This window comes from Ranitomeya variabilis, chromosome 2 (assembly GCF_051348905.1).
Source record: "Ranitomeya variabilis isolate aRanVar5 chromosome 2, aRanVar5.hap1, whole genome shotgun sequence".
In the NCBI taxonomy this organism is placed as follows: domain Eukaryota; kingdom Metazoa; phylum Chordata; class Amphibia; order Anura; family Dendrobatidae; genus Ranitomeya; species Ranitomeya variabilis.
Window position 1 is genome coordinate 616,285,970 of NC_135233.1, and position 72,089 is coordinate 616,358,058.

A 72,089-nucleotide genomic window follows, 5' to 3' on the forward strand; every position below is an offset into this window, starting at 1 on the left:
GCCTTCCGTTGAGCCTCCTGCTCCGGTGTTGGTTGAGGGTGAGTTGGAGTACGTTGTGGAGAAAATCTTAGACTCTCGTGTTTCCAGACAGAGACTCCAGTATTTGGTCAAGTGGAAGGGATACGGCCAGGAGGATAATTCTTGGGTGAATGCATCTGATGTTCATGCCTCTGATCTGGTTCGTGCCTTTCATAGGGCCCATCCTGATCGCCCTGGTGGTTCTGGTGAGGGTTCGGTGCCCCCTCCTTGAGGGGGGGGTACTGTTGTGAATTTGGATTCTGGGCTCCCCCGGTGGCTACTGGTGGAATTGAACTGGTGTTTTCATCTTCTCTGTTCACCTGTTCCCATCAAGATGTGGGAGTCGCTATATAACCTTGCTGCTCTGTTAGTTGCTTGCCGGTCAACAATGTTATCAGAAGCCTCTCTGTGCTTGTTCCTGCTCCTAGACAACTACTAGATAAGTTGGACTCTTGTCCATGTTTGTTTTTGCATTTTTGTTCCAGTTCACAGCTGTAGTTTCGTTACTGTGTCTGGAAAGCTCTTGTGAACAGTAATTGCCACTCTGGTGTTATGAGTTAATGCCAGAGTTTTAAAGTAATTTCTGGATGGTGTTTTGATAGGGTTTTCAGCTGACCATGAAAGTGTCCTTTCTGTCTTCTGCTATGTAGTAAGTGGACCTCAAATTTGCTAAACCTATTTTCATACTACGTTTGTTATTTCATCTTATTCACCGCCAATACATGTGGGGGGCCTCTGTCTCCTTTCGGGGTATTTCTCTAGAGGTGAGCTAGGACTTATATTTTCCTCTGCTAGCATTATTTAGTCCTCCGGCTGGTGCTGGGCATCTAGAATCAACGTAGGCATGCTACCCGGCCACTGCTAGTTGTGCGTTAGGTTTAGTTCATGGTCAGCTCAGTTCCCATCTTCCAAGAGCTAGTTCCTATATATGCTTATGCTATGATCTCTTGCCATTGAGATCATGACACAAGAGGCAGGAGGCCAAAGCCAAGCCAAGAGGCCAAAGCCGAGCCAAGAGGCCAAAGCCGAGCCAAGAGGCTGGAGGCCAAAGCCGATCCAAAAGGCAGGAGGCCAAAGCCAAGTTAAAAGGCAGGAGTACAAAGCCAATTCAAGATACAGGAGACCGCCGCCAAGCCGAGAGGCTTAGACGTGAGGCAGGAATCTGAGCCATGAGGCTGAACCATTAGGCAGCTGGAGGGATAGTGAGATTTGTGGACTGCTGATCTGTGGACTCAGACAATTAAAATCTAGAGGACAGAGTCTAAGGGTATGTGCACACGTCGCGGATTAGCCTGTGGATTTTTTTACATAGAATCCGCATCTCTTGGCAGAAAACAAAGGGGAAAACACTTGCGGTTTTCCAGTGGAATTTATGCGGATTTCTTGAGTTTTTTCCTGCGGAATAGATGCGGATTCTAGCGTGGAGAGAGGGAGAGGGAGAGAGATATTTTTTCATATGCCAGAATGGAAACCGCTGCGGAAACGCATCAAAATCCACAAAGTGTGCACATACCCTTAATGTGCAAAAAATAAGTAGTGTACATAAAAAGATTTAAAGTTTTGATAAAAGTAAAATTTATGAAAAAGTGGAGAAAACAACTGCTTGGTTTTGATTCTGGGTACACCGGGCCTCGGCTTCCTCACGTTGTGCGTTTTCTTCTCTCATGCGTGCATACTTCTTTGTAAGATTCTATAGCTCGGCGCGAGCGCTGCCATCTAAGGCCTTGGAGTGGATTTTCCTTGGAAGGATCTCGGTCCAGAACTTGAATTTTTCCTCTTTCAGCTTCGAAGACGATTTCTGCTTCAAATTAATCTCCAGGTAGCGCTCGTCTGCACTGTACTCCGGCCACGTTGTCAGACCGGGAATATTGGGGTTCCTGCAGTAAACAACGTGGCATTATTATTATTGGGCAGGATAATTAGGTGAATTAGGTGACACCAGCGCAGCGAATGTGCGGACATTCTTGTATAGGGCATGGTCTTACCCAGTGCGAGCGAAGTTTGCCCAGTATTTCATTATGGTTCTGGCCAGGCGTTTTTCTTCCTGGGTTGCAGGACCTGAGAAAGAAAACAGCAGCAGTGAATGGTCCATGAGTGGATAAAGACTTCACCCACAAACTGGCCCCCAAAATCTAATATCAGTCCAGCAGGGATACATCTCATAGTGGACCTGACTTGGTGGATGCTGTGGCATTGGACCACCATAAAGCCATGATGGAAAAAAAAAAATATATGAGCACTAGATCATTTCTTCACGGGTCCTCTGTCTAGGAAAGCTGCTGCGATTCCTTAACTTGCGGAAAAAAACTTATACAGACACCCGTCTGGTTATTGGGGGCTTATAGAAGCAGTCATGTGTACTTCAGGGGCTTTTCCCAGAGTATACATTGTATCTAGGGCAAAAATGCAATGTACTTATTTTCACTGACTCACCAGAGTATAAGACGCCATCTCTTAGGAAAGCTCCTCCGGACACAAAGAATAGCTCGTCACCGTGATCAGCCTTCACAAAACGTGGTCTTATGTGTTCTAGTAAGCTTGGCGGGTGCTGGTACTCATACAGATACACAGGGAGCCCCATATCTATCGATAAATAAGACCAAGAGTCGTGTGTCCGCACCATGATGTTGTACAGTCTGAGATGTTACTAAGGATAATGCTCATCCACGAGCTGCTGCAGTGCCTGTATGAGACTGGGACAGTCATCTACTGGGCATCTTGTAGGTGTCGAGGCAGTGAGCAACATGGGAGGTATCTGTGGGCATCCTCAGCCGCCGGTACGGCTTGTTTACTACACCCCTATCTGTTATTAAATTATATGGACACCTTTGGGGTCATTTTATTATGTATTTATTTACTTACATGCGTGTATTTGATGGCTGCAAAATGAGTTAACTGAGTTCATTCTGGGAGCAGCTCATAAAAATTATAAATGCTCTCTGCAGAAGGAGCTTTATGGATTAAGGGGAAAAAATCCGTTAAAGTGCCCTTAGCTTTTAAAAAGTGACAAATAGTAAGTAATTAATTTTGCTGCTTGACTGACTACTCCTTTGTCAGAAGTCACATAGCCAAGGAAAAAGCTTCGCTGGGTGGGGAATAGAGCTGGAGTGACAGAGGCTTCAGATCTACAAATAGTTCTTTTACTCTATTCAGTGTCGCCACCTCTATGCTGTGTGAGATCAAGCAAACAAGCTTTCAATCAAATAGGAGGAAGCGGCGTGGGGTGGGGAATAGAGCTTGAGTGACAGAGGCTTCAGATCTACAAATAGCTGTTGATTCTCATTTGCATATCAATTAAAACCCTGATTTCTCAGTAACGGAAGAACAACGTGTATTGCTGGACTTGTCTTAGAGAACATGAGCATATAAATAGTCTGGCGGAAGGAATATTGCTGACAGATTTCTTTTAACAACATTACCAATATATTAAGACTACAAGTCCCAGCGTGTCTTAACAGAAAACAAGCTACAATATGAGCGGCTGTACCTCGATGGTATTTTGCAATTTTTAGGGTCGGTATAACGAAAATAATATCGCCGCACAAATCCTGGAAGCGGTCGCGAATCTCCACTGGATCAGTGGTGTCACCAAGATACTCGTCCATGACGTGAGGAATGGCTTCTGGCCTCAGAGACTAAAATGACAATGTATATACAAAAAAAATTATAATTTTTCATAGAAAACTAATTGGATAATAAAAACATAAATGCGCCATGTTCATCTTATCTCACCAGTAAGGGAAGATTTTGGAGCTTCGTCATCGCAGTTGCTCGCGTCATTCCGGCTGTTACGTCCGATAAGTTTAATAGCTAAATACAAATATATATCGTGCATCATAACATGGAAATCACTTTCTAGACGCCACCAAAAACATTCATAAATGAGCTGCCACCTACCGATAGAAATATCCAGCCGAACTCCTGATTGTTCATTCCCAGGAGGAACGGGACCTTGTTACTTTCCTTGTTAGCAAACATCGTCACTGCTGGTTTGGGTAGAAAAACGCCGTCCACACAAGCAGGAAGAAACAGCATGCCCTGCAGAGACAGAATGTTGTGATGGATCAGTGAGTATGTGCACCCCGATATACAACAGATAAATACTGGTTATATGAAGCAGAACAGAATATTAGACACTGGATCGCTGATACTCTCATACACTGCATGACACTGAGGTCCGACTCTCATCAAAGTAAGAATTTAGGAATAACCTCCTTTACGTTTCACGATTTTGTACTTTTGAATTTTCCTCGTTGACTTCCTGGAGCCTTATTTTTTTATTTTTCCATCCCCATAGCCGTATGAGGGCTTGTTTTTTTGCGGGACAAGTTTTAGCTTTGAATGGCACCATTAATTTTATCATATAAAGAACAATGAGAAAAAAAGCTTAAAAAATGGTGAAAAAAAACAAAATTCCTGTGGTTGTTTTAATGGTGTTCACAGTTCGGTACAAATGATCTGATAACGTTATTCTCCAGTTCAGTAAGATTACAGCGATACCAACTTGTAGTGTTTTTTTCTATTAAGTAGTGAAAAAATATGAACTTTGTAAAGAATAAAAAAAATGGTTTGTGCTGCCATTTCAGAGAACAATAATTTTTTAATTAATGGAGCCGTGTAAGAACTTGTTGTTTTTGTGCATAGTGAGCTGTACTTTTATTGGTACATACAATCTTTTAATCACTTTTTTATTGTATTTTTTTTTTAAAAGAGAAACAGCAATAAAAATCTGCAATTGATGGTTTTTTTTTACACTGGTAAAATACTTTAATATTTTGATAAAATCAGACATTTGCAGATGTAATGATGACAATGTTTATTATATTTGTTTGATTTCTTTAATCTTTAACTAGGAAAAGGGTTAAGTGGGCGATTTGAATTTTCAGGTTTTATTATTTTTAAACTTTATATTTGTACTTTACACTATCTTTTTTGATTCCCCCGAGGGTCTTGAACTTGTAAATGCCTGATCACTTGAACTATATACTGCAATGATTCAGTATAGCAGTATTTAGTGAAAAGCTTAGTCTCCTATGAAGCCTGGCTTGTAGCTTAGATTCACAGGAGCATAAACATGGAGGCGACGTGGCCGCTAGAAGACCCCAAGGCTGTTATGGCAATCCACCCAAATTATTTAGTAAGAATGGAGTCAATAGGCCCCAAGACAGGTGCATCACTAGGATTACAACACGTAAATGCCACTGTCCGAAATTAGCCGTTGCATTTAAGTGGTTAAACAGCAGTGATTGGAGCGAGCTCTAATCTGTGCTGTTAGATGAAGATGCTGACTGTACAACACAACCGGCATCTGTCTGCTCTATGCACTTGGATGACCGCCAGGACTTAAACTATGCATTATACCGAATCTACATGGCCCAGATTCTCTCCATAATGATCCTGCCAGAAACATAGCTGAGGCTTTGAACGCCTCTGACCCTAGTGTTCACCCCTAGCAAGGCTTCCTATGCCTCCTCACCGTAACCCCTGCCAGTCTTACAGCTGCAGTCGCAGTATTCTACCCATCAATTCCCTGCCCATTGCAGTATTGCTGTTCTGCAGAGCTTCCTCACATAGCGGGCTTTCCTGCTGTGCTGCAAGATGCTCTTCTGCTCTGCGAGAGGTCTTGCTGTGGCCCTCTTCTCCTCCATTAGGGTCTGTTATCCTCCAGCACGCCTTGCGCTGTAACCCTCATGGGCATCCATACAAGCCAAAACTGGTTGTACTTTGCTTCCATCTTGTGGAGTCTCTCATAGCTCATTTTTCTGTCTGTCTGTCTGTCTGTCTTTCTGTCTGTCCTTGAAATCCCGCGTCTCTGATTGGTCGAGGCCGCCAGGCCTCGACCAATCAGCGACGGGCACAGCATGGCGACGATGATGTCATAATGGAAATCCCGCGTCTCTGATTGGTCGAGGCCGCCAGGCCTCGACCAATCAGCGACGGGCACAGTATCGATGTAGATGTCATAATGGTTGCCATGGCGACGATGATGTCATAAAGGTTGCCTCGACCAATCAGCGACGGGCACAGTCTGCCGCGAATTTTGGAATCATCATTGTCTATATACTACGGGGACATGCATATTCTAGAATACCCGATGCGTTAGAATCGGGCCACAATCTAGTATATATATATGTACAAACACATATACATACACATATTGTGGTGAAAGCGGGATTGGTGCAGTGTGACAGCCTGGCAGAGACCCAGGAAAGTTCAAAACAAAGTCTCAACCTCAGACCCACGTTTCCTGGCCTCCTCTTACCCAATCTTCTATACAGCTAATGCCTCTATCACAATAAAGGTGTGGGCATTTGTTTGAGACAATCACAATCATATTATACTATGCCCCAAATGCACATCAATCACCCTTACCCACTAACCTTATAACAGAACATGCCCAAGGGACCACGATACTTTGTGGCGACTCCAGTTGTACACTCAACCTAAAACTAGACATGTCCTCTAACCCCCAATTAGACACCTCCTTCGCACCTTTTCGTTTTGACTCTTTTGACTCTACCTCGTTCTCTAATGCTCTTCTCCTTCTCTAATGCTTGGAGAGAAGTAAACCCAACAGTTAGAGATTATACTTATTTCTCTCCGCAGCACTCTTTATTTATGAGGATTGATCATATATTTGTCCACACAACATCTCTTTCATTTCCATTCTAACCACTCCCTAGTCGGACCATTCTCCTATTCAACTAACCGGTGTAACAGGCCAGATTAACCTCCCGCCCAGAATATACCCGGGGTTAAAGTGGCCTAGGCCAGATTATACCCCGGGTATATTCTGGCCTAGCCCAAACTACACCCCGGGGTACAAATTGGACTAGTCCAGTTTATACCCCTCCAGGTCAGAATATACCCCAGCTACTGTAGATCAGATTTTTCAGGCTTTTGAGAACCATTGAGTGACATTCTTAATAACGGGGCCCCAGGTAGCACAAAGGGGCCCCAGGAAGCTCACGGGGCCCCAGGCAGCGCACAGGGGCCACAGGCTGCGCATGGGGCCCCAGGCTGCGCATGGGGCCCCGGGCAAAGCACATGGGCCACAGGCAGTGCACGAGGCCCCAAGCAGCGCCCAGGGGCCCCAGGCAGCACACAGGACCCCAGACAGCCCACAGGGGCCTCAGGCAGCCCACAGGGCCCCATGCAGCCCACAAGGCTCCAGGCAGCGCACAGGGTGCCAGGCAGTGCAAAGGGGCCCAAGACAGCGCACAAGGGCCCCAGGCAATGTACAGGGCCCCAGGCAGTGCACAGGGCCCCAGACAGAACACAGGGCCCCATGCAGCACACAGGGCCCCAGGCAGCACACAGGGGCCCCAGGCAGCGCACTGGGACCTATGCAGCACACGAGGCCTCAGGCAGCCCACAGGGGCCTCAGGCAGCCCACAGGGCCCCATGCAGCCCACAGGGCTCCAGGCAACGCACGGGGCCCCAGGCAGCAAACAGGGGCCCCAGGCAGCGCACAAAGCTCCAGTCAGTGAAAAGGGGCCCAAAGCAGCGCACAAGGGCCCCAGGCAACATACAGGGCCCCAGGCAACATACAGGGCCCCAGGCAGCGCACAGGGCCCCAGACAGCACACGGGGCCCCAGGCAACACACAAGGTCCCAGGCAGCACACAGGGGCCCCAGGCAGCACATGGGGCCCCAGGCAGAGCATGGGGGCCCAAACAGCACACAGGGGCCCCAGGCAGCGCACAGGGCCCCAGGCAGCACACGGGGCCCCAGGCAACACACAAGGTACCAGGCAGCACACAGGGGCCCCAGGCAGCACACAGGGCCCCAGGCAGCACACGGAATGGCAGAGACAGTGCACAAGGGAGGGGAAAGAGACAGCGTGCAAGGGGGAAGTGACAGTGAACTGGGACCCAGGCAGCACACAGGGCCCCAAGCAGCGCACAGGGGGGCAGAGTCAGTGCACAAGGGAGGGGGAAGTGACAGTGTGCAAGGGGGGAAGAGACAGCGTGCAGGGCCCCTGTGTGCTGTCTCTGCCCCCTGTGCGCTGTCTGGGATCCCATGTGCGCTGTTTGGGACCCCCTGTGTGATGTCTGTGGCCCCGTTCTTGAGTATATTAAAGATTAAGCATATTAAAGATCAGATTTTTCACGCTTATGAGAACCATTGAGTGATGTACTCAAGAACGGGGCCCCAGACATCGCACATCGCACAGGGGCCCTAGGCTAGTTTCACATTTGCGCATGGCTGTGTACGTTCTTAGTGAAGCCCCTCCCACTGCCGCGCCTGCCAGTTAAGCTCCGCCCAGGTTCGCATGCGGCTGCATGCGGCCTGCGTATCCCTATCTTTATCATTGGGTACGCAGGCCCTAAGGATGTTTGTGCTTGCGTATGCATGCGTTGTTTTGAGGATTCGGTGAACGCAAGAAAATCCAATTTGTTGCCTTCGCCGCAGGTTGCAGCACCGTCAAAAGAACGTGGGCGGAGCTTAACCGGCGGGGCGCAGCAGTGATCAAGGCTTTACTCAGAGCGTACGCATGTGCACGGCTGTACGCAAATGTGAAACTAGCCTTACAGGATTGAGTGATATACTCAAGAGCAGGGCCCCAGACATCGCAAAGGGGGTCCCAGACAGCGTACAGTGGGTCCCAGATAGCGCACAGGGGGTCCCAGACAGCGCACAGGGGATATGCGCTCTGTCTATTTCCCCCCTTGCGTGCTATCTCTTACCCCCTTGCTCACTGACTCTGCCCCCCTGTGCGCTATCTGGGACCCCCTGTGGGCTGCCTGGGGTCCTGTGGGCTGCCTGGAGCCCTGTGTGCTGCCTGGGGCCCCATGGGCTACAATGGGGTCCCTGTGGGCTGTCTGGGGCTCCGTGCACTTCCTGTGGCCCCTGTGCTCTTCCTGGGGCCCCTCTGTGCTGCCTGGGGCCCCTCTGTGCTGCCTGTTGCCCTGTGCGCTGCCTGGGGCCCCTGTGCTCTTCCTGGGGCCCCTCTGTTCTGCCTGGGGCCCTGTGTGCTGCCTTGGGCCCCTGTGCGCTGCCTGGGGCCCTGCGTTCTGCCAGGGGCCCCATGTGCTGCTTGAGGCCCCTGTGCGCTGCCTGGAGCCCTGTGGGCTGCCTGGGGCCCCGTGGGCTGCCTGGGGTCCTGTGCACTGCCTGGGAAACTGTACGCTGTTTGGGGCTCCGTGCGCTGTCTGGGGGCCCTGTGCGCTGCCTGGGGCTCCTGTGCTCTTCCTGGGGCCCCTCTGTGCTGACTGGGGCCCTGTGGGCTGCCTTGGGCCCCTGTGCACTGCCTGGGGCCCCGTGCACTTCCTGTGGCCCCTGTGCTCTTCCTGGGGCCCCTCTGTGCTGCCTGGGGCCCCTCTGTGCTGCCTGGGGCCCTGTGCGCTGTCTGGGGTCCTGTGTTCTGCCAGGGGCCCCGTTTGCTGCCTGAGGCCTTTGTGTGCTGCCTGGGGCCCTGTGCGCTGCCTGGGGCCCCGTGCAGTGCACTTCCTGTGGCCCCTGTGCTCTTCCTGGGGCTCCTCTGTGCTGCCTGGGGCCCCTCTGTGCTGCCTGGGGCCCCTCTGTGCTGCCTGTTGCCCTGTGCGCTGCCTGGGGCCCCTGTGCTCTTCCTGGGGGGCCTCTGTGCTACCTGGAGCCCTGTGTGCTGCCTTGGTTCCTTGTGCGCTGCCTGAGGCCCCAGTGCACTTCCTGGGGCCCCTGTGCTCTTCCTGGGGCCCCTCTGTGCTGCCTGGGGCCCCTCTGTGCTGCCTGAGGCCCCTGTGCTCTTCCTTGGGCCCCTCTTTGCTGCCTTGGGCCCTGTGCGCTGCCTGGGGCCCTGTGTTCTGACAGGGACCCCGTGTGCTGCCTGAGGCCCCTGTGTGCTGCCTGGGGCCCTGTGCGCTGCCTGGGGCTTTGTGCGCTGCCTTGGGCCCTGTGCGCTGCCTGGGGCCCCGTTTGCTGCCTGGAGCTCTGTTATTTATTATATGACCCGGGGTATAGTTTGGGCTAGGCCAGAATATACCCGGGTATAATCTGGCCCAGAGGGGTATAAACTGGACTAGTCCAATTTATACCCCGGGGTATAATTTGGGCTAGGCCAGAATATACCCGGGGTATAATCTAGCCTAGGCCACTTTAACCCCGGGTATATTCTGGGCGGGGGTTAATCTGGCCTGTTACACCGGCACCTCGTTGCACGCACGCCATAGTCTTGCTACTGGACTCTTGACGATTCTTTAGTCTCCTGCCCAGAAATCTTTCAGAGATTGGGCAATCAGTTAACTGAATACTTTTCCCTGAAACAACAATCTGACACTTCACCAATCTACGTTTTAGAGGCACATAAAGTCATGAGAAGAAAATTGCCCATAAGTAAAAACCCCGGAACTTTCTCCGTTACCATTATATTGCACAATGTGGGAGGTCTTATCTCCCCGCATAAATGTACAAAAGCGGTTTGCTATTATAGAAGTCGACAGGCTGATGTAGTTTGCCTCCAAGAGACGCATTTTTCTAAAACCTCATACCCACGTTTCCTGGCCTCCTCTTACCCACTCTTCTATACGGCGAAAGCCTCTAACAAAATAAAGGTGTGGGCATTTGTTTTAAAAAGTCATTCCCTTTCACCATCAAAGATGGCCGTGATATGTTAGTCATAGGCTCAATCTTAAACAAGACAATCACAATTGTATGATACTATGCCCAAAATGCATATCAATCACCCTTATTCACTAACCTTATTGCAGAACAAGCACAAGGGATCACAATACTTTGTGGACACTCCAGTTGTACACGCAATCTAAAACTATGCATGTCCTCTAACCTCCCTCAGACCTCTTCGTTTTGACTCAACCTCCTTCTCTAATGCTTGGAGAGAAGTAAACCCAACAGCTAGAGATTATACTTATTTCTCTCCACGCAACTCTGTATTTATGAGGATTGATCAAATATTTGTCCACACAACATCTCTTCCATTTCCATTCTAACCACTCCCAGGTCGGACCATTTTCCTATCCAACTAACCGGCACCTCGTTGCACGCACATCAAAGTCTTGCAACTGGACTCTTGACGACTCATTAGTCTCCTACCCAGAAATCTTTCAGAGATTGGGCAATCAGTTAACTGAATACTTTCCCCTGAAACAACAATCTGACACTTCACAAATCTACCTTTTAGAGGCACATACAGTCCTGAGAAGAAAGTTGCCCATAAGAAAAAACATCGATTGGCCAGGACTGCAGATCTGGAAAGTAAGGTGACATCTCTCGAGTCTCAGTTGGCAAACTCCCTATTCTCATTAATTTACCGAGACCTGGACCACGCTTGATCTGACCTAGATCTGCTTCTCCCATTAAATGTCCCACTCAACTAAAATATGGGATGACCTAAAATATAATTCTATTCTTATTTCTTCTTCTCTCCCATTGGCACTCTTGTGAGGTAGTACTCAATTTACCCTAGGATTCAATTTCTCCCGGGCGTTCTGTAAGTGAATCGCATCCGATGTCAACAGGTTCCACCACTAATTTAAAGAGAACCTGTCATCAGGGTTATACATATTAAACTAAAGGCATGGGCATTATGGCGCTGGTATAACAAATACATACTTTCAGTGAAGAAATCCATAGATTGGATTTCATAAAATAATCACTAGAAGTTTTGTTCTCTGTGTATCGGGGCGGGACTTGGGTATGGTCTTCAGCTCCGCCATGACCCTTCCTCTGACAGTCTTCTTCCTTATTTAAATTCCGGTTCACACAGTCGGCGTTTGCGCACATGGATCTCTCGATGGGCTTTAATAAAATGGCACCCTAAAGGCTCATGTGCAGATTGATCATCTGGCAGTTTTAGGGAAGATGGCACGGGTGATGGTGCATGCACAGATTGATGTTTTTTAAAAACCAGGCTACGGATTTCTTCACAGAAAGTATCAATTAAATCAGTATACCAGTCCTATTATGGCCATGCCTTTAGTTTAATATGTATAACCCTGATGACAGGTTCTATTTAAATTAGTGGTTGAGCCTTTTGACACTGTATCACTTTTCCGATCCTACAGGAAAAATTCCACCTTCCACCCAAAGAAGTGTTCCGATATCCGCAGTTTTCTCACCTCTCTGTTGAAGAATGTCCCGCACAATACTCCTTTTGAATAAAGATGTCACTTACTTGCCCATGCGCCAGGTACCATCTGTCTGCTCTATATCCATCTAAACCACACTACCCATAGATGCCACCTTACCTACAACTCCCACTGGGAATCTCATATTGGCACCACTTCATCTGATGCAGATTGGACTCATATCTGGTCTTCAACCACACGTGGCCTACTTAATATTCTGATGCTGGAAACCATATATAAAGCAATGATGAGATGGTATTTGACGCCAGCCAGAGTGGCTCAGAGTGGTCCCTAACTATTCCCCTCGGTGCTTCTGAGGACACCAGTTCGAGAGCGACATTTATCACATATGGTGGTTTTGCCCTATAGTGCGCAGACTCTGGATCAGAGTATACTTCCTTATCCCCTCAGTCACAGGCCACAATCTTAAGCAAACTCCCTGGGATGCCTTAATAAAATTGGGCTCCTTGGGCAGATGACAGTTATCGTACTCCCTTTCCTCTACCACTGCTATGCACACGGGTTTCCAAAGCCTCGGTGTCACGGAGTTACCGCGACAGAGCAGTACCAGAAGACCGCAGCGTCTGATGGCTCCTGCTCCACCGCTGTGAAGAAGCACTTCTCCAGTACACTAAATGTGTTTGTTTCCTTTCAACAGGACAGGGGTTAATCGACCATGTGGTAATTCCTGCATTCAGCTGTGCTCGGTTAGCCACTCCTCTCTCCTATAAAAGCTAGGCCTTCTGGCCAGATCCTTGTCTGAGCTAGCATTTGCTAGATAGACCTGGAGTAGTGAGGAGCTGGTGTCTGGAGATCTGGAGGAGTTTATTGTGCGATGCTTGTTTGGTTTGTATGCTTGGAAACTCCTCATCCTTACCTGCTTTTTTTCTTCCCCCATCCTTCACATCCTGGTGTATACCTTTGTTATTTGTGAGAGTATATTTGTGTGAGTGGAATTTTCTTTTACCCTTGTCTTTGTTTCCCTGTCTGTCGGGTTGGTGTACTGCGGTACACGGTAGCGCCTCTCTTCCCCGGGTGGGGGAAGGGGACAGACGCAGGGCTGCTGTTATGAGTCAGGGCAAGGGCGTAGGCCCCGGCATCCTCACCATCTGAGGTATCCCAGGGAACAGGGCGAGTTAGGGTGCCCCCTAGAGCTAGGGACAAGAAAGGCACCCCTGGTCCCAGTTTACTTGCCAGTCCAATGGTGACACTTGGATTCTCCTTTTCTGCTATATAAGATTCCTTGACATTTTTTGGTAATTCTTCCCCCTCACCCCTATTTCCCAACTCCTTCCCCTTCTTTCTTTAACTATCCCCCCTACACCTTTCTCTTGTACAGTTATTTTTTTCCTATAATCAAAAAATTGTACTTTTGTTGTTTTGTAATGTTATTTTTTGTGTGTTCCAAAACTTAAAAAAAAATGACAGATTAAAAAAAAAGAAAAAACATTAATAAGCAGGAAAAAATGGAAAACTTAAAGAAATGGGTCATTTCACGGAATTTTGATCTTAAACATTGTCCAAATAGTTCCCCGAGCGGCAGTACTGCTGTAGTGTGACACGGAACCTACCATTTTTTTGATAATCGTGTACATTTCTTCCTCTGATTTCTTCATCAGACAGTCAGCTATGGAGGCGAGATCACAGCCCGATGACTCCGATACTTTCTGCAATGAAAATTGGACTTATATTCAGATGTCGCATACATTTTAGGACTGTTTTTTTTTCTCATTTTAGTTTTTTCTTGTTTTTTCGGAGTGGTGAAAACACCAGCAAAATGAGTTGCAGAGGCCAGATTTGCAAAGAGTGTAAAGTTTATTCAGTCGCACTTCCCTCGCCAACCTCTATTAATATGTAACTGCTCAGACACCGGTGTAATTTCTATTGGGGTAAATAGTGGGGGGACAATAATTACATTTTTGAAGTAGATGAGCTCTTCAGACGTGCTGACCACCATGGCTGATATAGCTACAGTTCCGCTCTCGGAGATGGCGCGGTGGAACAGACCTTTTGCTAAAGGAGACGCCACCTAGAAGAAGAGACAATCCAGATTACCGTGGTCTTTATCCCATGGAGTAATCGCATTTGTTATTTTTTCAGATTTTTTTTTTGGTACAGTTTTTGAACATTGACCTGCATTTGTTTAACTACTATCATGGAAAAAAAAATTGCGAACTGAATGTGAATGGCTCTATAAGCATTTTCTCATTCATTTGTAAGAATAAAGTTCATGAAGTCAATGAGCAAAAATAGAAGTTATTTTCCAGGGATGATAAGTTACTGGACAGAACTTACAAGTGCAGAAACGCTGACTCCTCCAGCAGATTCACCGAATATAGTGACAGATGAGGGATCACCTCCAAAATCTGCAATATTTTCCTGTATCCATTGGAGGGAGGCAACTTGGTCCAGAAACCCATAATTGCCACGTAATCGGTTGTCTCCAGTACTGAAAAAAAACAAAACATAAATTGATAGGAAAATAAAGTCCGAAAGCAATATCTGTCCCTTACAGAATACATCAAATTAATCTACCTAAAAATCACCTATACTGGGGTACATCCTGTATTATACTCCAGAGCTGCACTCACTATTCTGCTGGTGCAGTCACTGTGTACATACAGTACATTACTGATCCTGAGTTACATCCTGTATTATACTCCAGAGCTGCACTCACTATTCTGCTGGTGCAGTCACTGTGTACATACATTACTGATCCTGAGTTACACCCTGTATTATATTCTAGAGCTGCACTCACTATTCTGCTGGTGTAATCACTTTGTACATACAGTACATTGCTGATCCTGAGTTACATCCTGTATTATATTCCAGAGCTGCACTCACTAGGGTTGAGCGAAACGGATCGGTCATTTTCATAAATTGGCGACTTTTAGGCAAAGTCGGGTTTCATGAAACCCGAACCGATCCTAGTGTGGGATCGGCCATGCGGTACACGTTCAGAGCGCCAAAGTCGCGTTTCATATGACGCTGTCACCGCCGTTTTTCATCCAATGAAGGAGGACGCAGAGTGTGGGCAGCGTGATGACATAGGTCTCGGTCCCCACCATCTTAGAGAAGGGCATGGCAGTGATTGTATAGCTGTGTGCACAGTGCTGTGCAAACCAACTGCTTTTTTAAAAGCAAAATTCCTGTTGCTCCTTTCTGCACAGTTACCTATCTTGTTTATTTGTCCACATTTTTGTGTTCAGCAGTCCTTTTTATTGCTGCCATACTTGTCCTGAGCTCATTGTAGGGAGCTTGTTATTTTTATTTATTTATTTTTTTTTTAAATAATTCCAGCCACTTTCTGGCACGTTCATAGTGTTGTGTTATACCACTGGGCCAGAATTGTGGTTCTGTGTCTCCCCCCCAAAAAAAGGGAGATTAAAATTCGCACACAGTGTATATTCTGCTGTACTGCTAGTGTGTCGTATATATCAGGCAGCCACTTTCTGCCACATTCATCGTTTACTGTTATACCACTGGGCCAGAGTTGTGGTTCTGTGTCTCCCCCCCCAAAAAAGGGAGATTAAAATTCGCACACAGTGTATATTCTGCTGTACTGCTAGTGTGTCGTATATATCAGGCAGCCACTTTCTGCCACATTCATAGTTTACTGTTATACCACTGGGCCAGAGTTGTGGTTCTGTGTCTCCCCCCCAAAAAAAGGGAGATTAAAATTCGCACACAGTGTATATTCTGCTGTACTGCTAGTGTGTCGTATATATCAGGCAGCCACTTTCTGCCACGTTCATAGTTTACTGTTATACCACAGGGCCAGAGTTGTGGTTCTGTGTCTCCCCCCAAAAAATGAGGAAGTCTGGTGGAAGAGGCCGTGGGCGGGGGTTGTCACCTGGTACTGATGGTGGTGCTGCATCTGGTGGTAGTGGCAAAAGCACAGTAGCACCTAAAGCTGGAGGTGTTGAGCCTGCGTCATCGTCTGGCTACACAAGGCCTCGAAGGCTCCCTTACCTGGGAGTAGGAAAACAGCTTTTAAAGCCGGAGCAGCAGGAAAAAGTTTTGGCTTTCCTTGCTGACTCAGCATCTAGCTCTTTGGCCTCCTCTTCCCAAAGTTCAAAATGTCACAGCAGCCAGTCGTCAGTGGATGCTCCCGGTCAGGAACAAGACGTTTCCTTGTGTCCTTCTCCCAAACCAGAAGTGAAGGATGCGTCAGGCGACACAACAGGTTCCTCCATGGAGCTCTTTACACATACCGTGCCTGGGTTAGAAAGGGAAATTGTACCCTGCCCATTACTAGAAGAATCGGACATGGAGTGCACTGATGCACAGCCACAGCTAGATTATGATGCTGTTCCATTGAGTCAGATCACTACATTGCCCTCGCAGTTTGCTGAGCCAGAATCTGACCCTGATAGACTATGGTGCCCTGTCCCGAACGCTATAGCACCTTACACGGTGACACTGAGGAAGGTGCACATGACATTGAGGAGGAGGAGGTGATAGATGACCCAGTTGTTGACCCAGATTGGCAGCCATTGGGGGAAGAGGGTGGCGCTGCCAGTAGCTCAGAAGCGGAGGAGGGTTATCCACAGCAGCACCAATCTACATCGCAACAGCTGTCATCTGGCAGGCCCGTATCAGGCAAAAAACGTTTGACAAAACCAGTTTTAGGACAGCGTGGCCATCCTGTGAAAGTTGCACAGCGTGCAATGCCTGAAAAGGAATTCCATAGTAGGAAGAGTGCAGTGTGGCATTTTTTTGACCAAGATCCCAATGATCAGTCAAAAGTGATCTGTAAAAAATGCTCAAAGACCTTTAGCAGAGGGAAGATTCTTAACAATTTAAATACAACGTGCATGCGTAGACATTTAAACAGCATGCACTTGCAAGCCTGGACTAACTACCTAACGTCCCGTACCGTTGGTGCACCAGGTCTGAATGAAGGTAGTCAGCACCGCAACATTGCTTCCCTCACTGTAAGCCCACCGGTTAGGACACCAGCAGCAAATGTGGAGGGATCGTCGCTAGGCCAAAGCAGTCAGGGAGTCAGGAAGCACTGTATGTAGGCCAACATCACCAACTCACTCTCAATCTGCCATGTCCACAACCACCACCACCGCTAGTTCCACCATAGGCAGCTCTCCAGTCCAGCTCACCCTAGAAGAGACTCTTGTTAGGAAACGAAAGTACTCATCCTGTCATCCGCGTACACAGGGTTTGAACGCCCACATTTCCAGACTTATCTCGTTAGAGATGATGCCCTACCGGTTGGTTGAAAGCGAAGCTTTCAAAGCCCTGATGGCCTACGCAGCACCACGCTATAACCTACCCAGTCGCCACTTCTTTGCGAGAAAAGCCATCCCAGCCCTCCACCAGCATGTCAAAGACCGCATTGTCCATGCACTGAGGCAGTCTGTCAGTGGGAAGGTGCACCTCACAACAGATGCATGGACCAGTAGGCATGGCCAGGGACGTTACGTGTCCATCACCGCGCACTGGGTTAATGTCGTGGATGCAGGGTCCACAGGGGACAGCAATAGTGGGACAGTTCTGCCTAGCCCACGATCTAGGAAACAGTTGGCTGTAGACGTTCGCCACCCCACCTCCTCCTCCTGCTCCAGAAGCGAAAGCTCATCCACAGAGCGCTGTCGCACGACCACTCCATCCGCAGCTGCCAGTGTTGCACACGAGGTGTCCCATTACGGAACAGCTAGTGGGAAGCGTCAGCAGGCCGTGTTTGAAATGAAGTGTCTGGGCGACAACAGACACACCGCGGAAGTTCTGGCTGAGTTCTTGCAGCAAGAAACTCAGTCATGGCTGGGCAGTGTACATCTTGAGGCAGGCAAGGTAGTCAGTGATAATGGAAGGAATTTTATGGCTGCCATAGCCCTTTCACATCTCAAACACATACCTTGCCTGGCTCACACTTTGAACCTGGTGGTGCAGTGCTTTGTTAAAAATTATCCGGAGTTACCAGCCCTGCTCCTGAAGGTGCGAAGACTTTGCTCGCACATCCGCCAGTCGCCCGTACACTCCAGCCGTATGCTGAACCATCAGCGATCGCTCAATCTTCCACAGCACCGCCTAATTATCGACGTTGCAACAAGGTGGAACTCCACACTGCACTTGGTTCAGAGGCTGTGTGAACAGAGGCGTGCTGTCATGTATTTGTAGGAGGATACGCATACACGGGCAGGCAGTTGGATGGCAGACATGGAGTTGTCTGGTGTGCAGTGGTCCAAGCTACAAGACCTCTGTCAAGTCCCTCAGTGTTTCGAGGAATGCACACGGCTGGCAAGTGCAGATGATGCCATCATAAGCATGAGCATCCCACTTATGCGTCTGCTGATGCAAAGTTTGACGCACATCAAGGAGCTGGCGTCTGCAGCCGAGGAGGAGGGAATCCTTGATGACAGTCAGCCATTGTCTGGTCAGGGAACTGTCCAGGATGAAGTGGCGGTCGAAGAGGATGAGGAGGAGGATGATGGGGATGACTATGTATGGGAGGAGGATGCTTCTCAGGGGCCACTTGAAACTGGTGGCGTTGCAAGGTCAGGTGCAGGTTTCTTGCGGGACACTTGTGATGTGGATTTCCAAGAAAGTGCTCCTCAACCCAGCAGGACCAGTGAATTGACACCAGGAACATTGGCCCACATGGCTGAGTATGCCTTGCGTATTCTAAAAAGGGACCCCCGCATTGTCAAAATGATGACCGATGACGATTACTGGTTGGCCTGCCTCCTGGATCCACGCTATAAAGGGATAATGCAAAACATCATGCCACATGAGAACCTTGAGCAAATATTGGCTACCAAACAAGCAACTCTTGTAGACCGTTTGGTTCAGGCATTCCCAGCACACAGAGGCGGTGATGGTTCTCACACTTGCCGTAGGGGGCAACATGACAGAGGTGCTAGAGGTGCCGAAATCCGAAGTGGCGTTGGACAGAGGGGTTTTCTGACAAGGTTGTGGAGTGATTTTTCAGTGACCGCTAACACAACAGGGACTGCTGCATCTATTCAAAGTGACAGGAGACAGCATTTGTCCAGTATGGTTACAAACTATTTTTCATCCCTTATCGATGTTCTCCCTCACAGGTCATTCCCCTTTGATTACTGGGCATCTAAACTAGACACCTGGTCCGAATTGGCAGAATATGCATTACAGGAGCTCGCTTGCCCTGCTGCCAGTGTGCTTTCAGAAAGAGTCTTCAGTGCTGCTGGTTCAATACTGACTGAAAAAAGGACACGTCTGGCTACCCAAAATGTAGATGATCTAACCTTCATTAAAATGAACCAATCATGGATTGCCAATTCTTTTGCCCCACCTTCCCCTGCTGACACGTAGCTTGGGTGATAAATGACTCGCTTTTGCCCTCCTCTTACTGACTTTGCCAATTCCTCCATTTGCAGCTGCTGAATGTCCACCATAGGCCATTTTTATACCTCCCTAAATGGGCTGACTCCCCCCACAGGACCGTGGTCACCACTTGGCGCAAGCACCCGTGCAAGTGCCGTTTGCCTGGACAGTTGGGTGCGCCCACTCTACCTCTACTAAACAAAGCTGAGTTTGAATATACAGGCTTTCGGCCTCTATCAACAATATGAAACTGCATTTGGCCTGGTTCTTGGTTTGGGCCTAGTGATGTCTGCTGCTGCCTCTTGGTTTCCTCAAAGAAACAAAGCTGAGTTTCAATCTACAGGCTTTCAGCCTGTATTTAGAATTTGAAACTGTATTTGCCCTACTAGTTTGGTTGGGCCCTACTAACAGTGTCTGCTGCTGCTTGTTGTTGTCCTCCACTGAACAAAGCAATGCTGCCTGTTTACTCCTGTTACCAATTTTTTTCTGCTTTTAGCCTCCTTTTTTATTTTGGGCCTATATCTGTGTTTCCTCCTCATCCTGCCTATTACCCAGCCACTGCTTGATGGGTCTGCTGGTACATTGACCCAGACCACTACATTCCCCTTGCACTCTACACAGCCAGAATCTGACCCTGCTGAAAGTCAGGTCCCCCTTCCCGCATACTATACCACCTTACACGGGGACAAAGAGGAAGGTGCATATGAAAGTGCAGGTTCCTTCATCAGGTGGGGGGGGCATACTCGTTGGCGACGTCACTGTCACAGGGCCCGTCATAGTACGCAAAAGTGTCACTGCCGGTGGGAGGCGCCCCCGCTGTCAAACACAACGCCGTACTTTGAGGGGCCCTGTGCCAGTGCCAATGCGAACGAGTGGGCCCCCCTGCTTGCTCTGGATCACAGCACTTGCAAAGTTGAAATACTTACCTCTCCCTGCTCCACCGCCGTGACGTATTCCACATTTCCTGGGCCCAAGAAAAAATTGAGCCAGCCCCCCCCCCCCCCACAACTTTAACCAAATGACCCCCAATTTTCAAAACCTAACTATTATTATAAGGTTAATTAAGATTGACAAGCTTAAGTAACAATAATTGATGTTTTTGACATTAAAATGGGCTCTGTAGGTGTTTTCCTGTCCTCCACTCACTGCCGACTTTTATTCCCCATTGACTTGCATTGGGTTTCGTGTTTCAGTCGGCCCCCGACTTTTCGCAATGATCGGCCGATTTCACCCGACCCGACTTTTGACAAAGTCGGGTTTCGCGAAACCCGACTCGATCCTGAAAAAGTAAAAGTCGCTCAACCCTAGCACTCACTATTCTGCTGGTGTAGTCACTGTGTACATACATTACATTACTGATCCTGAGTCACATCCTGTATTATACTCCAGAGCTGCACTCACTATTCTGCTGGTGTAGTCACTGTGTACATATATTACACTAGATGGTGGCCCAATTCTAACGCATCGGGTATTCTAGAATATGCATGGCCATGTAGTATATAGCACAGCCCACGTAGTATATTGGTCAGCCACGTAGTATATTGCCCAGTGACGTAGTATATTGCCCAGTGACGTAGTATATTGCCCAGTGACGTAGTATATTGCCGAGTGACATAGTATACTGCCCAGCCACGTAGTATATTGCCCAGCGATGTAGTATACTGCCCAGCCACGTAGTACAGTAATATGAAAAAGTTTGGGCACCCCTATTAATCTTAACCTTAATGTTTTATAAAAATTGTTTTTTTTGCAACAGCTATTTCAGTTTCATATGTCTAATAACTGTTGGACACAGTAATGTTTCGGCCTTGAAATTAGGTTTATTGTACTAATAGAAAAAGAAAATGTGCAATCTGCATTCAAACAAAATCGATGCACAGTGACACCATCTGCAGCAAGTTGATGCTGCAGATCTCTGGAGGTGGTCTGAGGATTGTCCTTGACTGATCTCACCATTCTTCTTCTCTGCCTTTCTGATGTTTTTCTTGGCCTGCCACTTCTGGCCTTAACAAGAACTGTACCTGTGTTCTTCCATTTCCTTACTATGTTCCTCACAGTGGAAATTGACAGGTTAAATCTCTGAGACAGCTTTTTGTATCCTTCCCCTGAACAACTATGTTGAATAATCTTTGTTTTCAGATCATTTGACAGTTGTTTTGAGGAGTCCATGATGCCACTCTTCAGAGGAGATTCAAACAGGAGAACAACTTGCAAGTGGCCACTTTAAGTAGCTTTTCTCATGATTGCATACACCTGGCAAATGAAGTTCAAAGCTCAATGAGGTTACAAAACCATAAAAAGTGCTTTAGTAAGTCAGTAAAAAGTAGGTAGGAGTATTTTAAACAAGAAAATGATAAGGGTGCCCATACTTATGCACCTGTCAAATTTTGTTTAAATGCAGATTGCACTTTTTCTGTTAGTACAATAAACCTCATTTCAAGGCAGAAACATTATTGTGTCCAACAGTTATTAGCTATATGAAACTGAAATAGCTGTTGCAAAAAAAACAATTTTTATAAAACATTAAGCTTAAGATTAATAGGGGTGCCCAAACTTTTTCATATAACTGTATATTGCCCAGTGACGTAGTATACAGCACAGAGCCACGTAGTATATTGCTAGTATATTGCCCAGTGACGTAGTATATTGCCTAGTGACGTAGTATTCAGCACAGAGCCACGTAGTATATTGCCCAGTGATGTAGTATATTGCCCAGTGACGTAGTATATTGCACAGAGCCGCGTAGTATATTGCCCAGCCACGTATGTCACAGGTTAAAAAATAAAAAATAAACATACTCACCTTCCAATCCGAGGGCCCCTTGTAGTTCTAACATACTCACCATACTTGTAGTTCTGTCGCCTGTCGTCTTCCGGTCCCAGCCTGCTCGCGCAGGGCCTGTGATTACGTCGCGGTCACATGAACGTGACGTCACGGCGAGTCCTTTCCGCGCAGGCGCATAGGACTTGCGATGACGTCGCGGTCTGTTGTGAAATTGGATTCTGGGCTCCCCCGGTGGCCACTTGTGGAATTGAACTTGTGTGCATCATCCCCTCTGTTCACCTGCTCCTATCAGGATGTGGGAGTCGCTATATAACCTTGCTCCTCTGTCAGTTTCTTGCCGGTCAACAATGTAATCAGAAGCCTTCTGTGCTTGTTCCTGCTACTAGACAACTCCCAGCTAAGTTGGACTTTTATCCTTGTGTGTTTTTGCATTTTGTTCCTGTTCACAGCTGCTGTTTCGTTACTGTGTCTGGAAAGCTCTTGTGATCGGAAATTGCCACTCTGGTGTTATGAGTTAATGCTAGAGTCTTAAAGGAATTTCTGGATGGTGTTTTGATAGGGTTTTCTGCTGACCATGAAAGTGTCCTTTCTGTCTTCCTGCTATCTAGAAAGCGGACCTCGATTTTGCTAAACCTATTTTCATACTACGTTTGTCATTTCATCTAAAATCACCGCCAATATATGTGGGGGCCTCTGTCTGCCTTTTGGGAAAATTTCTCTAGAGGTGAGCCAGGACTGTCTTTTCCTCTGCTAGGATTAGGTAGTTCTCCGGCTGGCGCTGGGCATCTAGGGTTAAAAAACGTAGGCATGCTACCCGGCCACTTCTAGTTGTGCGGCAGGTTTAGTTCATGGTCAGTATAGTTTCCATCTTCCAAGAGCTAGTTCTCATATATGCTGGGCTATGTTCTCTCGCCATTGAGAATCATGACAGTTTGACCGGCCAAAAAAAGGGTTAAATTACTGGCTGAGAAAGGAGAGAAAAAAGAAGTCTGCTACAATTTTTTTTTTTTTTTTTTCCTCTAGTTCTGAGTGTGCTCTTAATTGAATCACTTGCTAGTCTGCCTATACTGCAGCCTTCCTCTCTTTCTCTCCTTCTAATCCTTGAATGGCTCTGTGTTCACCTGTTTCAAATGGATCTTCAGAGTGTAGCTACAGGTTTGAATAATCTCGCCACAAAGGTACAAAATTTGCAAGATTTTGTTGTTCATGCACCTATGTCTGAGCCTAGAATTCCTTTGCCTGAATTCTTCTCGGGGAATAGATCTCACTTTCAAAATTTTAAAAATAATTGCAAATTGTTTTTGTCCCTGAAGTCTCGCTCTGCCGGAGACCCTGCACAGCAGGTCAGGATTGTAATTTCCTTGCTCCGGGGCGACCCTCAAGACTGGGCTTTTGCATTGGCACCAGGGGATCCTGCGTTGCTCAATGTGGATGCGTTTTTTCTGGCCTTGGGGTTGCTTTATGAGGAACCTCATTTAGAGCTTCAGGCGGAAAAGGCCTTGATGTCCTTGTCTCAGGGGCAAGATGAAGCTGAAATATACTGCCAAAAATTCCGCAAATGGTCTGTGCTTACTCAGTGGAATGAGTGCGCCCTGGCGGCGATTTTCAGAGAAGGTCTCTCTGATGCCATTAAGGATGTTATGGTGGGGTTCCCTGTGCCTGCGAGTCTGAATGAGTCCATGACGATGGCTATTCAGATCGATAGGCGTCTGCGGGAGCGCAAACCTGTGCACCATTTGGCGGTGTCTACTGAGAAAACGCCAGAAAATATGCAATGTGATAGAATTCTGTCCAGAAGCGAGCGGCAGAATTTTAGACGAAAAAATGGGTTGTGCTTCTATTGTGGTGATTCAACTCATGTTATATCAGCATGCTTTAAGCGTACTAAGAAGCCTGACAAGTCTGTTTCAATTAGCACTTTACAGTCTAAGTTTATTATATCTGTGACCCTGATTTGTTCTTTGTCATCTATTACCGCGGACGCCTATGTCGACTCTGGCGCTGCTTTGAGTCTTATGGATTGGTCCTTTGCCAAACGCTGTGGGTATGATTTGGAGCCACTGGAGGCTCCGATACCTCTGAAAGGGATTGACTCCACCCCATTGGCTAGTAATAAACCACAATACTGGACACAAGTGACTATGCGTGTTAATCCGGATCACCAGGAGGTTATTCGCTTTCTGGTGCTGTATAATCTACATGATGTTTTGGTGCTGGGATTGCCATGGCTGCAATCTCATAACCCAGTCCTCGACTGGAGAGCTATGTCTGTGTTAAGCTGGGGATGTAAAGGTACTCATGGGGACGTACCTTTGGTTTCCATTTCATCATCTATTCCCTCTGAGATTCCTGAATTCTTGTCTGACTTTCGTGACGTTTTTGAAGAACCCAAGGTTGGTTCACTACCTCCGCACCGGGAGTGCGATTGTGCCATAGACTTGATTCCGGGTAGTAAATACCCTAAGGGTCGTTTATTTAATCTGTCTGTGCCTGAACACGCTGCTATGCGAGAATATATAAAGGAGTCCTTGGAAAAGGGACATATTCGTCCTTCGTCATCTCCCTTAGGAGCCGGTTTTTTCTTTGTGTCTAAGAAAGACGGCTCTTTGAGGCCGTGTATTGATTATCGACTTTTGAATAAAATCACGGTTAAATATCAATATCCGTTACCACTGCTTACTGATTTGTTTGCTCGTATAAAGGGGGCCAAGTGGTTCTCTAAGATTGATCTCCGTGGGGCGTATAATTTGGTGCGAATCAAGCAGGGGGATGAGTGGAAAACCGCATTTAATACGCCCGAGGGCCATTTTGAGTATTTGGTGATGCCTTTTGGTCTTTCAAATGCCCCTTCAGTCTTCCAGTCCTTTATGCATGACATTTTCCGCGATTATTTGGATAAATTTATGATTGTGTATCTGGATGATATTCTGATTTTTTCGGATGACTGGGACTCTCATGTCCAGCAGGTCAGGAGGGTTTTTCAGGTTTTGCGGTCTAATTCCTTGTGTGTGAAGGGTTCTAAGTGTGTTTTTGGGGTTCAAAAGATTTCTTTCTTGGGATACATTTTTTCCCCCTCTTCCATCGAGATGGATCCTGTCAAGGTTCAGGCTATTGGTGATTGGACGCAACCCTCTTCTCTTAAGAGTCTTCAGAAATTTTTGGGCTTTGCTAACTTTTATCGTCGATTTATTGCTGGTTTTTCTGATGTTGTAAAACCATTGACTGATTTGACTAAGAAGGGTGCTGATGTTGCTGATTGGTCCCCTGATGCTGTGGAGGCCTTTCGGGAGCTCAAGCGCCGCTTTTCTTCCGCCCCAGTGTTGCGTCAGCCTGATGTTGCTCTTCCTTTTCAGGTTGAGGTCGACGCTTCTGAAATCGGAGCTGGGGCGGTGTTGTCGCAGAGAAGTTCCGACTGCTCCGTGATGAGACCTTGTGCTTTTTTTTCCCGTAAATTTTCGCCCGCCGAGCGGAATTATGATATTGGGAATCGGGAGCTTTTGGCCATGAAGTGGGCTTTTGAGGAGTGGCGTCACTGGCTTGAGGGGGCCAGACATCAGGTGGTGGTATTGACTGACCACAAAAATTTAATTTACCTTGAGTCTGCCAGGCGCCTGAATCCTAGACAGGCGCGCTGGTCGTTGTTTTTCTCTCGGTTTAATTTTGTGGTGTCGTACCTACCGGGTTCTAAGAATGTTAAGGCGGATGCCCTTTCTAGGAGTTTTGAGCCTGACTCCCCTGGTAATTCTGAGCCCACAGGTATCCTTAAAGATGGAGTGATATTGTCTGCCGTTTCTCCAGACCTGCGGCGGGCCTTGCAGGAGTTTCAGGCGGATAGACCTGATCGTTGCCCACCTGGTAGACTGTTTGTTCCTGATGATTGGACCAGTAGAGTCATCTCTGAGGTTCATTCTTCTGCGTTGGCAGGTCATCCTGGAATCTTTGGTACCATGGATTTGGTGGCAAGGTCCTTCTGGTGGCCTTCCCTGTCACGAGATGTGCGAGGCTTTGTGCAGTCTTGTGACGTTTGTGCTCGGGCCAAGCCTTGTTGTTCTCGGGCTAGTGGATTGTTGTTGCCCTTGCCTATCCCGAAGAGGCCTTGGACGCACATCTCGATGGATTTTATTTCGGATCTGCCTGTTTCTCAGAAGATGTCTGTCATCTGGGTGGTGTGTGACCGTTTCTCTAAGATGGTCCATCTGGTTCCCTTGCCTAAGTTGCCTTCTTCTTCCGAGTTGGTTCCTCTGTTTTTTCAAAATGTTGTTCGTTTGCATGGTATTCCTGAGAATATCGTTTCTGACAGAGGGACCCAATTCGTGTCTAGATTTTGGCGGGCATTCTGTGCTAGGATGGGCATAGATTTGTCTTTTTCGTCTGCTTTCCATCCTCAGACTAATGGCCAGACCGAGCGGACTAATCAGACCTTGGAGACATATTTGAGGTGTTTTGTGTCTGCGGATCAGGATGATTGGGTTGCTTTTTTGCCTTTGGCGGAGTTCGCCCTCAATAATCGGGCCAGCTCTGCCACCTTGGTGTCCCCGTTTTTCTGTAATTTGGGGTTTCATCCTCGATTTTCCTCCGGTCAAGTGGAATCTTCGGATTGTCCTGGAGTGGATGCTGTGGTGGAGAGGTTGCATCAGATTTGGGGGCAGGTGGTGGACAATTTGAAGTTGTCCCAGGAGAAGACTCAGCTTTTTGCCAACCACCGTCGTCGTGTTGGTCCTCGGCTTTGTGTTGGGGACTTGGTGTGGTTGTCTTCTCGTTTTGTCCCTATGAGGGTTTCTTCTCCTAAGTTTAAGCCTCGGTTCATCGGCCCGTACAAGATATTGGAGATTCTTAACCCTGTGTCCTTCCGTTTGGACCTCCCTGCATCCTTTTCGATTCATAATGTTTTTCATCGGTCATTGTTGCGCAGGTATGAGGTACCGGTTGTGCCTTCCGTTGAGCCTCCTGCTCCGGTGTTGGTTGAGGGTGAGTTGGAGTACATTGTGGAAAAGATCTTAGACTCTCGTGTTTCCAGACGGAGACTCCAGTATCTGGTCAAATGGAAGGGATACGGTCAGGAGGATAATTCTTGGGTCACTGCCTCTGATGTTCATGCCTCCGATCTTGTCCGTGCCTTTCATAGGGCTCATCCTGATCGCCCTGGTGGTTCTGGTGAGGGTTCGGTGCCCCCTCCTTGAGGGGGGGGTACTGTTGTGAAATTGGATTCTGGGCTCCCCCGGTGGCCACTTGTGGAATTGAACTTGTGTGCATCATCCCCTCTGTTCACCTGCTCCTATCAGGATGTGGGAGTCGCTATATAACCTTGCTCCTCTGTCAGTTTCTTGCCGGTCAACAATGTAATCAGAAGCCTTCTGTGCTTGTTCCTGCTACTAGACAACTCCCAGCTAAGTTGGACTTTTGTCCTTGTGTGTTTTTGCATTTTGTTCCTGTTCACAGCTGCTGTTTCGTTACTGTGTCTGGAAAGCTCTTGTGATCGGAAATTGCCACTCTGGTGTTATGAGTTAATGCTAGAGTCTTAAAGGAATTTCTGGATGGTGTTTTGATAGGGTTTTCTGCTGACCATGAAAGTGTCCTTTCTGTCTTCCTGCTATCTAGAAAGCGGACCTCGATTTTGCTAAACCTATTTTCATACTACGTTTGTCATTTCATCTAAAATCACCGCCAATATATGTGGGGGCCTCTGTCTGCCTTTTGGGAAAATTTCTCTAGAGGTGAGCCAGGACTGTCTTTTCCTCTGCTAGGATTAGGTAGTTCTCCGGCTGGCGCTGGGCATCTAGGGTTAAAAAACGTAGGCATGCTACCCGGCCACTTCTAGTTGTGCGGCAGGTTTAGTTCATGGTCAGTATAGTTTCCATCTTCCAAGAGCTAGTTCTCATATATGCTGGGCTATGTTCTCTCGCCATTGAGAATCATGACAGCGGTCACATGACCGTGACGTCATGGCAGGTCCTTCTGCCAGACTATCCGTGCCAACTAAGTGTGCCGGTTGCATCGCGAGGAGCGGGAAAGGCGGCGTAGGTGAGTATATAATCATTTTTTATTTTTTTAATTATTTTTAACAGATGTTTTTACTATTGGCGCTGCATAGGCTGCGTCATTAGTAAAAAACTTGGTCACAGGGTTAATAGCAGCGGTAACGGAGTGCGTTACCCGTGGCATAACGCGGTCCGTTACCGCCGGCATTAACCCTGTGTGAGCGGCGAGCGGAGGGGTGTATGCGGGCGCCGGGCAGTGAGTGCGGGGAGTAAGGAGCGGCCATTTTCTTCCGGACTGTGCACGTCGCTGATTGGTTGCGGCAGCCATGACAGGCAGCTGGCGAGACTAATCAGCGAACGAATAACCGCGACAAACAGAAGGACAGAAAGACAGAAGTACCCTTAGACAATTATATAGTAGATTACTGATCCTGAGTTACATCCTGTATTATACTCCAGAGCTGCACTCACTATTCTGCTGGTGCAGTCACTGTGTACATACATTACATTACTGACCCTGAGTTACATCCTGTATTATACTCCAGTGCTGCAATCACTATTCTGTTGGTGCAGTCACCGTGTACATACATTACATTACTGATCCTGAGTTACATCCTGTATTATACTCCAGAGCTGCACTCACTATTCTGCTGGTGCAGTCACTGTGTACATACATTACATTACTGATCCTGAGTTACTGTACATCCTGTATTATACTCCGGATCTGAACTCACTATTCTGCTGGTGCAATCACTGTGTACATACATTACATTACTGATCCTGAGTTATATCCTGTATTATACTCCAGAGCTGCACTCATTATTCTGCTGGTGCAGTCACCGTGTAGATATGCAGCGCCCCAGAGTCCTGGTCGTTGCCGTACTGATGCTCCGCCGCTAAGGGGGGCTATGGTACGTCTGATGGCACTGAAGGAGTTCATCTGACCAGGTATCACAGACACCAATACATTTTACAGTCTGGTCTCCAGGGGGAGCTAAGGGTTCTATGTATTATGCCACTCCTCACAATCTGGTAAAACTGGGGGTTAGGCAGGAAGTTAGAACAGAAAGCTGACTGGGTTGGAACCAGGCAACACCTTGTGGCAGAGGGTGTTGTAGGGGAAGATTCAGAGGGGTCCCTGTCAGGGGTGGGATCCTGACAGAGGCCTAGCAACCAGAGAGAACGTTACGGGACCGCACCTGCACGATATAGCGGCGGTACCCTAAGAAAGGACAAGAAGCGAGGTTTATTGTGCTGAGTGAGAAACGAGATCAACGCAACAAGGAGAATACCAGTAGGAGTCGTGCTGTAAGACGAGGCAACATCCTATTGAGGCGCATCACCGGTGGCCGGAACGCCGAGGAAGTATAGAGCTCCAGGCCAAACTTCAAACCTACGGCAGGACAGTCAGTTATAGGCGGGCTGTCTCACCCGATTGACCCAGGAAGACACAGGGGGGGTAATAACAGGAGTGGGGCGACGCTAGAGTCCCGGAAGAGCTCCGAGCCTCCCCCGTCATACGGGTGCGTCCTAACCATAAGATCTGGGGGACGTAGAAGAACATCAGAATCGAGTTGTGAGGGAACACGAGGAACAGACACAACAGTTGTGGGGACTATCCCGTAAACACAGCAGGGGAGGACCAAAACACACAAGCGCAGGAAGGTAGGCACAGATTTCCACCTGCAAAGGGAACTCTGGAGGTGCCATCGGACCGGCCGGACTTGCGCAGCCCGGTTAACCGTATTCCGGACTGAGGACTCAGAAGCCTTCAGTAAAGAGGTAAAGAGACTGCAACCTGGTGTCCTCGTTATTGACCGCGACCGGCACTACACCGCACCATAACATCAGTACCATACCACCATCATTCATTGTGCGCCCCTCAGCAGGGTCACGGACCGGGTCTAGCCACCGTGACAACCTCAGAGCAGAGACTCAGAGGCCCGGTACCGGGTACCCCTCGGCCCTGCGGCAGTGGGGGCGCTGCAAACTTGGCGTCACGAACAGGATCTACTTATGCCTGAAGAATCAGGTCATGTGTGCCTTGGAACTGTGATTTATTATACTTGGACTGTGACTTATTGCAAAGACTGTGTATTGCCACTTGCCGCCAAAAGTCCCTGCCAAAACCGCCGCCATTACAGCGCTGAGGAGAGCGCAGGAGAAGAAGAAGGGCGTGGAGTGGGCGTAGACAAGCTGAAGAGCGCGAAAGACAATGGCCGCCCAGTCTAAGTATTATAGCACCGTGAGGACGTGTCCGTCAGCAGCCGAGATCCGCCTCCTAATCCTCAATGGTGGGCGGAGACAGAGAAAACGAAACCGCCCACGAAGGAGAGAGCGGGAAAAGGACCAGGAAGAAGAAGTCAGCGACATGGAGGACGCCATGGCCAGCCGCCAGGAGCCAGAGCGTGGGGTCGGAGCCGAGGACTCCCCCAGCTACCTGGAGAGGCACCGCCGCCAGACCTCCACGGTTGACGGTGACCTCCTGCAGACCGGAGCGGATGAGCTGATCCACCAACTCCTGCAGACGCAGCTGAGCACTGAGGCCGGGTGGAAGAAGACCAACATCGGGAGCCTCACCAGACATCTGTCGGCAGCCTCATCTGGTCCGGAGCAAGAAAGAAGTTCCAGCGCTCCGAAGCCAGAAAGCAAGGCCCTACCGGAAAGCGAGGTGCTGCAAACGGAGAGGACAGCGCCGCAGCGCAAGGCCCTGCAACCAGCGTTCCCGATCCTAGCGGAGACGCAGCAAATCGGCACCGGAGGGACTGCATCTGAAGCAGGTATGAAGAACGACCCTGCCCCGCCAGCAGAGGACCTGCTGATAGGCCCCGTCGCGGCACCCCCTCTCCCTGGAACCTATAGACTCCGGCGCCTTACACCCTGGGATCGGGCCACGGGTATGGAGCACTTCTTAAAGGCCCCGATCTCGCCGATCACCTTGCCGAGCGAGGTCTATGCGGAGCTACGGCCGCCAGAGCGAGAGTAAACCTCGATGCCATGGATATGTAAATAGTTAACTGTTTGTTTCCCTGCTCTTTGCTGCTTTAAACCCGACTAGGGTTATTCTTAAAGGGATCCCTTTGTTTACCCGGGATCCCTATTGCTTTTATTTTTGTTTTCCCTTCTGCTCCTTTTAACCCCCTATTTGGAAAAGACTGCTGGATCATGAACAATGCATGATTACAAACTTTTTGTACATAGTTTGCACCTTCTTAAAGGTGCTCTCTACTGGTTTTACACAAGGAAAGGACTCTTTGCGAAGACACTGGTCTTGGAACCAGCACCGGAGTCCTTGCTGCGAACAGACTTGCAGCTTGAGAAGTTGCACTACCTCATAGAGACTTGGTCCCCTCTTAAAGGGGATGTTCACATATTGCACTTATGAACAGTGTTGCCTTAAGATGGTTAAATGGCAACAATGTCTTGAAAGAAAAAGTTAAATGTAGCTAACTAGTTGATTGTAAGAAATATTTAATGATGTTGATAGAAGAATGAGGACAGAAAGTGAACCCGTACGGGGTTAGTCAGTGAGTCCTCCTAGGAGCCATACAGAGATGGCTCAGTAATCTTGAACTGAAAGATGGATGATATGTTCTATACTGTGTATAGTAGTGGAAAGGCAGTAGGCCCGGGCGGAAAGGGGCGGTCCTGTAACAGAAAGGAGAGGCAGCAGGCCTGGAGCAGTTAGGACAGGCGGTCCTGCAGATGTAAAGAAGGAGAATGCAGAAAAGTTAATTAGCCTTATAATGTTTTAATGTTTTATAAGAAGGTCTTTAGTGGATTCAGCGAGTACGTCCTTAAAGGCAAGGTTAAATTATTGTTCAAGAAATTTGCACTTAGTAGAATACCCGGTTGGGTAAAAGAAGTTATTTATAGTAAGTTATTCAAAATATTAAACCATGTTTGTAACGTTCAAGTGTCCTCACCTCCCATAAAGGGAAGCTCTGTTAAAAAGTTTACTTGTACTTGCATTTTCAAAATTGTATGTCTTTTTGCTGACATGTATTGTTGTTTTCTTCCCAGTCCAGGAGTACTGGATTTAACCGGGGGGGAGTGCAGCGCCCCAGAGTCCTGGTCGTTGCAGTACTGATGCTCCGCCGCTAAGGGGGGCTATGGTACGTCTGATGGCACTGAAGGAGTTCATCTGACCAGGTATCACAGACACCAATACATTTCACAGTCTGGCCTCCAGGGGGAGCTAAGGGTTCTATGTATTAGGCCACTCCTCACAATCTGGTAAAACTGGGGGTTAGGTGTTGTGAATTTGCGTTTTGCTCCCTCTAGTGGTCATTAGTGATTTGACACTGGAGCTTCTGTCTTCTCCTATATGCTCACCTGGGCCGTTAGTTCAGGGGCGTTGCTATATAAGCTCCCTGGACCTTCAGTTCAATGCCTGGCATCGTTGAAATCAGAGCTAATCTGTTGTGCTCTAGACTACTGATCCTGGTTCCTGCTTGTTAAAGCTAAGTCTGCTTCATTGCTTTTTGCTTTTGTTTTGTATTTTTGTCCAGCTTGTTCCAATCTGTATCCCGACCTTTGCTGGAAGCTCTAGGGGGCTGGTGTTCTCCCCCCGGACCGTTAGACGGTTCGGGGGTTCTTGAATCTCCAGCGTGGATTTTTATAGGGTTTTTGTTGACCAAATAAGTTATCTTGCTTTTTTCTGCTATTAGTAAGCTGGCCTCTCTTTGCTGAACCTGGTTCATTTCTGTGTTTGTCTTTTCCTCTTACCTCACCGTTATTATTTGTGGGGGGCTTGTATCTTGCTTTGGGGTCCCTTTCTCTGGAGGCAAGAGAGGTCTTTGTTTTCTTCTCCTAGGGGTAGTTAGATTCTCCGGCTGGCGCGAGTCATCTAGCGATCACCGTAGGCATGATCCCCGGCTACTTCTAGTGTTGGCGTTAGGAGTAGATATTTGGTCGACCCAGTTGCCACTGCCCTATGAGCTGGATTTTTGTATCTCGCAGACTTACACGTATCTCTGAGACCCTGTCCACTGGGGTCATAACAGTTAGGCAGGAAGTTAGAACAGAAAGCTGACTGGGTTGGAACCAGGCAACACCTTGTGGCATAGGGTGTTGTAGGGGAAGATTCAGAGGGGTCCCTGTCAGGGGTGGGATCCTGACAGAGGCCTAGCAACCAGAGAGAACGTTACGGGACCGCGCCTGCACGATATAGCGGCGGTACCCCAAGAAAGGACAAGAAGCGAGGTTTATTGTGCTGAGTGAGAAACGAGATCAACGCAACAAGGAGAATACCAGTAGGAGTCGTGCTGTAAGACGAGGCAACATCCTATTGAGGCGCATCACCGGTGGCCGGAACGCCGAGGAAGTATAGAGCTCCAGGCCAAACTTCAAACCTACGGCAGGACAGTCAGTTATAGGCGGGCTGTCTCACCCGTCCCCAGGAAGACACAGGGGGGGGGGTAACAACAGGAGTGGGGCGACGCTAGAGTCCCGGAAGAGCTCCGAGCCTCCCCCGTCATACGGGTGCGTCCTAACCATAAGATCTGGGGGACGTAGAAGAACATCAGAATCGAGTTGTGAGGGAACACGAGGAACAGACACAACAGTTGTGGGGACTATCCCGTAAGCACAGCAGGGGAGGACCAAAACACACAAGCGCAGGAAGGTAGGCACAGATTTCCACCTGCAAAGGGAACTCTGGAGGTGCCATCGGACCGGCCGGACTTGCGCAGCCCGGTTAACCGTATTCTGGACTGAGGACTCAGAAGCCTTCAGTAAAGAGGTAAAGAGACTGCAACCTGGTGTCCTCGTTATTGACCGCGACCGGCACTACACCGCACCATAACATCAGTACCATACCACCATCATTCATTGTGCGCCCCTCAGCAGGGTCACGGACCAGGTCTAGCCACCGTGACAACCCCAGAGCAGAGACTCAGAGGCCCGGTACCGGGTACCCCTCGGCCCTGCGGCAGTGGGGGCGCTGCTGCACATACATTACATTACTGATCCTGAGTTATATCCTGTATTATACTCCATAGCTGCACTCACTATTCTGCTGGTGCAGTCACTGTGTACATACATTACATTACTGATCCTGAGTTACATCCTGTATTATACCCCACAGCTGCACTCACTATTCTGGTGGTGCAGCCACTGTGTACATACATTACATTACTGATCCTGAGTTACATCCTGTATTATACCCCACAGCTGCACTCACTATTCTGCTGGTGCAGTCACTGTGTACATACATTACATTACTGATCCTGAGTTACATCCTGTATTGTACCCCAGAGCTGCACTCACTAATCTGCTGGTGCAGTCATTGTGTACATTTATTACATTGCTGATCCTGCACTGATAATAAATGATGAATAATGGAGGATATACGGTAAGTGGGAATATCTTTACCTGAAGAACCCCAGGATCCCCAGCCTGTACTGGATGCTCACCACTACTACATTCTCATAGGCACTAAGTGCGGAGCCATCAAACATGCCGGCGAGCCCGAACAGCAGCCCTCCACCATGTATAAAAACCATGACCTAAGGGAAAAGAGAAGAGAATAAAAGTTATGGGAAAAGTTATTGTTCTTCTGGGGCTACCACTAACCTCCCCAGAAAACAGCACATAATGTTATATGGTGCAGTAGATATCGCTCAAACACTAAATATTACAGGAGAAATGTAACAAAGAACAAAAGTAGGAAACTAATGTAAAAGCACAGAATGAAACTCCAATATTTAACAGTAACAAAGACTGAAATAACATATAATTAAGAACAAACTTACAACATACTGACACTCCCAGCAGGGCGCACACAGATGTGAGGACACGCTCGGGGCATTAGTATAGGTAAACACTGCAGATACTTACAGGTAACTTGGATTTTTTGTCTCTGTCGGCCGGAGTGAACACATTCAGGTACAGGCAATCTTCAGAGGAACGGGGCAGCTGTAAAGAGGATTGGTAAAATACTGCTTCCCCCTTCATGGTGTCTTCGTCCTGTAAACACCTGAAATATACAGAATCAATAATAAAAGAAAAAAAAAATTCACCTGCGTTACGGAATGCTAGCTGTTCTCCTCAGTGTCAGCTGGGGGAAGCTGACCAGAGTGGATTTGTGTTGGAGCTGAAGAGAGACAGGCCAGAATCTTTCTCTGAGAAGAGTCTGCACAGACCGTGTGCACCAATCTGCAAGTATCAGTGGCTGCTATGGATGATAGCTGTTTTTGTTTGACCAAACTGGGACTAGCTCAGCCGGGTGTGAGTAGCCAGGGTCTAATTTGTTTAGTGAACCATTGCACATGGCTATGGCTAGGGATTTTGATTTTACGGTTTTGTTTTTGGTGCTATGCAACCTGTGGAAATAATCATTACATCGCTTTGACACAAGAATCCAATGCCTGTGTGAACGCTACGTCATGCCTACCTGAGAGCGTGAATCCTTAAAATTGGTGTTTAAATGTGAAGCACAGTCGTCCAAAAGAGCACAGTAAATATCCTGGGCAAAGGCAGATACAGCATTGAAAACACAGTCTGAAAGCATGGAGGAGCTTGTTAAGCAACTGGTCCAGGCTAGTATGCTGCAGTAGAAGCAGGACCAACAAGAAACCAGCAAACTCTTGATCCAAAAAGGAGAATAAATATAAAGTATGTATACTGGCGCCTAATCACCTGAAAGGGTAGAGTAGGATGCTGCGGGAGCTGCGAGTGGTTGCAACAGGCTCTGCGCCAATCCTGTTAAAAAGAACAACCAAGTAGTAAAAGATAATAGGAACCACTGCGCTTCCCAAAAAGGCAACAGGACAAAATTTGACTTACTTGATAAGAGATTAGTTATTGGATATAGGAGCCGAGGTTCCCTTAGGAGCGGAGTAGAACCTAATTATGGTATATAGCTGAAAAAATGTAGCACAGTCAGTGGGGTATTGATAGAATAGTGCAAAATGTAATAGTAGAGGGTATTATATGCACATTTACTTACTTATAAGAGGCTTTTGTATGCTGTACTGAAAAAAGTGTTCCTTATGTAGGGACCGCTAATTCGCCTTCCTTAAAGAATGTTTCAAAGGAGAAATACTGTGTAACGTATTAAGAAGTATAAACGTACACTTTTAACCAAATATTGATATTGATTAACACTACTCACTGCTTGTATGGGGGCCTGGTGGCTGCACCGGTGGTGCTAGCTAGCCGCAGTGTAGTTAAGTCAGTACTAGTATAAAGAAGGATAGAATGATATTAGAGGCAATCTATCGTAACATGCATAAGCTGTCCTGGAACCTGTGACACTAGCGATAGGCAAAGGGATAAAGTTGTCCGTTCACTCACCCGATGCTGCCAGGGTCAATGCTTCTGAGTGTGATCGCGCTGGTTAGGTCCGGCAATAAGTGATGCAGGAGGATACCAGGGTTTGTTTGCAGATGCGCGTTCTAGCGCGAGCGCAGGAGCGCGGGAGATCACCAGCGCCTCGCGAGCCCCGGCCGGAAGCAACGCGGAGGACGCGGCGGTGACTAGGGGGCGGAGCTGTAGTGACGTCACACAGAATAAGGACGGGAGCTTGGTGGAGACAAGCTGCCTACGCGTTTCGAGGGTTAACTTCCCTCTTCGTCAGGGCTGTGTCTCCACTGTAGGTATCCGTCCTTAAATAGTTGTCTGAATGCTGAATGAGCTCCCCTGGGGCCTCTTTGATTGGTAAAAGGCACCTTAATACAAGTTAATTGGCTGCATTGAGTAATCCCTGATTGTCAATTAGCCCTGGAGTTTGAACTGAAATGCCGGATAGTACATTAAGAAATGCCGTTTATTGATCACCATGCGATAGAGTGGTAAGAGGGGGACCCTGAGCTCTGTACAGTCATAAACATTAAATACTCCTATAAATACCATTGGGTATTTACATAGATGAATGGGAACCTTAATTGGTTTATACTTGGAAGATTTATTATGCTTGGAGGGAGATAGTACAAACGTTAAAAATATATTCTTTTTATTATTATTAAAAAAAGAAGAACAAACAAATGGTCTGTAAAAAGTGTATATAAATATAAATATAAAATGATATATGGTAGACATTAAAAAATATATATAATAGAAGAAGATAAAAGAAAATAAGATAAAAGAAAAACCAAACTTCACATCTAGCCACCCCCAATGTTTATTAGAGCCTAAGGGTATTAGCAAGGCTAGATAGGGTTAAAAATTGTTATTTGGTAGTCCCAGCATTAATCATATAGGTAATTAGTACAAACGCTATGAAAAATATTCTAAAATATATATACTATGATATATAGCTGGGAATAATAACAAACTCCAATCACACAATTCCCCTGTATGACTCCGTTACTCTGCGTGATGCTACATTATGCTACATTTTTTCAGCTATATACCATAATTAGGTTCTACTCCGCTCCTAAGGGAACCTCGGCTCCTATATCCAATAACTAATCTCTTATCAAGTAAGTCAAATTTTGTCCTGTTGCCTTTTTGGGAAGCGCAGTGGTTCCTATAAACTCTTGATCCAATCAACAGGAAGTTTCAGTAGCAGTTGCAACAGTAGCAGGCGACTCTTGGCAGAAATGATCCAGACTAGAGAGATGGCACCTCCCGCCTGCCAAAGTGAATCTATCCGTGTGAAGCAAACTGTACGGGAGGTCTTGCACAAAATGATTTTAGAGGACGACGTCAAGGCTTTCATGACCATCTTTAAAAGACAGGGAGAAATTGCCCCCAGAGCAGAGGGCAGAGGTTCAAGCTCCATACCTTACCGGGGAACCGTAGAATGCATCCTATGACCTTTCTCTGCAGTATGCCAAGGAGTTCAGCAAAGTAAGATCAAGTGCACACGTTGCGAATTACTCTGCGTTTTTTCCGGACTGAGTTGGTAAATCCGCAGGTAACCCGCACTGCGGATTTCCTGCATAATTACTGCGGATTTAGCACGCATTCTACCTGCAGTTTTACACGGAATCCGAACAAAGAATTGACATGCTGCGGACTAAACAATGCTACGTTTCCACGCGTTTCTTTCCGCAGCATGTACACTGTGGATTTTGTTTTTCATAGGTTTCCATGGTACTGTTAACGCATGGAAAACAGCTGCGAAACCGCAGCGGCCAATCCGCTGCGGATCCGCAGCAAAATCCGCAACGTGTGCACATGGCCTAAAGGTGGAGATTACAGTAAGTTTGGGAGTCATCCTGGCAGTTCAGGTGCACCTCTGGCACTACTAAAAGGACAAGCCTCACCAGCATCAGTTGTACGACCTGGTGCAAAATTGACTGCAGCCCAAGACCTGCTCTCCGGCACAGATGATGGACACAGAGAGGTGGTGGACCGATTCATCCACTCACTACCTGAATCCATGCAAAGCTGGTTTGCCCAAGGAGATCCCCAGAATGCAGATGACTGTGAGTCTAGTGGAAAGATTCTTGGCCATGGAGAACACCCTGAGCAGTCAAGGGAGCTTGAAATCACCTTTCTGGAATACCCAAAAGAAGGGGCCCAAGACCACGTATGGTGGAGCACCCAAAGACCGAGGAGGGGTTAGAGCCGGGTTTTCAAGGGGTAAACCTCATGCCATTGTCTGACAGGTGTCGTGCCCTGGGGCAAATATTAGCCAATTGTCCGTAGTCGGTGCTACTTCTACTTCGTTTACCCTGCCTGCAGTGCTGCTCCTCACCTCGGCTGCAGGCCTCAAGAGTGCCAGGTGAGTGTGAACAGTGTCCAAGTGACAGGACTTCTGGACTCAGGGAGTTTGATGACCCCGACAAGAGCCCCAATCCCACATGTACTAGTATCTGGGAACAGGGTAGGATAGGGTGCATCAATGGAAACACTTGGAACCATCCCATGGCCCAGGTTGACATATGCGTACCCTGCGGTTCTGTGTCTCAACAAGTGGGATTGGTCAAGGACTTGTTGCATGCTATTGTTATCAGCCGAGATAATCCTTTGTTCTGAGACTTATGGGCTCAAGCGGTAGCACCCAGTGGTCCAGAATGCCACCAGGAGTCGGCTATAGTAACAAAGGCACATGATGTAAAGGTGAATTTCTGTTCACACTATGGGCTAGAAAAGAGGATACAGAAGCCTCCTCCGAAGCCAATATCCCTGACCTGGAGGAGCCCCAGGACAACTTTGGGACTGCCCAGCTCAGGGAGTTAAAGGTACAAGATAATTTTGAAAACGTGTGCTAACTGGTGTTCCCCAGGAGTTGGGAGCAGATAATCGCTTTCCAAAATTGGCCAAGCATATTGATCTGTTGTATCCTGGGACTAAAGTGAAGGGACAGGTAAAAGAGCACCTCCTCAAGGTCCAAGAAGAAAAACCCAAGTGGTGTATAATCAGTAGGCTCGAGGGAGACAATTTAACCCTGGGGATAGGGGACTTGTACTAGTGCCCACAGGAGAGAGCAAGCTCCTTACCCTGTGGCAGGGACTTACAGGGTTCCTAAGATTCCAAGCCGCCACAGAACGTTTGGATAAAATGTAACTTATATTACATCCTTAAAAATGCTTAGTAAAATTACATAAATGAGGTAGGCAATGCAACGTTTTGGCCCGAGCAAGCCTTTACAAAGCCAGAAATACAATTAAGAAAATCACAACCATGGCACATGGACAAGGCTAGGGATTTTGTGTTTATGGTTTTATTTCATTGCTATGCAACCTACAGAAATAAACGTCACATTGTTATGACACAAGAATTCAGTGCCTGTGGGAAAGCTACCTAATACCTACATGAGAGCAGGAATCTCTACAAAATATATTATATATAGTACATATATATGTCACACAATGTGTCACTACAGCCTCATCACAAATACACAAGACTCACATGGGAGGAGGCTCGGAGGCATCTCTCACAGATTTCCAGGGCTCCGGAGGTTCGGGGTTACCAAATCTCAATGGTCCCACAGGAGGTTTCGCAAAAGGAATTCCAAAAAATGCATCTATGGTCCTAGATGTCTCCTTCACTGGCACCGTGACGCCCTGCAGGTCTCCATACTTAGTGGTTACCAATGGTCTTTCAGCTTTGACACCTAAAATCAAAGATATTATTGGAGATAATTAATAATAGTAATAATGTTTTATATTCTCATTAGTGGCTCTTCCTGATATTATATACAGCTTGTACTACTGATATATATTTACTAATCCTTACTATACAAGTAATAATAATAATAACTGCACCCCCACTACCCTGGACAAGAACTGCTATAACACCAGTTCCTGTGAATGAGAGATTAATTACGGTACTACAATATTACCCCTAGGGACAAATATCTATCTATAATACTGTCCCTATGTACTAGAATATAACTACTATAATACTGCCACTATGTACAGGAATATAACTACTATAATACTGCCCCCTATGTACAAGAATATAACTACTATAATACTGCCCCTATGTGTAAGAATATAACTACTATAATACTGTCCCTATGTACAGGAATATAACTACTATAATACTGCTCCTATGTACAAGAATATAACTACTATAATACTGCCCCCTATGTACAAGAATATCTACTATATAATTGTCTAAGGGTACTTCCGTCTTTCTGTCCTTCTGTCTGTCGCGGTTATTCGTTCGCTGATTGGTCTCGCCAGCTGCCTGTCATGGCTGCCGCGACCAATCAGCGACGCGCACAGTCTGGGAGAAAATGGCCGCTCCTTACTCCCCGCACTCACTGCCCGGCATCCGCATACACCCCTCCGCTCACCGCTCACACAGGGTTAATGCCGGCGGTAACGGACCGCGTTATGCCGTGGGTAACGCACTCCGTTACCGCTGCTATTAACCCTGTGTGACCAAGTTTTTTACTATTGACGCAGCCTATGCAGCGCCAATAGTAAAAACATCTGTTAAAAATAATAAAAAAAGAAAAAATGATTACTCACCTACGCCGCCTTTCCCGCTCCTCGCGATGCAACCGGCACGCTCCGTTGGCACGGATGGTCTGGCAGAAGGACCTGCCATGACGTCACGGTCATGTGACCGCGACGTCATCGCAGGCCCTGCGCGAGCAAGCTGGGACCGGAAGACGACAGGCGACAGAACTACAAGTATGGTGAGTATGTTAGAACTACAAGGGGCCCTCGGATCGGAAGGTGAGTATGTTTATTTTTTATTTTTTAACCTGTGACATACGTGGCTGGGCAATATACTATGTGGCTGGGCAATATACTACGCGGCTCTGTGCAATATACTACGTCACTGGGCAATATACTACGTGGCTCTGTGCTGAATACTACGTCACTGGGCAATATACTGCGTCACTGGGCAATATACTACATGGCTGGGCTATATACTACGTCACTGGGCAATATACTACGTGGCTCTGTGCTGAATACTATGTCACTGGGCAATATACTACATCACTGGGCAATATACTAGCAATATACTATGTGGCTCTGTGCTGTATACTACATCACTGGGCAATATACTACGTGGCTGGGCAGTATACTACATCGCTGGGCAATATACTACGTCACTGTTATGATCCTAATGGCAAGGATCGCAGGTCGGACTAGCTAAGTAACTGAACAGACGACTAGCTCTGGGGAAGTGGTAACTAGATTGACCGCAACCTGATCCTATCCGCAAACAACTATAGGTAGCCGTGGAACGTTACCTGAAAATCCTAGACGTCTCTTCACGGCCTGAGAAACTGACTATTCCTGGAGGGAAAGAAAGTCCTCTCTTGCCTCAGTGGAATGACCCCAAAGATATAGAATAGCCCCCCACAAATATTAACGGTGAGTTAAGGGGAAAGCACAAACGCAGAGATGAAATTAGATTTAGCAAATGAGGCCCGCTAATACTAGATAGCAGAAAATAGGAAGGGAACTGTGCGGTCAATAAAAAACCCTATTCAAAATATCCACGCAGAGATTGCTCGAGCCCCCGCACCAACTAACGGTGCGGGGGAAGCAACTCCATACCCCAGAGCTTACCAGCAACAAGAAATCACATATTAGCAAGCTGGACTAGACTCATCATACACAGAAATCATATTGCAGGCAGATGAGCAAAAAATAATCAAACAGAACTTAGCTTATCCTGAAGAGGCAGAAAACGAGATAATCAGGAGTAATCAGAATAGCACTGAATACATTGACAGCCGGCAACAAGTGGAAGTGAAGCAGAGCTAAATAGGAGCCTCCCTGGTGAATAACGAGGCAGCTGATCCAGCCAGACCCGCAGGATAATAAACCAAACCACAAGGGGGAGCCAAAAAACCAAAGTCACACAATACCATCTGTGACCACAAGAGGGAGCCTGAAAACGGAGTTCACAACAGTCATTGGGCAATATACTACGTCACTCGGCAATATACTACGTCACTGGGCAATATACTCCGTGGCTGACCAATATACTACATGGGCTGTGCTATATACTACGTGGCCATGCATATTCTAGAAAACCCAATGCGTTAGAATTGGGCCACCATCTAGTGTAATATATGTACACAGTGACTACACCAGCAGAATAGTGAGTGCAGCTCTGGAGTATAATACAGGATGTAACTCAGGATCAGTAATGTAATGTATGTACACAGTGACTGCACCAGCAGAATAGTGAGTGCAGCTCTGGAATATAATACAGTATGTAACTCAGGATCAGTAATGTACTGTATGTACACAGTGACTGCACCAGCAGAATAGTGAGTGCAGCTCTGGAGTATAATACAGGATGTACCCCAGTATAGGTGATTTTTAGGTAGATTAATTTGATGTTTTCTGTAAGGGACAGATATTGCTTTTGGACTTTATTTTCGTATCAATTTATGTTTTGTTTTTTTTCAGTACTGGAGACAACCGATTACATGGCAATTATGGGTTTCTGGACCAAGTTGCCTCCCTCCAATGGATACAGGAAAATATTGCAGATTTTGGAGGTGATCCCTCATCTGTCACTATATTCGGTGAATCTGCTGGAGGAGTCAGCGTTTCAGCACTTGTAAGTTCTGTCCAGTAACTTATCATCCCTGGAAAATAACTTCTATTTTTGCTCATTGACTTCATGAACTTTATTCTTACAAATGAATGAGAAAATGCTTATAGAGCCATTCACATTCAGTTCACAATTTTGCAGGTCAATGTTCAAAAACTGTACCAAAAAAAAAATCTGAAAAAATAACAATAATAAATATAATAATAATAATGCGAGTACTCCATGGGATAAAGACCATGGTAATCTGGATTGTCTCTTCTTCTAGGTGGCGTCTCCTTTAGCAAAAGGTCTGTTCCACCGCGCCATCTCCGAGAGCGGAACTGTAGCTATATCAGCCATGGTGGTCAGCACGTCTGAAGAGCTCATCTACTTCAAAAATGTAATTATTGTCCCCCCACTATTTACCCCAATAGAAATTACACCGGTGTCTGAGCAGTTACATATTAATAGAGGTTGGCGAGGGAAGTGCGACTGAATAAACTTTGCACTCTTTGCAAATCTGGCCTCTGCACCCAGGGCCGGACTGGGACTAAAATTCAGCCCTGGCATTTGAAGTTACACAAGCCCACTTGTCACATGGTGACTTTATAATATCTTTGTACACTTGTAGGCAGGGCCGGTTTTAGGCAAAGTGGGGCCCTACGCCTAGGCAAAGTTTAAAATGGGGCCCCAAATACTAACATATTGCACATCACACAAAAGCATTTCGGTTGTATTTACATGCACTGAGTACAGGCCGCTAAATGAGTTTGATCAACAATACTGAAGTTGTTCAACACTTGTTTCCCGGCCTCTTTCCACCAGCTGAGGAATAATGATGGAACAGAACGATCACTAATAGATCACTAACAGATCACCATACAGTATCATGTTATCAGCAGCACATCTACAGTTTACACCGGTGATGTGCTGCTGAGAACAAGGATTTTTGTTCCAGCAAAAACAATCTGAATATGCAGCATTTTACTTGTTTAGTCAAATACACCCCATAGTCCTCCATATATTATAATGTGCACCACAGTCCTCCATATAGTATAATACACTCCCCATAGTCCTCCATATATTAAAATACACTGCTCAGTCCTCCATATAGCAAAATACACTCCTCATAGTCCTCCATATAGCATAATACACTCCTCATAGTGCTCCATATAGTATAGTGATGCGCCCCAGAGTCCTGGTTGTGCAGTATTGTCGCTCTCCCACCAGGGGGAGTGATGGTACGTCTGATTGTACTAAAAGAGTTCACCTGACCAGGTATCACAATCACACACTACACTTCACACTCCAGCCACCAGGGGGAGCTAAAGGTTCTATCTATTAGGCCACTCCTCACACTCGGGTAAAACTGGTGGTTGGATAGGAAGTTAGGGAGAAAGCTGCTGGGTGAGACCCAGGAAAGACCTGTCAGGCAGACAGGGAGAGAAGGAGGAACATCGGAGCTGCAGACAGAGGTCCCTGTCAGGGGTGGGATCCTGTCAGAGACTTAGCAAGAGATAGAACGTTACGGAGCTGCGCCTGCACCTCATTGCGGCAGCATCCTAAGAAAGGACAAGAATCAGAGTATATTGTGGAGAAGTGAGAAACGAGATCACAGCACAAAGGAGATAACACCAGGAGGAGTCCTGCCTTAAAGATCAGCAACATCCTTCTGAGGCGCGTAGCCGGTGGCCGGAACACCGAGGGAGTAATAGGCTCCACGCATTACTTCAGAGACCGGCAGGACAGTCGATTCCAAGTCGGCTGCCCGACATTAATACCTATGAAGACACGGAGGCAAATTGTGGGAGAGGGGCGTCTCTAGGGTCCCTATAAAATAGCTCCAGGCCTACCCCATCATATGGGTTGTCCTATCCATATCATCTGGGGGACAGAGAGAGAGAGAACATCAGAAAACATACACGACAGTAGTGAGGACTATCCCGTGGTGCTCAGCAGGGAGGAACTACAACACACAGGCACTAGTAGGAAGGCTACTGATTTCCACCTGCAAAGGGAACTCTGGATGTGCCTTCGGACTGGCCGGATTCAGCCAGCCCTGTTAGCAGTGCTCTGGATTGTGGATGCTGAAGTCTACAGTAAAAGGTAAAGAGACTGCAACCTTTGTGTCTTCGTTATTCACTGCGACCTACACCATCATCATCTACCTTACTGGGAAGCCCTGGGGACATACTTCACCTGTGGGAAGGTATACCATCTAGCTGCCATTCCATCACCCCAGTGGACCCCTAAGCAGCGTCGGTCATCCTGACCAAATACCACAGGTGGCATCACGAACACTTGACAAACTACACCTTTAATTGGGCGCCCCTTAGCAGGGCCACGGACCGGGTCGGGCCACCGTGACATCCCTAGAACCGAGACAGAGGGACCCGGTACTGAGTACCCCACTGCCCTGCGCCTGGGGGCGATCCAATAATGCACCGCCATAGTCATCCATGTAGTACAATTCACTTCCCATAGTATAATGCACCCCATAGTTCTTCATATAGTATAATGTATTCCCCATAGTTCTTCATATAGTATAACGTATTCCCCATAGTCCTCGATACAGTATAATGCAGCCCACATATAGTATAATGCAGCCACCACCTTACAGAATATAATGCAGCCACCCCATAGAATATAATACAGCCCACCTCCCCATAATATATAATGTAGCCCCCATAGAATATAATGCAGCCCCCATAGTATATAACACAGCCTCCCCCATAGAATATAATATACCCCACAATAGTATATAACAGCCACATAGTATATAACACGGCCTCCCCCATAGAATATAATATACCCCCCATAGTATATAGCACAGCCCACATAGTAGTATATAGCACAGCCCACATAGTAGTATACAGCACAGCCCACACAGCAGTATACAGCAGAGCCCACACAGTAGTATATAGCACAGCCCACATAGTAGTATACAGCACAGCCCACAGAGTAGTACGCAGCACAGCCCACAGATTAGTTTACAGCACAGCCCACATAGTAGTATACAGCACAGCCCACATAGTAGTATATAGCAGAGCCCACATAGTAGTGTATACCACAGCCCACATAGTATACAGCACAGCCCACAGATTAGTTTACAGCACAGTCCACATAGTAGTATACAGCACAGCCCACACAGTAGTATATAGCACAGCTCACATAGTAGTATACAGCACAGCCCACATAGTAGTATATAGCAGAGCCCACATAGTAGTGTATAGCACAGCCCACATAGTAGTATACAGCACAGCCCACAGATTAGTTTACAGCACAGCCCACATAGTAGTATACAGCACAGCCCACACAGTAGTATATAGCACAGCCCACATAGTAGTATACAGCACAGCCCACATAGTAGTATATAGCAGAGCCCACATAGTAGTGTATAGCACAGCCCACATAGTAGTATACAGCACAGCCCACATAGTAGTATACGGCACAGTCCACACAGTAGTATACAGCACAGCCCACATAGTAGTATATAGCACAGCCCACATAGTATACAGCACAGCCCACATAGTAGTATATAGTAGAGCCCACATAGTAGTATACAGCACAGCCCACATAGTAGTATATAGCAGAGCCCACATAGTAGTATACAGCACAGCCCACATAGTAGTATACAGCAGAGCCCACATAGTATACAGCAGAGGACACATCTCTCCTCCCCCCTAGAATGGCCCCACAGTCCAGTAAAAAAAAAAACACACTCCTCACCTCCCCTCATGCCTGTGGTGCTCCCTGCTCCTGTCTCGGCAGCTGGCGCTGCACTGCCTGGGACCCAGTGAGTGCGCGCGCACCCACAGCGGCAGAGGCAGAGCGGGGAATCATGGGAGAGGGAGCGTCAGGCGACGCTCTCTCCTCCATCATTGCATTCAACTGTACCGGCGTCATAGATGCCGGTATAGTTGAATGCGGCAGCGGTGGCGCTGGGGGGGGAGAAGGGTGAGTCGGCAGGCAGCGGCCCACTACTGGCACCGGCCCTTCTGGCATTTGCCAGAACTGCCCGATGGCCAGTCCGGCCCTGTCTGCACCTCATTTTGCTGGTGTTTTCACCTCTCCGAAAAAACAAGAAAAAAAATAAAATGAGAAAAAAAAAACAGTCCTAAAATGTATGCGACATCTGAATATAAGTCCAATTTTCATTGCAGAAAGTATCGGAGTCATCGGGCTGTGATCTCGCCTGCATAGCTGACTGATGAAGAAATCAAAGGAAGAAATGTACACGATTATCAAAAAAATGGTAGGTTCCGTGTCACACTACAGCAGTACTGCCGCTCGGGGAACTATTTGGACAATGTTTAAGATCAAAATTCCGTGAAATGACCCATTTCTTTAAGTTTTCCATTTTTTCCTGCTTATTAATGTTTTTTCTTTTTTTTTAATCTGTCATTTTTTTTTAAGTTTTGGAACACACAAAAAAATAACATTACAAAACAACGAAAGTACAATTTTTTGATAATAGGAAAAAAATAACTATACAAGAGAAAGGTGTAGGGGGGATAGTTAAAGAAAGAAGTTGAAGGAGTTGGGAAATAGGGGTGAGGGGGAAGAATTACCAAAAAATGTCAAGGAATCCTATATAGCAGAAAAGGAGAATCCAAGTGTCACCATTGGACTGGCAAGTAAACTGGGACCAGGGGCACCTTTCTTGGCCCTAGCTCTAGGGGGCACCCTAACTCGCCCTGTTCCCTGGGATACCTCAGATGGTGAGGATGTCGGGGCCTCCGCCCTTGCCCTGACTCATAACAGCAGCCCTGCGTCTGTCCCCTTCCCCACCCGGGGAAGAGAGGCGCTACCGTGTACCGCAGTACACCAACCCGACAGACAGGGAAACAAAGACAAGGGTAAAAAAAAATTCCACTCACACAAATATACTCTCACAAATAACAAAGGTATACAGCAGGGTGTGAAGGAAGGGGGAAGAAAATAAAGCAGGTAAGGATGAGGAGTTTCCAAGCATACAAACCAAACAACCATCGCACAATAAACTCCTCCAGATCTCCAGACACCAGCTCCTCACTACTCCAGGTCTATCTAGCAAATGCTAGCTCAGACAAGGATCTGGCCAGAAGGCCTAGCTTTTATAGGAGAGAGGAGTGGCTAACCGAGCACAGCTGAATGCAGGAATTACCACATGGTCGATTAACCCCTGTCCTGTTGAAAGGAAACAAACACATTTAGTGTACTGGAGAAGTGCTTCTTCACAGCGGTGGAGCAGGAGCCATCAGACGCTGCGGTCTTCTGGTACTGCTCTGTCGCGGTAACTCCGTGACACCGAGGCTTTGGAAACCCGTGTGCATAGCAGTGGTAGAGGAAAGGGAGTACGATAACTGTCATCTGCCCATGGAGCCCAATTTTATTAAGGCATCCCAGGGAGTTTGCTTAAGATTGTGGCCTGTGACTGAGGGGATGAGGAAGTATACTCTGATCCAGAGTCTGCGCACTTTAGGGCAAAGCCACCATATGTGATAAATGTCGCTCTCGAACTGGTGTCCTCAGAAGCACCGAGGGGAATAGTTAGGGACCACTCTGAGCCACTCTGGCTGGCATCAAATACCATTTCATCATTGCTTCATATATGGTTTCCAGCATCAGAATATTAAGTAGGCCCCGTGTGGTTGAAGACCAGATCTGAGTCCAATCTGCATCAGATGAAGTGGTGCCAATATGAGATTCCCAGTGGGAGTTGTAGGTAAGGTGGCATCTATGAGTAGTGTGGTTTAGATGGATATAGAGCAGACAGATGGTACCTGGCGCATGGGCAAGTAAGTGACCTCTTTATTCAAAAGGAGTATTGTGCGGGACATTCTTCAACAGAGAGGTGAGAAAACTGCGGATATCGGAACACTTCTTTGGGTGGAAGGTGGAATTTTTCCTGTAGGATCGGAAAAGTGATACAGTGTCAAAAGGCTCAACCACTAATTTAAATAGAACCTGTCATCAGGGTTATACATATTAAACTAAAGGCATGGCCATAATGGGGCTGGTATACTGATTTAATTGATACTTTCTGTGAAGAAATCCGTAGCCTGGTTTTTAAAAAACATCAATCTGTGCATGCGCCATCACCCGTGCCATCTTCCCTAAAACTGCCAGATGATCAATCTGCACATGAGCCTTTACTGTGCCATTTTATTAAAGCCCATCGAGAGATCCATTTTTTCAAACGCCAACTGTGTGAACCGGAATTTCAATAAGGAAGAAGACTGTCAGAGGAAGGGTCATGGAGGAGCTGAAGACCATACCCACAGTCCCGCCCCGATACACAGAGACCAAAACTTCTAGTGATTATTTTATGAAATCCAATCTATGGATTTCTTCACTGAAAGTGTGTATTTGTTATACCAGCGCCATTATGGCCATGCCTTTAGTTTAATATGTATAACCCTGATGACAGGTTCTCTTTAAATTAGTGGTGGAACCTGTTGACATCGGATGCAATTCACTTACAGAACGCCCGGGAGAAATTGAATCCTAGGGTAAATTGAGTACTACCTCACAGGGGGCAGTATTATACTACGTCACTGGGCAATATACTACGTGGCTCTGTGCTGAATACTACGTCACTGGGCAATATACTACGTCACTCGGCAATATACTGGCAATATACTACGTGGCTCTGTGCTGTATATTACGTCACTGGGCAATATACTACGTGGCTGGGCAGTATACTACATCGCTGGGCAATATTCTACGTGGCTGGGCAGTATACTACGTCACTCGGCAATATACTACGTCGCTGGGCAATATACTACGTCACTGGGCAATATACTATGTGGCTGACCAATATACTACGTGGGCTGTGCTATATACTACGTGGCCATGCATATTCTAGAATACCCGATGCGTTAGAATCGGGCCACCATCTATTAACTACTATAATACTGCCCCTATGTACAAGAATATAACTACTATAATACTGCCCCTATGTACAAGAATATAACTACTATAATACTGCCCCTATGTACAAGAATATAACTACTATAATACTGCCCCTATATACAAGAATATAACTACTATAATACGGCCTCATATATAAGAATATATTTTACTACGGAGGACATGTTGCTGACGTAGTTACAGGAGATTTTTTTGTCTATGTGATACATGAAAATTGATTGTTTTCTATAAATATTTGATTGATGCCAACATAAATAATAGGTTACATATTAAGAAATTCCACGTGTATACGTATTGTTATTTGCTCTCTCTATATTCTTCCTTCATTCCTATGTTATAGTGTAGCGCCCCCACTGCCGCAGGGCCGAGGGGTGCCCTGTACCGGGCCTCTGAGTCTCTGCTCTGGGGTTGTCACGGTGGCTAGGCCCAGTCCGTGACCCTGCCGAGGGGCGTACAGTGATAGATATGATGGATGATGGTAGTGGTGAGGCTGTAGTGGTGCGGTGCAGTAAATAACGAGGACACCAGGTTGCAGTCTCTTTACCTCTTTACTGAAGATCTCTGGGTCCTCAGTCCAGAATCTGGATAACCAGGCTGCGCAAGTCCGGCCGGTCCAATGGCACCTCCAGAGTTCTCTTAACAGGTGGAAATCTGTGCCTTCCTTCTAGCGCTATGTGTTGCGGTCCTTCCCTGCTGTGCTTACAGAAAGTCCCCACAACTGTTATGTCTGTTTCTTAAGTTCCCTCACAACTCGATTAGATGATGTTCTGCTAATCCTCCGTCCCTCCCTGATGTTCTGGTTGGGACGGCACCCGTTTGACGGGTAGGCTCGGAGCTCTCCTGGGACCCTAGAGTCGCCCCTCTCCACAAGTTGCCCCCCAAGACTGCATAGGTGATTTAAGTTAGACAGCCCGCCTTAGACTGACTGTCCTGCCGCTGTTTGGAGTATTGCTTGAAGCTGAATGTTATTATACTCCCTCGGCGTTCCGGCCACCGGTAGTGCGCCTTAGTAGGGTGTTGCTTCGGTCTTACAGCACGACCCCTACTGGTATTTCTCCTTTTGCTTGATCTCGTTTCTCACTCAGCACAATCTATCTCGCTTCTAATCCTTCCTTGGGCACCGCCGCTATCCTGAGCAGGCACGGTCCCGTTACGTTCGTTCAAGTTGCCAAGCCTCTGTCAGGATCCCACCCCTGACAGAGACCCTACTGTATCTTCCCCCCACAACACCCTCTGCCACAAGGTGTTGCCTGGTTCCAACCCAGTCAGCTTTCTGATCTAACTTCCTGCCTGACCCCCAGTTTACCCACTATGGTGGGGAGTGGCCTAGTGAATAGAACCCTTAGCTCCCACCGGAGGCCCGACTGTGAAATGTATTGGTGTCTGTGATACCTGATCCGATGAACTCTTTCAGTGCCATCAGACGCACCATAGCTCCCCATAGTGGCGGAGCCACAGTACTGCAACGACCAGGACTCTGGGGCGCTGCACTCCCCCCTGGTTAAACACAGTACTCCGGGACTGAGAAGAAAACAACAATACAAGTTAGCAAAAAGACATACAGTTTTGTTGAGTGCAATAACAATAAGTATACTTAAACAGAGCTTCCCTTTATGGGAGGTGAGGACACTTGAACGTTACAAACATGGTTAGATATCATAGCAACATGCTATAAATAACTTTTCTTACCCAACCGGGTATTCTACTAAGTGCAAAATTGTTGAACAATAATTTAACATTGCCTTTAAGGACATACACTCTGAATCCACTAAAGACCTTCTTATAATCACATTATAAGGCAATTTAACTTTTTCATTCTCCCACTTTAAATCTGCAGGACCGCCTGTCCTAACGGCACCAGACCTACTGCCTCGCCTTTCTATTACAGGACCGCCCCGTTCAGCCCGGGCCTACTGCCTTTTCAACTACTATACACAGTATAGAGCATAACATTACTTTCAGTTTAAGAGCACCGAGCCATCTCTTCATGACTCCAAGGAGGACTCAGGGTTCACCTTCTATCCTCGTTATCTATCAACATTATCAAGCATTTTCTATAGAACATTAAACTTTCTTCTAGCTTTCACTTTCTTTCAGGGAACATCATCAGCATTTCTTCACAATTAACTAGTTGGATACATATAACTTTCTCATGTAAACATTATCATCACTTTCTTTCGTCAAAACATTATTGCTACCTGTCTTAAAGCAATATCACCATTTAAGTGCACAAATGAACATCCCCTTTAAGAGGGGACCAAGTCTCTATGAGGTAGCATATCTTCTCAAGCTACCAGTCCATACTCAGCAAAGGTTCCAGTGTGGTATCTTCACAAAGAGTCCTTCTTTAAGTAAAACCAGTAGGGAGCACCTTTAATAAGGTGCAAACTATTTACAAAAAGTTTGTATCATGCACTGTTCATGATTGCGGCAGTTCTGGAAACTTGTGCAAAACTTAGAAAAAACAAACAAAACAATAGGGATCCTGGGTCAACAAAGAGATCCCTTTAAGAGTTAACCCTGGACGGGTTTTAGCAGCAACATAATAGAACAGTAACTATTTACATATTTAAAGCATTCATGCTTACTCATTTTTCGGTTCAGAGGGTGGTTTCCTTCCGGGCCTCACCAGACCGACGGGTCGTGCTGCCGATCCAGGAAGTGGTTCTGGTCCCAGCAATGACAGGATCCCTCACCGCGATGCTCTTTTCTCTGATGATCCGGCACGCCCCCAAGGTACATGGTGGGTCCGGGTTCCCCGCCGCTCCGCAGGGACAGGTTCTGTGGCTTTTGCAGCAGGAGGTTCATCCTCTGATGCTCCGGCAGTGGCTTGGAGTGCGACGCACCGCTGGACGCCCCGAGCCATCTAGCCGGCCTCACCAGTTTCCCTCCTCCACCTGGTGTAGGTTACAGCGTCACCTGGCTCCAGGTCGCGAGCGAACCTTCTTCCGCAGGGCTCTACCTCCTCCCAGTCCACGCGGACTTGTAGCGGCTCCCCGATCTCCTGTATAACCCCTCTTCCAAGTCGGGGGTTGAAGGAGACCACTACACCCCAGTGGGACGATGGGACCTCTGCGACGTTGGTCAGATCAACCTGGGTTGCCGGTTGTGGTCGGTCTCGCCATGCAGCCACCAAGCGCCGCAGGTGTTCGGCCTCTGGCACGATCTTCAGGCCCTGCGTCTGCAGCGCACTTTCAGCCACGGCCGGGTTGGGAGGAGCAGGGGACACCGGAGACAAACGGACCTCCGTGGGCTGGCCCAGCCGAGCGAGCACGCGGGCATCAGCCTCCAAGCAGCGTGCTATCTGGCGGGCCTCAGCTGCAGCTACACACTCCTCAGACGGTGGCAAGGGGGGTCGGCCCATCAGTGGCTCCGTAAGGGTCAGTCCCCGCAACGTTGGCACATCTGGGGCTGTGTCGGATGGCACAGCCTCAGGCTGGATCGGGTCAGTCCCACGCGGTGTTCCCGGTGTCGCCATCTTTTCTCCTTCCCCAGTGTCCTCTTCCCGCGGTCTCTTTCGGGGGCGGCCCCGTCTCCATGGTCTCCACCCTCCAAACAGGATCAGGAGGCGGACCTCAGCTGTTGGCGGACACGTCCTCAGGACACAGAAATATTTAGACTGGGCGGCCATTATGGTTCGCGCTCTCCAGCTTGCCTACGCCCACTCCACGCCCCTCTTCTTCTCCTGCGCTCTCCTCAGCGCTATAATGGCGGTGGATTTTGGCGGTAAATGGCACAGCACAGTCTTTGTAATAAAGTACAGTCCAAGCACAACAAATCACAGTTCCAAGGCACACATGACCTGATTCTTCAGGCTTAAGTAGATCCTGTTCGTGACACCAAGTTGTAGCGCCCCCACTGCCGCAGGGCCGAGGGGTGCCCGGTACCGGGCCTCTGAGTCTCTGCTCTGGGGTTGTCACGGTGGCTAGGCCCAGTCCGTGACCCTGCCGAGGGGCGTACAGTGATAGATATGATGGATGATGGTAGTGGTGAGGCTGTAGTGGTGCGGTGCAGTAAATAACGAGGACACCAGGTTGCAGTCTCTTTACCTCTTTACTGAAGATCTCTGGGTCCTCAGTCCAGAATCTGGATAACCAGGCTGCGCAAGTCCGGCCGGTCCAATGGCACCTCCAGAGTTCTCTTAACAGGTGGAAATCTGTGCCTTCCTTCTAGCGCTATGTGTTGCGGTCCTTCCCTACTGTGCTTACAGAAAGTCCCCACAACTGTTGTGTCTGTTTCTTAAGTTCCCTCACAACTCAATTAGATGATGTTCTGCTAATCCTCCGTCCCTCCCTGGTGTTCTGGTTGGGACGGCACCCGTTTGACGGGTAGGCTCGGAGCTCTTCCGGGACCCTAGAGTCGCCCCTCTCCACAAGTTGCCCCCCAAGACTGCATAGGTGATTTAAGTTAGACAGCCCGCCTTAGACTGACTGTCCTGCCGCTGTTTGGAGTATTGCTTGAAGCTGAATGTTATTATACTCCCTCGACGTTCCGGCCACCGGTAGTGCGCCTCAGTAGGGTGTTGCTTCGGTCTTACAGCACGACCCATACTGGTATTTCTCCTTTTGCTTGATCTCGTTTCTCACTCAGCACAATCTATCTCGCTTCTAATCCTTCCTTGGGCACTGCCGCTATCCTGAGCAGGCACGGTCCCGTTACGTTCGTTCAAGTTGCCAAGCCTCTGTCAGGATCCCACCCCTGACAGAGACCCTACTGTATCTTCCCCCCACAACACCCTCTGCCACAAGGTGTTGCCTGGTTCCAACCCAGTCAGCTTTCTGATCTAACTTCCTGCCTGACCCCCAGTTTACCCACTATGGTGGGGAGTGGCCTAGTGAATAGAACCCTTAGCTCCCCCCGGAGGCCCGACTGTGAAATGTATTGGTGTCTGTGATACCTGATCCGATGAACTCTTTCAATGCCATCAGACGCACCATAGCTCCCCATAGTGGCGGAGCCACAGTACTGCAACGACCAGGACTCTGGGGCGCTGCACTAGCATCCTGCTCCCCGGTTCTCACCTGTTACTATTGCTGTTAGAATCAGAGGGATCAGAATCAGAATTCGCGGCAGGTTCCCCATGTCCCGTGCGCTGCAGTCACAGGTGGACACGGCTTCTCTCGCAGAGTCTTTCGTTGCAGTGACTTCAGATTAGTACTTTCTCGTTACTATTTAACAAATCACAATATAATTGTTGTTCTGCCAGAGTTGACATTATTAGCCAGGAAACACCCACGTCTATAATCCAACCTGTTGGCACCTACCTATCTCCTGTAGGTCTAAAGTACCAGCTCTATAACCCCTGAACAGATAATCATTTGTTTTTGGAGTAAAGGTAAACATGGGCAAAGTTTTGTAATTCTGCATTATAAAATTTGCTTATGATTGTTCTAGGATAACTTCTTAAAGAACAAGTATATCCAGCTCTGACAATTCAGAAAAGGGAGGAGGGGGGAGGGGGAAGGGTTGAAGCTTGACACGCCGAGACATACATCTGAGAGCCGTTGCAAATGAATGTAACTGGTGGGTGCCGTACCTTGCTGGTGATTTTCAGCTGAAGTAGAAGAAAGGAGAAATGGGAATTTCCAGCACGTCCATCCAGTGTAAGTAAAATAACCAAAATTTATTAGAACATTTTAAAAAACAATTTTAAAAAAAGAGAGAGGAACCCTCTTTGCCTGACGCGTTTCTGGCGCACCACAGCGCCCTTAGTCATAGGAACTAATACAACATGGATAAACAGGTTTATATATGACAGGGAACCAATCACAGACATAGCAATCAATTTCATTGGAAAAGGCTGCAGCTAGACTCACATAACAGAACTTTAACTTATTTTTCTCCAAATATATTGGAAATACACAAATATCTGTTTTAAATTACCACAAAATCTGTTTGTCAATTCAATATATATAAAAAAGATCATTCTTGTAATTCATACCATGTGGATATTTGGTGTCTAAAGTTAGAATCCAAAAAGCTTCCCGCAGAGCTAATTGCTTCCTCCAATCTCCACCTCTAGGTGACTGACTAACCCTTTCAATGCCAAAAAAAGAAAAATCTGATAGATCGCCTTTGTGCACAGAAATAAAATGTTTAGTAGCCCCAGAATAACCTGAATTATTATTTTTAATATTAGCTATATGTTCCGAAATTCTTTTTTTAATTTTCCTTGTGGTATAACCTATATAGCAAATATTGCAGGCTTTGCATTTTATGCAGTATATGACATGATCAGAGTCACAATTGATAAATGATTTTATATTATAAGTGACATTGTGATTCGAAGAAAAAGAAGTTCTTTTGTTGTCTGCAAATTTGCAGACATTGCATCTGTAGCGCCCCCACTGCCGCAGGGCCGAGGGGTACCCGGTACCGGGCCTCTGAGTCTCTGCTCTGGGGTTGTCATGGTGGCTAGGCCCGGTCCGTGACCCTGCTGAGGGGCGTACAGTGAATAATAGATATGGATGGTGCTGCGGTGCAGTAAATAACGAGGACACCAGGTTGCAGTCTCTTTACCTCTTTACTGAAGGTTTTAGAGTCCTCAGTCCAGAGCGCTGTCAACAGGGCTGTTTGAGACCGGCCGGTCCAAAGGCACATCTGGAGTTCTCTTTACAGGTGGGAAACAGTGTCTACCTTCTAGCGCTGTGTGTTGTAGTCCTTCCCTGCTGAGCTCCCGGGATAGTCCTCACAACTGATTCTGCTTGTCTCCGATGTTCATTCTCTCCGTCCCCCAGGTGATATGGTAGGGCGCACCCGTATGACGGGGTAGGCCTGGAGTTCTTCCGGGACCCTAGAGTCGCCCCTCTCCCACAGCTGCCTCCGTTGTCTGCTTAGGTGATTTGTGTGAGACAGCCAACCTATAATTGGCTGCCCTGCCGTGGTTTGCAGTAGTACTTAGAGTCTCTTACTTGCTTGGCGTTCCAGCCACTGACTGTTTGCGCCTCAGAAGGATGTTGCCTCGGTCTAACAGCACGACTCCTTCTGGTCCTAATGCCTCTTTTCTGTATTCCCGTTGTTCACTGGTTAGTTCTGCTCTTAGGGGTCTGCCAGGATCCCATCCCTGACAGATCCTCTCACTAGCTCTTCCCAGTTCCTTCTCTCTCCTCTTCCTGTCCAACCCCCAGTTTTACCAGAGTGTGAGGAGTGGCCTACTAGATAGGACCACCCCCCCTGGTGGCCGGAGTGTGAAGTGTAGTGAGGTGTTACCTGGTCAGAGAAACTCCTTTAGTGCAATCAGACGTACCATAGCTCCCCATAGTGGCGGAGCCACAGTACTGCAACGACCAGGACTCTGGGGCGCTGCACTCCCCCCCGGTTAAATCCAGTACTCCCGGACTGGGTAAACAAGAACAACAATACATGTTAACAGGAAACACACAAAATTTTTGAAATAGCATAACAATTAAACATAACAGTGCTTCCCTTTATGGGAGGTGAGAACTCTTGAACGTTGCGAAAGTTAGGTCATGCACAGTTTATGACTCTCAGTTCAGTGGTTGAAACAGCGGGGACCCCGGGTAAACAAAGGGGTCCCCCTTTTGAAAGTTTTTGAGCAATTCACCGTCCATTACTCTATTGTCCATTTTAAAACCTGTAACAAAAGATATGCACACAAATATTTTCAAGTAAATAGCAACCCTCGCTAATACCTCCAAGTTTTGTAGCGGAGGGGAGTTTGGTTCTGAGTGCTGTGTGTGGACCTTCGCAGCGCAGGGGTTGCTATTGGCCTAACAGGGCCCGCTATGCTTGCTACCTCTGGTGTAGTGTACTGTCTTCTAGCTACACTTCTAGTGAGTCTGGGTAGCACTGGCAGGTTGGGGCTCTCAGAGCTGCTGCTATCAACAGTGGGTACAGCAGATTCACTGATAGCAGAGGGAGGATTTGCCGGTTCAACGGTGGGCATGGCATCTGCAGGTAGGGCTTGTTGAGGTGGCGGGGCCAGATGATCTGGTACCACCATCGCTTCTGGTGGGTCCGGCTGTGGAAACGTTAGAACAGGTACCACGATGGCCTGATTTATCTGAGTCCACGACTGGGGAAAGTCACCAAGGACGGTATGGATCATCTTCTCCTTTTCCACCGGCGGGGAGATTCTTGGGGCCGTGTCCCTCTCTCTCAACTTATCGGGGCAGACCTTAAGGTGATCCCTGGATACCGCTGTCGAGGTCTCCCCTCTGTCCTTGCTGATGAGACAGACCTTCGTGTTGTCGAAGTCGGATGGCAGGATGGTATACGGTTCCGCTTCCCATTGGTCATCGAGCTTGTGTAGTCTCCTCTTTCGTTTAAGTACTTGCTCACCAGGTGACAGGGGAATCGCAGGAGCGTGCTGGTTGTAGTCCCTTTCTTGTTTTTGCCTAGCCTGGGCGAGACTTCTTTCCACGCACTCCTGTACTTTGCGGTACCTTCGCTGCCTTTCTGCATCCCAGTCTGCATCCGGTGAGGTATCTTCGGGGACTAGGACCCCCATGTCCAGATCAACGGGTAACTGGCTAGGCCTCCCCCTCATTAGGTATGCTGGAGTACAGTTGGTGGAATTTACTGGGATGTGATTGTAGATATCCACCAAGTCAGGCAACTTTGTCGGCCACAGGTTCCGTTCCTCTAAGGGCAAGGTCTTCAATAAGTCGATCACCACCTGGTTCATCTTTTCGCACATCCCATTGGCTTGAGGATGGTATGGCGTGGTTCGGATCTTCTTACACCCGTACAGTTGGCAGAACTCCTGGAACACTTCCGCTTCGAATGCTGGTCCCTGATCGGTCAGTACCTTCTCTGGGTAGCCATGGGGCCTACAAAAGTACTGCTGGAAGGCCTTGGCGGCAGTCCTGGCTGTTAGATCCTTGACAGGTACAACCACCAGAAATCTGGAGTAGTGATCTACGATGGTAAGGGCATAGATATAGCCTGACCGGCTAGGTGTCAACTTCACATGATCCAGCGCGACCAGTTCGAGCGGCCGTTTGGTGATGATAGGCTGCAGGGGAGCCCATTGGCTGCCACGGTCCTTCCTGCGTAGGCTACATGGACCGCACTCCCGACACCACTTCTCAATGGCTCTCTTCATGCCAATCCAATAGAACCTCCCTCGGAGTAGCCTCTCTAGCTTCCTCCATCCGAAGTGTCCGGCTCCATCGTGGTAGGCTCCCAGAACCATGGGCGCATCTCGCCTTGGCACCAATATCTGCCACACCAATTCATGAGTACGTGGGTCGATGCTCCTCCTGCACAGCTTGCCATCATGGATAAACAGTTTGCTTCTCCCCTTCCACAGCTGTTGGGTTTCCTGTGGATCATCTGGACCGGGATGCAACCCTGCCTGCGTCAAGAGCTCTTTCACCCGACGGACCGCGGGGTCACCATCCTGAGTTTCCGCCCATCCGTGATGGGGCAGGGGATTCAGCGTGGCATCCGGTTGGTTCCTGTGCCTGTTCTTCACATGATGAGAGTTCTGAGTGGCTTTGGGGCGATGGAATGCAGGCAGCTCCACCTCTTCAATTGCCTCCGGGTCTTCTCCCGTTTCTGGCAAATTGGGCATTCGGGACAAGGCATCGGCATTGGCATTCTTGTGTCCTGCCCGGTACTTGATGGTGAAATCGTAGTTGGACAGCCGGGCCATCCACCGCTGTTCCAAGGCCCCGAGTTTGGCAGTATCCAGATGCGTTAGCGGATTGTTATCCGTGAAGACGGTGAATTTCGCGGAGGCCAGGTAGTGTTTGAACCTCTCTGTCACTGCCCAGACGATGGCAAGGAATTCCAGCTTAAAGGAACTGTAATTATCAGGGTTTCTTTCCGTGGGACGGAGTTTCCTGCTGGCATAAGCGATCACCCTTTCTTTGCCTTTCTGGACCTGGGACAGTATGGCTCCTAATCCCACATTGCTGGCATCTGTGTACAGCACAAACGGTTGGTCGTATTCGGGGTAAGCCAGTACCTCTTCTCCCGTCAGTGCCGACTTCAAACAAGTGAAGGATCCCTCCAGCTCCTCGTTCCAATCAAAGGGGGTGTTCCTCCCCTTGGTCCTCTTTGGTTGGCCCACCAACAGGTTTTGCAAGGGTGCGGCCTTCTTGGTAAAGTCCTTAATGAACCTCCGGTAATAGCCTACCAGCCCGAGGAACTGCCGGACTTCGTGAAGGTCACTGGGCTTTGGCCAGTCCTTGATCACCGTGACCTTGTCGGGGTCTGGGGCCACTCCTTCAGCGCTCACCACATGGCCCAGGTACTGCACTTTAGGTTTCAGCAGATGACACTTGGACGGTTTCACCTTTAAGCCGAAGTTGGACAGGGCTTCAAACACCTCAGCCAGGTGCTTCAAATGGTCTTCGTAGGTCTTAGAGAAGATAATGACGTCATCCAAATACAGCAGCACGGTTTCAAAGTTCATGTGTCCCAGGCAGCACTCCATCATCCTCTGGAACGTCCCGGGAGCATTGCACAATCCGAAGGGCATGTAGTTGAATTCGCAGAGACCCATTGGGGTCGTGAAGGCTGTCTTCTCTTTGTCCGCCTCTGCCACAGGAACCTGCCAGTACCCACTGGTGAGATCTAAGGTAGAGAAGTAGTTAGCAGATTTTAAGGCAGCCAGAGACTCCTCTATCCTGGGCAGTGGGTATGCGTCTTTATGTGTAATGCGATTCAACTGCCTATAATCAACACACATCCTCATTGTACCATCTTTCTTTTTAACAAGGACTAACGGAGCTGCCCAGGGGCTACAGCTGTCTCTCACCACCCCAGCCTCCTTCATTTCCCGCAACATGTCCTTGGCACACTGATAATGAGCTGGGGGTACAGGGCGATATCTCTCTTTTATGGGTCGGTGATCTCCCTTGGGGATATGATGTTGGATCCCTTTCACCTGCCCAAAATCTAAGGGGTGTTTGCTGAATACCTGCTCGTACTCGTGTACCACCCTGTAGGCCCCCTGTTTTTGATGGGATGGGGTAAAGTCAGTGCCCACATGCAATTCCCGACACCAATCTTTCGAGTGCTCTGCAGAACCTTTGTTCTCCGCCACGTTTGACGGGACCAAGGGTTCAGGTGTCTGTATCACACTATTATTGACAGTGAACAGTTTGGCGAGCGTGGTATACTTGGTGAGGTGAACCTCTTCCTCCCCACAATTGAGGACACGTACGGGCACTCTCCCCTGGCGGACGTCGACCACCCCCCGGGCTGTCAGAACAGTAGGCCTATTATCTGAATATACGGGTTCTACCAAGGCCTGGTAGTCCTTACCCCTGAGGCCTATGGCTGCCCGACACCATATTAACATTTCACTCCTGGGGGGTATCGCGATGGGGTTTGAATCACTCACAGTGACACGACCAATCTCACCCCCAGTCAGCTCTACCTGCTGTCTCTGCATCAGAGCTCTGATTTCCTTCTGCAGGGCACGTTGCTCACTGTGGCCAGCGGTTTCCGCCACCTGTTGCAACAAAACAATAACTTCTGCAAGACAATTTTCTATAACATTAGTACCAAGAGTCATCATGGGATTACATTCTCGACGATCAATATCAACAATCACAATCCCTTGGGCTTTCAATTCAACCCGCCCCACCTTGATGGTGACCTCCTTATACCCCACTTGTGGCAACAGCTGACCATTACTGGCTATTATGGTGAAATCATCGTCAGGGCCACGAGTAATATCAGTGTCCTCCCAATACCGTTTATAAAGCACGTGAGGTATAGTCGTCACCTGAGAACCGGTGTCCAGCAGAGCGTTCAAGGGGATTCCATCAACCACTACAGGGAGAACTGGTCGTCCTCCAATATACTTGGTTCTCCAATGCTGCGGGCCTGACCGTCCTACTCCTGGGGGTTGGCCCTTTGCCCCAGGGGTTGCTCGTTTAAAGGACAGTACCTTGCAAGGTGGCCCACCTGGTGACAGCGGCGGCAGATGGGTCGTCCGTCCTGATGGAAGCGATCGCTGTCCCGGCCTCTGGTCGGTGGGGTCCTCTTCTGTCGCGTCCAGGGGACATCTTCTGGTCTGGAGGCTAGCTGGATCTTTTCCTTGGGGGCCTCGTGTAGGGACTGCACCGTCCGGGCTAGGGCAGCAACGCTCTTGGTCAGCTCCTGCATCTGAAGACGGAGTCCTGCAGGGGAGTCGTCCTCGAAGCTCTGGGCGTCGGCCTCCGCGGCAACTGGGGTATCCGATGCCACCTCCTGGTGGTATGTGAGAGCGGGGCGCCTGGGTGGTACTGTGCGGCTGGGCTGTCGCTCCTGCAATGCCTGGATAGCTTTATCTTTGAATTGCGCAAAAGTCAAGTCTGGATTTTGCATGGCCAGGAAGTGCAATTGGCCCCGCTGGTGACTGCACAGGAGCCCCTCAATGAACCGCTCCTTCAGGAGTTTATCCTCATCCTGCATGCTGCCGGGGTCACTCTGCTTAATGGCCCGCATCGCCTCCTGGAGATTAAGGGCATAGTCCCGTAAGCTATCCTGCGGTCTCTGTTTGCATCCATAGAAAGTCAGTTTAATTTCTGTAGCAGTGCGAGTATCGAAGGTGGCTTTAAGCTTTGCAAAAATCTGCTGTGCAGTTCCCTTATCCTCGGCGGGCCAGGACTTCAATTCTCTCAGAGCCGCCCCAAAGAGTTGGCCAGTTATCATATGAACCTTCTGCGGCTCTGTCAGGGGATAGAACTCGAGCAGGCTGCAGAGCCCTTCCTTAAAGTCAGTGAATGTATGCGACTCCCCAGAGTATCGTGGGAGCCAGGCCGCTCCGGGTTGGTACGGCATAGAGAAGGGCATTATGGCTTTTGTGTTAGCGGCAGCGTCTGACTGGCTGAGGGGAACAGCGGGTTCTGCGGCAACCGGTGGTGGTATTAGGGCCGCGGCTTCGCCCGCTGCGGGGACCGGAGCTGCCCCTGCGTCCGCGGCTGCGGCCGCCACCTCCTCTCCTCCCGACTCGGACATGGCTGTCCCTTCCTCCCACTAACCTGCTGGAGGTCGGAGTTCCTCTTCCGGGATTGGCGCCTTACCGCGCTTTCCGTTCCGCGCTTCTTATGGCCGGTTCCGCCCACAAAGCTGAGGCTCCTCCCTCCGTGCGCGGCAATGGCGAATTTTGGCGGTAAATGGCAATACACAGTCCAAGCACAATAAATCACAGTTCCAAAGCACACATGACCTGATTCTTCAGGCTTAAGTAGATCCTGTTCGTGACGCCAAGTTGTAGCGCCCCCACTGCCGCAGGGCCGAGGGGTACCCGGTACCGGGCCTCTGAGTCTCTGCTCTGGGGTTGTCATGGTGGCTAGGCCCGGTCCGTGACCCTGCTGAGGGGCGTACAGTGAATAATAGATATGGATGGTGCTGCGGTGCAGTAAATAACGAGGACACCAGGTTGCAGTCTCTTTACCTCTTTACTGAAGGTTTTAGAGTCCTCAGTCCAGATCGCTGTCAACAGGGCTGTTTGAGACCGGCCGGTCCAAAGGCACATCTGGAGTTCTCTTTACAGGTGGGAAACAGTGTCTACCTTCTAGCGCTGTGTGTTGTAGTCCTTCCCTGCTGAGCTCCCGGGATAGTCCTCACAACTGATTCTGCTTGTCTCCGATGTTCGTTCTCTCCGTCCCCCAGGTGATATGGTAGGGCGCACCCATATGACGGGGTAGGCCTGGAGTTCTTCCGGGACCCTAGAGTCGCCCCTCTCCCACAGCTGCCTCCGTTGTCTGCTTAGGTGATTTGTGTGAGACAGCCAACCTATAATTGGCTGCCCTGCCGTGGTTTGCAGTAGTACTTAGAGTCTCTTACTTGCTCGGCGTTCCGGCCACCGACTGTTTGCGCCTCAGAAGGATGTTGCCTCGGTCTAACAGCACGACTCCGTCTGGTCCTAATGCCTCTTTTCTGTATTCCCGTTGTTCACTGGTTAGTTCTGCTCTTAGGGGTCTGCCAGGATCCCATCCCTGACAGATCCTCTCACTAGCTCTTCCCAGTTTCTTCTCTCTCCTCTTCCTGTCCAACCCCCAGTTTTACCAGAGTGTGAGGAGTGGCCTACTAGATAGGACCACCCCCCCTGGTGGCCGGAGTGTGAAGTGTAGTGAGGTGTTACCTGGTCAGAGAAACTCCTTTAGTGCAATCAGACGTACCATAGCTCCCCATAGTGGCGGAGCCACAGTACTGCAACGACCAGGACTCTGGGGCGCTGCACATCTATTACCAGAACATTTAAAGAAACCCTTCACTGATAACCATGATGTGGGAGTTTTTTTCGGGCGCACCATACTGGGAGATAAAACATTCCCCAGTGTGCAACCTCTTTTAGCCACTATCCTGCATCCGTTTTGGAGAATTGTGCACAAAGATCTATCTTGATTGACTACAGGAAGATATTTGAGAATGATCTGTCTCATTTTGTTATACTGACTGCTATAAGCAGTAGAAAAAGTGATCTGCGTTTCAGAAGCGGCACTTACATTCTTATTTTCAGAATACAATAAATTGGTACGTGGAATTTTGGAAACTTGTCTGAATGCATGCTTTATGTTAAATTGTTTGTACCCTCTATCAAGCAGTCTATCAGAAATAATACGACTCTCCTTATGGAAATTTTCTTCACTAGAGCAAATTCTTCTTGCTCTGGTGAGCTCCCCCATAGGAATGGCATGAATAGTGTGACGAGGGTGTGAGCTTGAAGACATCAGGATCGTATTACCAGAGTTGTCTTTTCTGTAGAGTGAGGTGTTAACCCTCTGTGTTGTGTTACTGCCTGTAAGGAGTACATCCAAGAATGAAACTTCATCTGAAGGAATGCCGCTGGTGAAACGCAGGTTGCATTGATTGTCATTCAGATAGTACATAAAATCAGAAAATTTAGTCACCTCCCCCTGCCAAATTAGCAAAATATCATCCACAAATCTCCCATACCAATTAAGGTATGGGAGAAATGGATTGTCATCTGTAAATATGTAAATTTCTTCCCACCATGCCATAAATAAAATTGCTAAAGATGGAGAGAACTTAGACCCCATAGGAGCACCCATGGTCTGGATGTAATACTCATTTTGGAACATAAAGAAATTGTGCTTTAGTAAATAATGTAAAGACGCAAGAATAAACCATTTCAATGAGTCTGAGTAACTGCTATACTTATTTAGGTGATATTCAATTGTTGTGATAGCCAAAGAGTGGGGAATGCATGAATATAAATTTGTGACATCACAAGTTACAAAAGAATAATTGTGGCACCACTGAAAAGTGTCAAAAACCTTCAAAACTGATGAGGTGTCTTTAAGATACCCTGGAATTCTTGGGATCAAAGGTTGAAGATACTCGTCAATCAAATGACTAAGATTTTCATTTAGGGAACCCATCCCAGAAATTATAGGTCGCAAAGGTGGAGGGAAAACATTTTTATGTGTTTTTGGGAGCTCATGAAAAATGGGAATAATTGGATGTTCCGGAAGTAGCCATTTATAAATTTTGTTGTTAATGACCCCCAATCTCTGTGCATTATTTAGTATATCAGTCATGTCATATTTGAAAGACAATGTAGGGTCAGATCTTAAGGAAGTGTATGTGCTGGTATCCTGTATAATAGATATTATCAATTTACAGTACAAAGCAGTATCTATGACTACTATACAGCCCCCTTTGTCCGACTGACGAACTGTCAAATCATGATTACGTTGTAAATCTCAAACAGCCTGAGATTGAATTTTACTCAAGTTACTTCGATAATTAGCATTCCGTGTTTCAGCATGTAGTTTTTTTAAATCCTGTTCTACTAAGGTCTGAAACAGGTCTAAAGCAGGATCTCTTGATTGGAGGGGATAATATGCCGGATTAGATGAAAGCACCTGCACATCTTCGTCCTTTATTTTGTCCTCATCAGAATTTTCCTCCTGAAGGGAGGTTAAAGTAAGTAGCACGCATTGTTCCATAAAGGAAAGGGACGCATTATTTTCCTTGGTGCAATATGATCTTTTACTACCAGGATTAAAGTCATTTTGGTTATCTGAAAAAAAATGTCTTTTGACCGTAAGAAGACGAGTAAATTTGTTGACATCTTTAATAGTCTCAAATAAGTTGAAATTGCCAGTTGGAACGAAGTTCAGACCTTTGGCCAACTTAAGGTGGACATTGATAATACTAACAAAGAACTTTCCAAATACACAGACTAGCCTGATTTTGATATGCTTTCTAAAAAGATGACTGATCATTTAAAGACTATGGAGGACTCCATTATAAAAATGAAAAAATCTAAGTTTAACAGAGACTCTTTTGACTATAAAAATGACAAAGTGTATTCATGGAAAAAACGGACTGATTATACACCCAAGCCTATACTTAGAAACCAACCTCAGTGGCATCAATGTGAATATGCACGTAGAAAATCTGTGTCTTTCTCTTCATCAGAGTATAATCCATCGGATTGTGAAACAGATACGTCCTTTTCCAGTGCAGATGCTAGACATGCTCACAACACTGCTATGTCAAAAAACGCCGGAGGAGGAGGGGGGGTAGGAGAGCCCGCAAGAGACGAATGGAGAAGATATCCCAGGAGGGAAAGGAAACGCAGATATCAGTATTGAACCAGCATCTGGATAGTGTCATAGTTCTGACTCCTACCATTCTATCCCCTACACAAATTGAAGTATTGGCCAAAGTTCTGAACTTCGTTCCAACTGGCAATTTCAACTTATTTGAGACTATTAAAGATGTCAACAAATTTACTCGTCTTCTTACGGTCAAAAGACATTTTTTTTCAGATAACCAAAATGACTTTAATCCTGGTAGTAAAAGATCATATTGCACCAAGGAAAATAATGCGTCCCTTTCCTTTATGGAACAATGCGTGCTACTTACTTTAACCTCCCTTCAGGAGGAAAATTCTGATGAGGACAAAATAAAGGACGAAGATGTGCAGGTGCTTTCATCTAATCCGGCATATTATCCCCTCCAATCAAGAGTTCCTGCTTTAGACCTGTTTCAGACCTTAGTAGAACAGGATTTGAAAAAACTACATGCTGAAACACGGAATGCTAATTATCGAAGTAACTTGAGTAAAATTCAATCTCAGGCTGTTAGAGATTTACAACGTAATCATGATTTGACAGTTCGTCAGTCGGACAAAGGGGGCTGTATAGTAGTCATAGATACTGCTTTGTACTGTAAATTGATAATATCTATTATACAGGATACCAGCATATACACTTCCTTAAGATCTGACCCTACATTGTCTTTCAAATATGACATGACTGATATACTAAATAATGCACAGAGATTGGGGGTCATTAACAACAAAATTTATAAATGGCTACTTCCGGAACATCCAATTATTCCCATTTTTCATGAGCTCCCAAAAACACATAAAAATGTTTTCCCTCCACCTTTGCGACCTATAATTTCTGGGATGGGTTCCCTAAATGAAAATCTTAGTCATTTGATTGACGAGTATCTTCAACCTTTGATCCCAAGAATTCCAGGGTATCTTAAAGACACCTCATCAGTTTTGAAGGTTTTTGACACTTTTCAGTGGTGCCACAATTATTCTTTTGTAACTTGTGATGTCACAAATTTATATTCATGCATTCCCCACTCTTTGGCTATGACAACAATTGAATATCACCTAAATAAGTATAGCAGTTACTCAGACTCATTGAAATGGTTTATTCTTGCGTCTTTACATTATTTACTAAAGCACAATTTCTTTATGTTCCAAAATGAGTATTACATCCAGACCATGGGTGCTCCTATGGGGTCTAAGTTCTCTCCATCTTTAGCAATTTTATTTATGGCATGGTGGGAAGAAATTTACATATTTACAGATGACAATCCATTTCTCCCATACCTTAATTGGTATGGGAGATTTGTGGATGATATTTTGCTAATTTGGCAGGGGGAGGTGACTAAATTTTCTGATTTTATGTCCTATCTGAATGACAATCAATGCAACCTGCGTTTCACCAGCGGCATTCCTTCAGATGAAGTTTCATTCTTGGATGTACTCCTTACAGGCAGTAACACAACACAGAGGGTTAACACCTCACTCTACAGAAAAGACAACTCTGGTAATACGATCCTGATGTCTTCAAGCTCACACCCTCATCACACTATTCATGCCATTCCTAGGGGGGAGCTCACCAGAGCAAGAAGAATTTGCTCTAGTGAAGAAAATTTCCATAAGGAGAGTCATATTATTTCTGATAGACTGCTTGATAGAGGGTACAAACAATTTAACATAAAGCATGCATTCAGACAAGTTTCCAAAATTCCACGTACCAATTTATTGTATTCTGAAAATAAGAATGTAAGTGCCGCTTCTGAAACGCAGATCACTTTTTCTACTGCTTATAGCAGTCAGTATAACAAAATCAGACAGATCATTCTCAAATATCTTCCTGTAGTCAATCAAGATAGATCTTTGTGCACAATTCTCCAAAACGGATGCAGGATAGTGGCTAAAAGAGGTTGCACACTGGGGAATGTTTTATCTCCCAGTATGGTGCGCCCGAAAAAAACTCCCACATCATGGTTATCAGTGAAGGGTTTCTTTAAATGTTCTGGTAATAGATGCAATGTCTGCAAATTTGCAGACAACAAAAGAACTTCTTTTTCTTCGAATCACAATGTCACTTATAATATAAAATCATTTATCAATTGTGACTCTGATCATGTCATATACTGCATAAAATGCAAAGCCTGCAATATTTGCTATACAGGTTATACCACAAGGAAAATTAAAAAAAGAATTTCGGAACATATAGCTAATATTAAAAATAATAATTCAGGTTATTCTGGGGCTACTAAACATTTTATTTCTGTGCACAAAGGCGATCTATCAGATTTTTCTTTTTTTGGCATTGAAAGGGTTAGTCAGTCACCTAGAGGTGGAGATTGGAGGAAGCAATTAGCTCTGCGGGAAGCTTTTTGGATTCTAACTTTAGACACCAAATATCCACATGGTATGAATTACAAGAATGATCTTTTTTATATATATTGAATTGACAAACAGATTTTGTGGTAATTTAAAACAGATATTTGTGTATTTCCAATATATTTGGAGAAAAATAAGTTAAAGTTCTGTTATGTGAGTCTAGCTGCAGCCTTTTCCAATGAAATTGATTGCTATGTCTGTGATTGGTTCCCTGTCATATATAAACCTGTTTATCCATGTTGTATTAGTTCCCATGACTAAGGGCACTGTGGTGCGCCAGAAATGCGTCAGGCAAAGAGGGTTCCTCTTTTTTTAAAATTGTTTTTTAAAATGTTCTAATAAATTTTGGTTATTTTACTTACACTGGATGGACGTGCTGGAAATTCCCATTTCTCCTTTCTTCTATATCCAGCTCTGATATTATCACCATTACTATAGAAATCATTCCTCAGGTACATGAAAGTAACATTGTAGAAATAGTTTTACCTGCCTTTTGGTTTCGTCCTTTATTTCGCCGCAAGGTGGAGCCCAAATTTCTTCCTTTGCTTATTTTGGAAGGAGCATTTTATGTCATCCTGATTCTTTTTCTGCGCCTTTAAAGTATCGTTTGTCAGTAAAACAACAAGAAACCAGAGTGGAGAACCCTACCTCAATGGCTGGGATAAACCTCTGCCAGGGATTTTACAATTCCACGTCATCTCCTCCCTCTCTAACAAGACAACAGAGGACATGGATGGAATTTGTTTTTCCAAAGCTAACAATATGGAGACAAGTATAAGATCTTCTTTACTGCTGTTTTCTATTTTTTATTACATACTAGAGCTGGATTCACAGCTACATTTCTCTATATTGCGATATAACATCCTTCATGTTGCTGCTTTCTAGTCAGTGTTTATCCAGGCCAGGTCAAGATTCACAACTACATTGTTTACTACTGCTAGACTGTAGAATATCCTTTTAAGCTGTCAATTTCCAGAACGTGGCTCTCACACCTTCAGGGCTGCATTCACAGTTACATTGCTCAGTACTCTGCATCTTCAATACTGGTGTTTTCTCAGTCCAGAGCTGAATTCGCTGATACACTGATGAGTAATGCTGCATAATACGCTCCACGCTGCCACGGCTTCTAAACACGCGCTATGTAAAGACAGGAAAGTAGGAGTCCCTCAATGTCTATGTCTGCTGTTGTTAAATATTAATTGATTGAACTATTCTTATTCTCAATCCTGTACTGAGCACATTGCTTCTTGCTGACATTACAAAGAGCTATTTCTGTGCATGAAGCTCAGAGTATGAGTCAACTCCATATAAGGGACAACACGGACAACACGTGGTCTGAGGACACATATATAAACACAGCTCTTAGGAGGGTGTGGGTTCGCTTTTGTCACGTGGGACTGTCACCTCCTGCCTTTACCATCATTCTCCATGGACATCTAACAAGTCACACAAGAAGGAAGGAACAGCTGTTAGCTGGCAGCCATCATGACCTTCGGACTTCACACAGACAGACGGCTTTTACCGTTCAAACTTTGGGAAAGATGAGTATCAAGTGCTGATATCTACACATGGACAATCTGTTCGTAACTAGCCCATCTATTTTTATGTTTTACTGCAATGTGTTTTTTTCTGTGGACAATTCAATAAACCACTACCTTTTTTATGAGAATATCATGACATTTTTCTTTAAGAGTAATGCACCTGGTGAATAGTCTTGATTAACCCCTTCATGACCCAGCCTATTTTGGCCTTAATGACCTTGCCGTTTTTTGCAATTCTGACCAGTGTCCCTTTATGAGGTAATAACTCAGGAACGCTTCAACGGATCCTAGCGATTCTGAGATTGTTTTTTCGTGACATATTGAGCTTCATGTTAGTGGTAAATTTAGGTCGATAATTTCTGAGTTTATTTGTGAAAAAAACGGATATTTGGCGAAAATTTTGAAAATTTCGCAATTTTCACATTTTGAATTTTTATTCTGTTAAACCAGAGAGTTATGTGACACAAAATAGTTAATAAATAACGTTTCCCACATGTCTACTTTACATCAGCACAATTTTGGAAACAAATTTTTTTTTTGCTAGGAAGTTATAAGGGTTAAAATTTGACCAGTGATTTCCCATTTTTACAACAAAATTTACAAAACCATTTTTTTTAGGGACCACCTCACATTTGAAGTCAGTTTGAGGGTTCTATATGGCTGAAAATACCCAAAAGTTACACCATTCTAAAAACTGCACCCCTCAAGGTGCTCAAAACCACATTCAAGAAGTTTATTAACCCTTCAGGTGTTTCACAGCAGCAGAAGCAACATGGAAGGAAAAAATGAACATTTAACTTTTTAGTCACAAAAATGATCTTTTAGCAACAATTTTTTTATTTTCCCAAGGGTAAAAGGAGAAACTGGACCACGAACGATGTTGTCCAATTTGTCCTGAGTACGCTGATACCTCATATGTGGGGGTAAACCACTGTTTGGGCATACGGCAGGGCTTGGAAGGAAAGGAGCGCCATTTGACTTTTTGAATGAAAAATTGGCTCCAATCTTTAGCGGACACCATGTCGCGTTTGGAGAGCCCCCGTGTGCCTAAACATTGGAGCTCCCCCACAAGTGACCCCATTTTGGAAACTAGACCCCCCAAGGAACTTATCTAGAAGCATAGTGAGCACTTTAAACCCCCAGGTGCTTCACAAATTGATCCGTAAAAATGAAACAGTACTTTTTTTTCACAAAAAAATTATTTTAGCCTCAATTTTTTCATTTTCACATGGGCAACAGGATAAAATGGATCATAAAATTTGTTGGACAATTTCTCCTGAGTACACTGATACCTCACATGTGGGGGTAAACCACTGTTTGGGCACATGGTAAGGCTCGGAAGGGAAGGAGCGCCATTTGACTTTTTGAATGAAAAATTATCTCCATCGCTAGCAGAGACCATGTCACGTTTGGAGAGCCCCTGTGTGCCTAAACATTGGAGCGCTCCCACAAGTGACCCCATTTTGGAAACTAGACCCCCCAAGGAACTTATCTAGAAGCATAGTGAGCACTTTAAACTCTCAGGTGCTTCACAAATTGATCCGTAAAAATGAAAAAGTACTTTTTTTTCACACAAAATTTCTTTTAGCCTCAATTTTTTCATTTTTACATGGGCAACAGGATAAAATGGATCCTAACATTTGTTGGGCAATTTCTGCTGAGTACGTTGATACCTCATATG

The 72,089-nt window shown here is 47.0% G+C and overlaps 2 protein-coding genes across 2 annotated transcripts; one reads left to right on the forward strand and one right to left on the reverse strand.

Moving 5' to 3' along the window:
- Positions 1-1,576: 1,576 nt before the first annotated feature.
- On the reverse strand, positions 1,577-55,277 carry LOC143807348 (fatty acyl-CoA hydrolase precursor, medium chain-like). The gene is made up of 13 exons (XM_077288792.1): positions 55,012-55,277; positions 39,971-40,175; positions 35,006-35,144; positions 34,541-34,674; positions 14,379-14,532; positions 13,999-14,112; positions 13,655-13,750; positions 3,916-4,056; positions 3,751-3,828; positions 3,506-3,653; positions 2,452-2,601; positions 2,004-2,076; positions 1,577-1,895 (listed from the first exon to the last, which is right to left on the reverse strand). Exons 1-13 carry the CDS (start codon positions 55,070-55,072, stop codon positions 1,709-1,711), a joined length of 1,680 nt encoding a protein of 559 aa, XP_077144907.1. The 5' UTR covers positions 55,073-55,277; the 3' UTR covers positions 1,577-1,708.
- LOC143808969 (carboxylesterase 1D-like) lies at positions 40,219-47,506 on the forward strand. The gene is made up of 5 exons (XM_077292147.1): positions 40,219-40,237; positions 40,363-40,388; positions 42,896-43,102; positions 43,362-43,475; positions 47,239-47,506. The coding sequence occupies exons 1-5, from the start codon at positions 40,219-40,221 to the stop codon at positions 47,284-47,286; spliced, it is 414 nt and encodes a 137-aa protein (XP_077148262.1). The 3' UTR covers positions 47,287-47,506.
- Positions 55,278-72,089: the final 16,812 nt, after the last annotated feature.

Coding starts and splice junctions, on each gene's coding strand:
- LOC143808969 (XM_077292147.1), top strand. Junction 40,389..42,895: donor TGAATGAGAGATTAATTACG/GTACTACAATAT, acceptor TGTAAGGGACAG/ATATTGCTTTTGGACTTTAT. Junction 43,476..47,238: donor AGCTCATCTACTTCAAAAAT/GTAATTATTGTC, acceptor TTTTCATTGCAG/AAAGTATCGGAGTCATCGGG.
- LOC143807348 (XM_077288792.1), bottom strand. CDS start 55,072: ATGGGGAACCTGCCGCGAATTCTGATTCTGATCCCTCTGATTCTAACA. Junction 14,533..34,540: donor GGGATCCTGGGGTTCTTCAG/GTAAAGATATTC, acceptor GTTTTTTTTCAG/TACTGGAGACAACCGATTAC. Junction 2,602..3,505: donor AATTGCAAAATACCATCGAG/GTACAGCCGCTC, acceptor ATTTATCGATAG/ATATGGGGCTCCCTGTGTAT.